The 54,105-nt window shown below is 33.9% G+C and overlaps 1 protein-coding gene and 1 long non-coding RNA gene across 2 annotated transcripts; one reads left to right on the top strand and one right to left on the bottom strand.

Annotated features, from left to right (window-relative positions):
- Positions 1–27,237: 27,237 nt before the first annotated feature.
- Positions 27,238–37,860, top strand: LOC141598870 (agamous-like MADS-box protein AP1). The gene is made up of 8 exons (XM_074418683.1): positions 27,238–27,650; positions 33,728–33,806; positions 34,214–34,278; positions 35,225–35,324; positions 35,451–35,492; positions 35,672–35,713; positions 35,895–36,034; positions 37,509–37,860. The coding sequence occupies exons 1-8, from the start codon at positions 27,466–27,468 to the stop codon at positions 37,612–37,614; spliced, it is 759 nt and encodes a 252-aa protein (XP_074274784.1). The 5' UTR covers positions 27,238–27,465; the 3' UTR covers positions 37,615–37,860.
- An 8,513-nt stretch (positions 37,861–46,373) lies between these two features.
- LOC141598869 (uncharacterized) lies at positions 46,374–52,052 on the bottom strand. The gene is made up of 2 exons (XR_012523651.1): positions 51,369–52,052; positions 46,374–46,922 (listed from the first exon to the last, which is right to left on the bottom strand). It is a non-coding gene; the product is annotated as an uncharacterized LOC141598869 (long non-coding RNA).
- Positions 52,053–54,105: the final 2,053 nt, after the last annotated feature.

Here is a 54,105-nt window from a genome sequence, read left to right as displayed (position 1 = left end):
GTGTAGGAGAAATAATATATAAAAATGAATCTAATAGTGATAATGGACCATCCATTTCTTTTGAGGTAACGAAGTGAATCCTATCTCCCTGGTTCCATTCATCAAGGTTGTGTTTATTTACAATTTTCTAAGTTATGGAGTATATATACTATAGTATTTGCTTACATTGTTTTTCAAAGTGAAAATAAACAATTTTTTTTAACTGCCCTAATAAATAAAAATTCACAAGAATATATCATGAGTTAATAAAGTGTCAATTCAAGCATATTTACCATATTTACTGAAATCAAAGTAAAATATTTTTATGTATCTTTTTATAATCAGTTTCGTATACTTAAAGTTTATTCTAAGGATATATATATTAGAAATACCGTAATAACTAAATCGGAAAAGTAATAATAGTAATAATAGTAGGAACATAATAATCAATAGAAAAAATGATGGAAATACTCAAAAGATAAATGTAATGAAAAGAATATGTAGAATGTAGAGTATAGAGTATAGAGACCCACACAAGAGAAAAGTGAGATTATTGCTTTATCTATAGAGGAGAAAGAAGAACCAAGTATGGAAATGGGGGGTCATAAATTTTGATCCTTTGTTTATGATAGTGAAAGCTAGCAGAGTTATGTTGGAGTTTGTGGGGAGCAAGAGTGCTCTGTTACTTTGGATTCTATTGGTACAGTTAACTACTACAGGACCAATCAAATTATTAACTCGAGTTTAGGTCCGTTTAATAGCAAGTTTAAAAGGTTTTCAAAACTCGAACCCAAAGGCTTTTAAAGTCTAATTTGCTAGCTAAATGTCCACCACGTTCGAGTACCGCCTATTACAGAAAGTCAGAAAGTGAGTTATTCTATTACCTGGAACCTCAAAAGTGTTTTTGAATCGGCCCTGTCAAATGTATTTGATGGCCCTGTTTTGAGTTGGAGTGAATTGGGTTGTTTCGGATTTTGATAATGCTTTGAATTCCCTAAATGTTTTATCGAGTCATTTACGTATAATGTCATTTCGACACTATTAAAGTTGAGGCAAGTCGAGTCAGCTTGTGTTTTATGTCACACTAGGCTTATTTGTTTGGTGCAGGTAGGATAATAATATGAACACGGAATTTGGGACGGACGGAGGGCACTCCCTGAACACTAATTTTTCGGATGGTACGTAAGATCACTCACTAGATCTCTCTAGATTCTAGCCTTATTGGCACATGCATGTTTGCATTACGTTTGTATATGCCAATAGAGTTTGGATTGACAAACACAATAACACATGTCTATGAGACTATGACAATTGACAATATGACTTTGGTCTCAAAATTTTCATGAAAATTTCTTTTAAAACATTAGTGAGACATTGTTAACTTGATTTTGGTGGATCTTGACAAAAAAAAAAAAAAAGTTAAGGTAGATTAAACGTGAATCACTGATAGAATTAGGAAGGAATTAAACTGGAATCTTTGAAAAAAGAAAATGAGAGTTTGAGCTTGAATATCTTATTAGTGAAACTTCAATGCGATTGTTCATTTATTTTTTTATTTTTTTTTTGAGGGGGTTCATTTTTTTTAGAGAAGGGTATTGGAGAAATTTGTAATAAATTAGTGGTACAAACTCATTTTAAATTTTCTTTTTCTTTTTGGTAAAAAGATAAGCTTATACTCCCTCCCATCCAAGCCAAAGCTAACACTTGCTTTTTGGCACTATTTATGGTGGATGATAATCTTTGATATTATTCTTATTCTATAAGACAAAATATAGTCATGTGAGATCTTGTTTGATTTATCGTCATGAATGCTATAAGAATATCAAATTTTTATAATTTTTAATAATGTGTAACTAAAGATATGCACGTTACAAAACGTGCCTCGACAAGTGTGATAAAGCAACTGTAACCTTTGGTCTGGATGAGAGGGAGTATTAATAAGAGAACCCAAAATACAGTAAGTTCATTACCGTGATTTTATATTTTTCAGTGATAATTCTAAAAAAAAAATAGTTATAAAAAAGAGTAGAGTTCAGACTATCTATAAAATATGAGTTTATTTGGATAAAAAACGAGTTTAGTAAAATATTTCACTATACTAAAGTTGTTAAAAATAGTTGTTTTAGATAGCACTTTAGCTATTTGGAAATAATCTTGTTCTAAGTGATAAGTTGGAGTAAGAGAGCATTTTGCGTCTAGTATAAAGTTGTTACTACAAATCCTACTACAAGGGCTGATATATAACGAGACGAGTCAAATACGATCTTGGCCCTGTTCGGCTTGTTCTCATGGGAAAAAAATTGAAGTTTAGCCGATCTCGAGCTTACCCGAGTTTGGAAAAATCGAGTTGATCGATTACTTTTCTCCTACTATCATTTTATCCATGTTTTAAAGATAAGGCAAATTTAAAGCTTTCTTAACAACCCTGATTTTTGTACCCTTTTAAGTTTTTTTTGCCTTTAATAATTAATCCAATTCAATTATTTTTTTGTCTAAAATGGGTTGTCTTTACTCTTTAGAAAGCATGACCCGACCCGTAAACCGACCCTATCCTACCCGGTTTTTTGGAGTAAAAAACCCGTAAACCTTGACTCGAAATAACTCGTTATTTTACGGTGACTCGAAATAACTCGTTATTTTACGGTTGAACCTGATCCGGCCATTTGACCCGATGGGTCAATGATAAATCAAGAATATTAATAAAATATAAATATATTATATTATATTTGAAATAATAAATATAAAAATAATTATTTTAATATTTTTAATTAAAAGATTAATTTAAAAATCAATTTTATACGGAGTATAACTTTTCTATCATTAAATAAAAATAAAACTATTTAAAAAAATTATTTTTATAAATGTCTTAATATAAGTACAATAAATAATGAATATAATTATATTATTAATATCCCCTCCAATCTAATTCATTGGTAACATTTACTTTTTGGTAGTTTTCGAGACGACACTTTGACCGTATGTTTCTCAATTTATACACAACTTTTTTCTACGAAAAATATATTTTTAAGATACACATTTTCATTGCAAATCCAAATATGTTAGTTTTGTCGTTCAAAGTTTCAATTTTTTTCGGAATTTACAGTCAAAGTTTTCCAAGTTTGACATTCAAAAAAGTAAATGTTACCAATGTATTCGATTGGAGGGAGTATGACTTAATTTTAAGAAGTAGTTCCTCTTATTCTCTAAGATCTTACACATCTCATAAAACGACAAATTCACAAAGATCTTCCACTTTTCTTATTTGTCTGTCGTTTGTGATTATAATAAATATTTGTCCAAAACAATTGTGAAAGAACTTAGAGAATAGGAGTGAGTATGTTTTTTCGGCTGAAAAATGATAAAATAAAAGACGTCATAAACTTTTTTACGATCCGTATTTTAATCTTAGCCCGACCAGAGACCCGACCCGTATTTGACCCTACCCATGACCCGACCCGTTTTACAGGTCTAGTTGTCGTCTTATTAATCACTAGTTTGGGCTAAGGTTTGGACCTCAAATTCAATCATTTATTTTGAGAGAAACAGACCTGATTCAAAGTCCATATTTGAAGGACCCAGCCCAAACATGTGGAGCTAGTGACATAAATGGGACAGGATTTAACATGTTCCCAAAAATTAACCACTATATAAGCCATGGATTTGTTGCCTATAGTTGTCATGTCTTCAAAAGTTCAATTCATTCATATTCCTATTCATTTTTGGAGATAAAAAGTTGAGATGAGATTTATGATATATTGATATGACAGAATTTTGTCACTAAGGGGAAGAATCCTACTCTAAAAGATGTCATTAATTAATTAATCATGTTTTCCACTTTTCACTTTAATTTCTAAAAGAAAAAAATGTTGGTTCCAAAACTTTAGGTTTTAGATAATTAGATTAGGTTGGTGTTGTGGCTTTCATTCATAATTTTAGAGGTAGGGGATTAAATGTCCATTTAGGTCGGGAATTAGATAATTCAGCCGAGTTTTTCAACAAAGTTTGAGATGAATTAACAGGGATGTGTTAAAACTTTTGTAGAATTTGTTTTTTCGTTTGTTTTAGTGATTGAATGTATCGTGTTTGATAGATATAATGAAGAAAACAACTATTTTTTTCAAGATACAAACTTGTAATTTACTAATAATCTATGGGTGACTTGTGAAGTTGTGAGTTATGTGACATTCCCAACCTTACAATTAAATTGAAGATGTTTAAGGATATGATTTAGTCTTGGAACAAAATCATCCCCTACAAAACTTAACTATTTAAAAAAAAGGTGAAATAAAAGACTTTAACAAAAAGTTATATATTTCTTATTCTCTCCATTTTTTAAAATAAATGAAGAGATTCATTTTATTTAATTGGTTTAACTTAATGTACTATATTTCCTACTTCATTATCCAATTCTTGAAATTATAAATGTCGGTTTGTTTAAGAAAAGAATATAAACCATTAAAAGAAAATAAAGAGATCATGATATGATGAGGTTATAAATTGTACACAAATTCTCAATTGTGATGCATCATAACTCATAAGCTTGTGATACAGAAATTTGACCGTTTTAAAAAAATTAGCCATCAGAGGATTACTCATGTATTGGAATTGATCCAATCCTTCGCCCTCTGTCTTGCCTCTTTTAAGTCTTCATCCTCTGAGTTGCCATCAGACTCATATTGTGCCTGAGTAAATCCCTCCTCAACTACAAAATCAGCTTCCCTTTTATCCTGACCCTCCTCAACTACAAAATCATCTTCGAACTGACCCTCCTCAACATCAACTTCTGAATCACTTATATTTCCATCAAGATTAGGGTCATAACCAAGATCTTCACCCTCACTTATATCTTCATCCTCTAACTCAACATTTGCATTAACGCATGCCAAGTCTGCATCCTCCTCATATGAAGCAAAGTGACTTGATATAGTTATGTCATTGAAATCAAAGAACTGTTCAGGTTGTGGTTGTTCTGATGGAGATCTGGGTGAGGGGATGATAGGTTTAGGGTTTGTTTTTAGCTTTTGGGAAGATGGTTCTTTTAGGGTTTCACTGCTTTTTTTGTTGTTGTTTGATAGAGGGGTGAGATTTAATGTGGCCAGCCTTGTTTTGATGACTTTTTTCTGAATATTCAATGCTATCTTTGGGAGGTAGTCCCTCAGTTGTAGTCTTACCAGAAGATGCTTCATTAAAAGATGCCTCATTTACCCTCTTACTCTTACGAGATTCCATCCCCTTTACCCTCTTATACTTTTACTAGATTCCACCTTTCTCCTAGAAGTTAATTTTTTTACCATAGTTAACTACAGGCTCACCATTTCCTTCCCCTTTAACCCACCTCAAGCATGTGCATTAAGTGGGCCAGTTCATTACCAAGAACCAAATAGCACTCAACAATCCTGTATTTAGCAGCATATTTAAACATACCACCAACACCAATGTCATCAACTACCCTTTTGTAATCCCACTTCAGGAATAAACCAATAAATTGCATCAGATTCTCTATTAAATCTACCATATTTTTCTGCCTCTTCAAGTATTGTAAACCAACAAAATTCATCTTCATCTACAACACTCGTCCTAAATATCTTACCCTTATACACCAGTCCTACTTCATTTCTAGCAAATGATCCTCCATACCATAATTTGACAGTTATAAAATCATTTGAATTTCCCTAAACAAAAAATTAAAATCAATTCAAAAACCCTCAACCATTTGCGAGAATATAAAAGTAAAATTATACCTGAGTGTAAAGTAATTGAAAATCAATAAAGGTAAAAACAGAGTATTTAAATGGAAAACCCTAAAAAATTAGCGCAATAATTACATGAAAACCCTAAAATTTTTGTCAAATAAGATATACATACCTTATCCATGGTGCAGCTTGAATATGCAGATATCGAATCTTCGATGTATCTTCAATATAGACGATAATGGGGATTTATTGAATGAAAATAAAAAAGATGAAAAAGAAAGAGAAAATGAGAAGCAGGTGAAAAAGGGAGGTGAAAGGTTAAAAGTGAATAAAAGTGGGTGAAAGGTGCGTTTAAGAAGTCTTCAGGCGTTTAAAATGAAGGGTGACCTTTGTAACAGGTTGCCCTTCCACGGTAGTAATATAAGTTAAATGATAGTAAAAATAAGATTAATATAGGATAATTAATAGGATGGATTAAAGAAGAGGCTTAGGATGGATTATTGACATTAAATAACCCTATAATATAATAATAATAATATATCTAACTAATTATAAAATTTAGGTTCCTAAACTACCCTTTTATTTTAATTAGTTTGAAATTCAAAATTTAAGAGGATAAAAGTGAAAATACACAAGAAATTTACTATTATGTTTTGGGAAGAAGAGGCTTAGGATGGATTATTGGCATTAAAAACCCTATAATAATAATAATAATAATAATAATAATAATAATAATAATAATAATAATAATAATAATAATAATAATAATAATAATAATAATAATAATAATAATAATAATAATTCTCGGTATCTCAGGATGCGGGGGCTCGGGTGGCCGCTTACATTTTTACTAGACTTAGCTTCGCTGTTGTTAAGGGTGTGGGAGCCCAGATTGTCTCTCGGCTCCCCACCAATTTCATGTAAACTTTTATTTTTCTTTTAATAAGAGATGCGCGCATCTTTTTTTAATAATAATAATAATAATAATAATAATAATAATAATAATAATAATAATATATCTAACTAATTATTAAATTTAGGTTCCTAAACTACCCTTTTGTTTTAATTAGTTTGAAATTCAAAATTTAAGAGAATAAAAGTGAAAATACCCAAGAAATTTACTAATATATTTTGGGTGGCGCTGAGTTTAAATAACACTCGATGACGCCATCTCATTATTCTTCCTATTTTAGTCTTTTCTGAACTCCTAGTTACACGGACTACTTCTGCTAAAGAAATGAATGTGGCCCATCTTCTATTGATCTTGCCATCAATTCCATGGTATCCGTAAGTTAGTCCATAGCTTTGGACTTCAAATTATTTGTCACCTACCAAATGATACTCCGTAACAATTACAATGAATTTAGCTTATAAAATTATAAGCAAATGGTTAAAGATAAATAATTGTTAAATTAGAATATATGGCTCATATAGTATAAGGGACGACACTAAAAACATATTATTAAATAGTAAATTAATGTATAAATATGCGCTTATCAATGACATTTTATGTTCCGAGACCCTGTAATTTCAAAACCATGTATTATATACTTCAATTTCAGCCGTTCTGGAGGTCGTGTCGGGTCATGTTTCTTTCTCGCCCAATTTTTTTTTTGCACGTGTCTGAGGTTCGTTTCAGGAGTTGCCTTATTCGATTTCAGCACCAAATAACAAGTATTAATCCATATATAACGAGTATTTGACTTTCGCCCGAGATTAGTTTATTGCACACCGACACACTGAAATGTCCTCTGTTACTCCTCAAAATTAGTGTGGACGCTTAATCTGACCCGAGGAACTGTCCGTGTGATTTACGAGATTTTTTTTTCCGAGACCGTGTAATCCCGAAAACCGTGTATTATACACTTCAATTTCATCCGTTCGAAAGGTCATGTCGGGTCTTGTTTCTTTCTCTCCCAATTTTTCTTGCACGTGTCCGAGGTCGCTTCAGGAGTTGCATGAGTGCATGAGTAAGTGGCATATTCTACTATTTTCTGATTAAAACTCATTTTTTTGGGTATAGAATGAAATGTTCGAGTGTCTTATCCATGCATGTTTGAGTGTCGAGTGTTGCCAAGAAACCATCTCAACTAACAACTTTAGCTAATCGGTTGCAGTGCCAAGATTAATTTTATACTCTAACACGGCCCCTCAGGCTCTCACACGAATGTCTGTTGGCAGGGGCGATTCCAAGAGTTGATCACAGGGGGTGCAAGTTTAACAATGATTTCAGCGACGGTAGGTCGAAAACTAAAATTTAAACACAAAAAATTGCGAGGATAAAGTAAAACACTAAATTAAAATAAAATTGGATCCAAATAATGAGTAGTCCAATAGTAATATGATATTTTTCTTTATGTTAAATGCAATAGATAGTTGAGTACATAATATTTTATCGGAACTAAATAAATACGAGGATTTTATTTAATTGAAAATAAATTTTAATGCTAAATTTATAAGTTATGCAATTATATAAAAATTGATGAAACAAACAAAAAATAATAGAACGAATTTATAACTAGCACAATTCTGAAAATAAAAGACTAAAACTAGGCATTAAATAGCATTAAAAACACAATTTATAACTAAATGAGATAAAAGTGAAAAAACGACAGCCTTAGGGATCAAACTCAAGACCATCAAATTGGAAATTACACATCCAACCACTGGACCATTAAACATTTGATGTTTCTTATTGAAACAAACTTCTACAAATTTCTGAACAAAGGGGGTGCAGGTGCATCCCCTGCACCCCCATCAAAACCGCCGCTGACAGTTGGCCTTAAAGTATGGATGCAACTTTAGGCATCCTCATACCTGGTGGTTAATATTTTACTTTATAAATGGGGGCAGTGAGATTTGAGCTTGTGGTTCCGATATCATGTCAAAAACCATCTCAAACAAAATCTTAAACTAATGACTTTTACAAGTATATAATACAATTACACGAAGTAATATATAAGACTCCGAGCAACATAGCTTACACATCTACCACCATTTGAATTTGTTTTTTTTATTGGGACATTAAATAATATAACATTCAGAATTTTTATTACACAAATAGGTAGTAATTCCATGTCGGCAAGTGACAAATGAGAAAGTTAAGTTGTTGTCCCATTGGAGTTGTGGACGACAAAAATGAATGGCAATTTTGATTGACGTGATATATTCCCGATTTAAAACAACACCTGCTTGTTTAAGACGGCAATATTCATTTTAAGTGTAACACGGTTAAATATTGCCCTTATGGCCGGTATATAGGACAAATCCTTTACATTTTTCAACGCATTATGCCTTTGTCTTATTTATCTTACATATATATTTGTACATACATATTTATCTATGTTAAGCTTAATATAAATAGTGTCGATTTTAAACAAAATTTGTCTTAAAACAATACTTCGTATGATGGTGTTATTATAACCACAAATTCTCATTTTTTACGGAGATATCCGTCTATAGTTATAAACGGGCTAAATATCCACCCACTTTAAGCATTAGACAAGCAGCAAGTTGTATGGTGGGTGGATATTTGGTCCGTCTATAACTATAGACTAATATTTCTTGTATATAATGAGAATTTGTATTTATCAATTTAAGTATATTTAACTCGTCTTTCACTTTAGAGGGATATATCCGTCTTAGCGACCCTAATTGTATTATAAAATTGTGGTGAGTATTTTTGTTTTGAGGGGAAAATGGTGGTGAATATTAGCAACACGAAAATGGGATGGAATCTCACTTATTTTCACGGTTCATTTCTTGTCCTTCTTTCCTTATCAGAACCCACAGTGGTACGATGTAATCTCTACCATATAAGTCTTCTCTATCACGGTCTGTAGAGGTAATAAATGATAAATGAAATAATTGGGTTGGGTTGGGTTTGGATCAGATTAATTTTAGTCGGGTTAATTTGAGTTTATCGCTATTTTCGTTTTGGGTTGAGTTATTTTGGATTTTGGGTCAAATTTAATTGTCAAGTGGTCGGGTTATTTCAGGTTAGACTCATTTTAGGCGGAGTCATTTTCGAGTCACTGATTAAAAATTAACACTAAATTGACAAACAAAGAATGTTTTACAATATTAGTTACTTTTATTTATTATGCAAACCATAAACCAATAAAATTTTTATTTTTATATACATTATTTAATACTCCCTCCTAGGGATGGCAATGGGTAGGGTCTGGGTAGGGTCTGCCTAGACCCGAACCCGACCCGAGATTTTCCCTTTGGACCCGTACCCGACCCAGACCCGCAAGGGTCTAAAATTTGAGGACCCATACCCGGACCCTATGGGTAAGGGTAGGGTCTAGGTCTACCCGCAGGTCCGAGTTTCAGCCACTTTAGTAACAAGATTAACAGCTATGTGGTCTATAATATTAAAAAAAAAAATTCATACTACTTTAACATTATGAGTTTATTAATCTTCCGTTAATGGTGGTTGTCGGTCGCCGGCTATTAGAGAGGTGGTTGCCAGTCGCGTATCAGTGCTGTAGTGATGGTTTTCTTGTGTCAGTGATGGAGTGGTGGTATTGTCAGAAGAGTTTGGTTGAGTTTTATCACTTTATGAGATGATGGAAGAGAAAGAGACTTTAGTTGGGTTTCTACAGTCTGCTAGTATGAATTCAGAAAAGTTGTAATTTTGATTTTTTTTTCTTTAATAAAGGGTCTAAGGGTCGGGTATGAGTCTCATAACTTACACCAGGTGTATGAGGGCTCTCATACACCACCAATGAAAACGCGCCACTTGTTCAACTCAAAGAATCTGATTTTATCTAATTAATCCCTTGATTCCTTCATTAACTAGTTTTACACCCGTGCAAAAAATGCACGGGTTGTAATAGCAGGCGCTAATGCGCTATCATTAGATACATGAATATATAATTGAGCGTGATTAAGTGTTTAATATCGTGACAATATAAATAGTGTATATTTGGAGATTCGAATATTTGATAAATATTAGATTTAAGTATTAGATAATATACAACCGTATTTTATTAAAATTACATTGAAGGTATTTGACATGTTAAACCCGTTGAATGTATGTAAATTGCAACATTTTATGTAAATTGTGAAATTTTAACTTATGTTTTAACATGAGGAATTAAAATAGGAATAAGAGATATGAATAGGAGGGGAGATGGTAATTAAATAGAAGGAAAACATGGGGGTGACCCACATGTAAAAACTCAACAGCCAATCAAAAATCAAGAAAAAACTTGGCTTTTATACTATGTAGATTACCCTCCCTAATTAATGTCCTCGGTTTTGCCATATATTTTATTAATTAAAAAAAACTTCTCTCCTAATTTATATTTAACTGTTATTTATTATTAATATTTTTGTGTATTTCAATATTTATGTATGCATTTGTATACCGTATATTTATACTGAGGCGGATACATTAATTAATACGTTATATTTGTACGTTTTGCATATACGATATTAATACGTTATATTTATACAATATATTTTGTATAATTATTTTCGCTGATTATTTTTTATATGTATTTTTCGTTTTAATTTATTATTTCAAGGTTTTATTTTTTTTATTATTATTATTGATAAATTGTTTTTGCATTTTATAAGGCACTGTTTTTACATTAAATTTTCTTTGTTTAATTTCAAAATATTAAGTATGAAATTAGTGAGTTAAATAAAAAAAAAAATTAAAAATTTATTTTTTAATTTTCTTTAAAAAAAACTATTGGACATAATTATTTAATAAAAAATTCTTAAAAAAATGTTAATAATATAAATTTGTTTGACATAATTATTTATGGTACAACTATTTTTATTTAAATACTTTTTTTTACATAAAGTACACAAAAAAACTTGTTAATAAAAAACATACCGCAACAAGGTTCGAACCTTAGACGTCTGGTTAGAAAATGATGTATCTTACCAGCTGTGCTACACGAATTATTTGCTGATAATCTATAAGTTGTTATTTTTATTTTGTAATGATTAAGAAGATGAAAGGTCGTTAGGGTTTTCCCCACCTAACTTGCATTTGGCGGTAAACCATGCATTGATTGTTTTTTTTGGAGGGAAATATTGTATTATAAATATAGTCATTCCCTCCAAATTTTAATTCATCCAAACTACATCTTCCCTACTAAATTAATTTAACTATCCTAAAGTGAAATAACAAAAATGTCGGAAGAGAGGAAAGCCCATGCAAGAGACATTGTGTGCACGAGATTGTTCATGAGAGAAATAATCAAACAAGTTGGTCCTACAAATGTCCAAAATGCTTTAACGAGAGCTAGTCCAGGTTACCATGGAAATACTTTCCTTGTCGATTTATTTGAGGAGGAATTTAATATGCTTAATTGGGGTAAATTTGAACTCGACAAAATGTATTGGAAGAAAATTGACGATGGGATAGAGATGTTAGCTACCCCTAAAGTTGATTCCTCCATTGTTAGGGTGGAGGAGGTAGAGGAGGACGAAGTAGTGGAGGTGATTGATGTTATAGCAACCCCTCCTAAGCCGAAGAACTCCGGTAAAGCTATGGGGAACTCGCCATGCACAAAAACCCCCGACATCCTCCCTTCAAAGATGTCCAAGAAGAGGTTCGGGAGGACTCGTCCAAGAAGGCTCAATTCTAAGAAACTTAGATTTGATTCTTGTGTTGGTTGTAGTCATTAGGTTTAGTTTTAAAATTCTGTTTGTTGTTTTTTTCCCCCTTTGTACGTCGCTTTTAATATTAATGAAAGTAATTTTCTTTTCATATTACCTTTCTTTTAATTTAATTGTCCTTATAAATTAAAATTAAAAAATATAAACCAAAAAGGGCGACTGTTATCATACTCGATAAAATGGAATTAAAAAAAAAAAAAATAGTGTAACTCTTACTATTCTCCATAAAATTGAATTATTAACGTTTGTCTTCCCTATGCATCTTAATTTATTTTACAGAATTCGAAAAGGCAAGTAGATTAAAATTATTAATGACCAATTATATTATTAAAAATAATAGTAAATAATATATATCTTAATTTATTTACATGTTTTTAAATAATTGAAACTAAATATTTTATGTAATTCGTAGACTAAAGTAACATATTAATGCCGAAACATATTTTTAAATCTTAGTTTTATTAAGTTAAAATATTAAAATATAAATTTTATTATTGAACACATAATATAAATATACAGTTACATTAATAAAGTAACATATTAATATAATAAATGAATATAAAAAACAAGTTTTAAAATATTAAAATATTAAAACAATCGTTAAATTGATATTAAAATATAAGTTTTTATTTGTTATGAAATAAAGAACAACAGTTAAATTGATATTAAAATATAAGTTTTTATTTTTGTTGTGTTTAAAAAACAACAGTTAAGAAATGAATGGTTTTACTGTTACTTAATTTATTTTGTTTATTAAGTGAAAATATTAAAATAGAAATATAATACAAATGTTCTACATAGCTTGTCGCGTTGATAATCATCCAAATTTTAGTCCATCATGGTTTGGTTAAAATAAAATTTTAGGGTTTATTTGGGGTTTAGGGTTTATATGGGGTTTAGGGTTTATTTGGGGTTTAGGGTTTATTTGGGGTTTAGGGTTTATTTGGGGTTTAGGGTTTATTTGGGGTTTAGGGTTTCTAGGTTTTTTAGGAGTTTTGGGTTTATAGGGTTTATTTGTGGTTTTAGGGTTTTTAGCCATATGTACGATCGTATGTGTAATACGTAAGGTTAAGACGTAAATTTAAGACCTAAGGTTAAGACTTAACGTTTGATCAATATGAGTTTATATATGATTAGAACGCAAGACTTGATTAAGATACCTATGTCTTATGGTTTAAGATGTTATCGATCGTGCATTGCTATTGAGTAATCATAGCAATATACGATCAATACGAGTTTAGATACCAATGTATTATGGTCCTATGTATTATGGTTGAAGATGTTATCGATCGAACGTTGCTATTGACTAATCATAGCAATATACAATCAATACGAGTTTAGATACCTATGTCTTGTGGTTTAAGATGTTATACATCGTAGATTGCTATTGACTAATTATATCAATGTACGATCAATACGGGTTTAGATGCCTATGTTTAAAATGTTATAGATCGTACGTTGCTATTGACTAATCATAGCAATGTACGATCAATACGGGTGTAGATACCTATGTCTCGGGACGTAAGACTTAAGTTAAGTTGTTATCAATCGTATGTTGCTATTGACTAATCATAGCAATGTACGATCAATACGGGTGTAGATACCTATGTCTCGGGACGTAAGACCTAAGTTAAGTTGTTATCAATCGTATGTTGCTATTGACTAATCATAGCAATGTACGATCAATACGGGTGTAGATACCTATGTCTCGGGACGTAAGACCTAAGTTAAGTTGTTATCAATCGTATGTTGCTATAATTAGTTAATTATTCCGATCAACAATGTAGGACTAATTTTAACAAGTTTCTAAGACTTAAGATGAGATCGTACGTTGCTATCGACTAATCGTTGCAACGTATGATCAATAGGATTGTACGAATATTTTGGCGGGAAAAGGACAATCTAGTGTTAAAACAACTTAAAAAGTGATGGTACTTAATAGTTAATCGTGACCGTTCAGTTGTAATTAAAATATTTGATGATATTCCACATTAAATCGTGGTCGTTGATCCTATAAGTGACCAATCACAAATAAAGCCACGGATTGGTAAATATTACAACCTTTATAAGCATTTTTTTTTGTTATCATATCAACTAAAACATAATCAAAGTCTCTCTCTAACTTCTCTCAATAGTACTTATTTTCATCTCTTTCTCTATTTGTTCAACTTCTCTCTCTCTTCTCTCAATAATACCTTTAATATTCTTAATTCTAATTTAATCCTTATATTTGTATACGTGAAGATGGAAAACGCGGCCGTTGATGTTGTTAATAGATCAATCAGAGGTAAACAAGCTTTGGTGGATGAGCTTCGTGTGACGGAGTTGGAGCATGTTTCGAGGATGAAATCCCTTATGGAACGCCGCAACCGTTGGCATGAAAGAGGTATCAAAGATTTCGACAAATCACTCGAGTCCCTCATACAATCCTTCTTACGTGACTATCAGAGGACATACGATTTCAGGAAGGACTTGGAGAGGGAGATCGGGGCCTTAGAGGCTATTTTGCCTTCTTTATCTTAGAAATTAGTTTTATTTTTTTCCTTAATATTGTAACCTTTAATTTAGTTTTAGTTTTAGTTTTTATTAATTTAGTTTTCCTTAATATTGTAATCTTTATTTTCCTTAATATTGTAATTATAATCTTAGAAAATTTTGTCTTTTAGTATTCCGATGTGTTTCTTTAATTTTCATTGCATTTATTAATGAACCACCACATTTTATTAATTTAATTTTATTTAGTTTAATTTAATTTAATTTATTCATGTTATGGTTCACCAAAGGTCACCATCCTTGTTATAAATACGAGGGGAGTTAAAAGAAGAATCACCTTTCTCCCTAACCTTTTCTTACTCATTCACTTTATCTCTCTTTATTTTCTCTCTAAAAACTCGGATTTTTGAAATGGCGATCGAAATTGCAGGCCTTAACGATCTTATGATTGAATCTATGAGTTTTTTGGAAGAACAAGTTTGCTGTCTCCGTGAACAGGAGTTGAGGGCGATGAAGATGGTGGTCGGGGCGATTAAAATTCGCAAAGATTGTTATGCAAATGGCATAAAGGAAATGGAGAAGGAAACGGATGGTTTCATCAAATCCGTGTTGGGTACTTATGAAAAATGTTGCAAACTTAGGGAAGAATTTGAAGATGATATTAAGATTTTACGATCCTTACTTAATAAGGATTAGGCTTAATATTGTACCTTTTTTAAGTTTATCTTAATAATAATAATCTATTTTCGTTCTTACATTTTGTCGTTTAATTCTCTACTATTTGTTTTTTTAGTATAAATTTGATTGTTAATTTTGCAACTGAAGAGACATACATGTGGGTAATAAAAAAGGATCTTCATAGTTTTATAAAATATAATACAAACCAAAGGATCCGTCTCGTACATGAGACGCTCTGGTGATTAGGGTTTCCAACTGAGGCGTATTATTCATAGTTTAATTGAATTTATTCATGAACCACTTAATTTAATCTAATTTAATTTATTTAATTTAATTCATGAACCAAAGGTCACCATCCTTGTTATAAATACGGGTGAGTTAAAAGAAGTATCCATTTCTACCTAACCTTTCCTTACTCATTCACTTTATCTCTCTTTATCTTCTCTCTAAAACCTCAGAAATTTCAAATGGAAGGACTTCACAATATTGCTATTGAATCAGAATCGGTTTAGAAGAACAGGTTGCCATGCTCCATGAACAGGAGTTCAGAGTGATGAAGATGGTGGTCGGGGCGATTAAAATTCGCAGCGATTGTTATGCAAAAGGCATGAAGGAAATGGAGAAGGAAGCGGATGATTTCGTCAAATCCGTGTTGGGTACACATGAAAAATGTTGCAAACTTAGGAAAGAATTAGAGGATGATATTAACATTTTAAAGTCCTTGATTAATAAGGACTAGGCTTAATATTGTACTTTTTTTTTAAAGTTTATGTTAATAATAATCTATTTTCGTTTACATTTTGTCGTTTAATTCTCTTTTTTTTTTTGTATAAATTTCATTGTTAATTTTGCAACTAAAGACACTTGCATCCTGGTAAATAAAAAGGATCTTCATAGATTCATAAAATATAATACAAACCATACTAACAATAATCCTTACAAAATACGAAATATTAACTAAAATTAATTAAAATCCAAGAGATTCAAGTTGAACAATCTCCCTTTCAATTTTGCTAATTTCTATTAGCGCTGGTTCGCGATTTGCCCTTAATATGCTTATCATATTATCCATATTTGCTTGTACGTCATGCATCCCTCTTGTTATGGCCATGTCTCGTACATGAGACGCTCGTGATTAGGGTTTCCAATCGAACGTCAATCTCTCGCAATAGAGTGAGTGAGAACGTTTCTGCGATCCATTGTGTATTGAAATAAGAAAGCAACAAACTGTCTATCCATCTGAAACAATTAAATTAAATTAAGAAGCAACAACCGCACAATCAGTTAAATAGATAGTTAAAAAAATCGATTTGGGTTTGGGATTTATTCAATAAAATCAATTACAAAAAAACAAAAAACCCAAACAATAATTGAAGATAAAAGAACAAATACCTTGATTGATAATGGAGGAGTATGGATAAAAAAGATTAGGGTTTGTGTCTTTGAAAGATAATTTTGAGATGAATGTGTTTTGCCTTTTATAATGGGAAAAGGTAGTAGTTAGGGTTTTAAAATCTTTTTTTTTTTTTTTTTTTTTTTTTATTAAAAGTTGTGACTTGATTTGATTTGGAAGTCAAATCGTTTCTCGAAATTGAAGACTTTATGCATGCCGTCGGATTTTCTTACACACGCAACAACAATAGTCATTTCAAGTTACAATAGTCATTTCAAGTTGTGTTATGTCAAATCAAATTTGAATTGTTCATTTTTTATTACTTTTTTTGGTTGGTATTATGTCAAATCTCCCAATTGTTCAGTTCATTATTCTTTTTGTGTTGTGTTTTGTCAAATCAATTTTAACTGTTCAACTAAACAAGTAAAAGAGATGGAATTGAATAAAGTACATAAATGGAAAATACTAGAAGTCCACATTTTATATAATAATTTAAATATTTTACAAATAAAAAAACTAACAAACCGAGATGAATACCCAAATAGGAGGAAAAAATGTGGATTTGGGTACAACATCCAAACATACATACATACATACTAAATTAATTTGAAAAAAATTTAGCAATAACTTTTTCAAGGGAGTCATTCTCTTCCATGAGAATGCTCCTATTCTCCTTTATTTTTTGGAGGTCTTGTATAACAGATTCATAATCTGCATGCAACCTCATCTGCTCCATCTCCGACAAGACGTCATTGCTAATACCCATCTCCCGAATCTTATCAAGGTAGTCGTGGATCTTCGTCTCTAAATCGTCTAAGCGGCGGATATAGTATTTGTTCCTCTCCATGTGTATCAATGTTAGGCAAATGTTCTTATCCATTATATGAAAGAAGAAGTTTGGTGTTTAAAGATTTAGGGTTGTTGAGCTTAGGGTTTTAAGAGAAGGAGAAGAGGAAAACAGAAATGAAGAATGGTAAATTGTTGGTTGAGAAACTAGGGTTTGCATTTAGTGAAAGTGTATTTATAGATGAGATAATGAAACAACATGTGGCCTTTCAACTGCCACGGATTTTATTTTACTTAATAAATTAAAATTAATAAATTTTGTTGAAGGAGTTGGGAGAATTTTTTAAATAAATATGTTTAGGAAATGACATTTTGTCCTTCAATATTCCAATACAATGAAATTGTGTCCTTTAAAATTCTTTAATCGATTTTTTTATTTTATGTAAATAGAAATTATCGATTTTTTTATTTTACGTAAATAGGAATTATCGATTTTTTTATCTTACGTAAATTATCCCGTTACATGTATGTAAGATATATTTAATCTAAATTGTTCAAGTACGATAAATTGAATTTAAATTAACTAAAACAAACGCTAGTAACCATAACAATTCTTGAATAATATTTCATTCAATTACACATTTTACACAAGAAAGCACCATAGGTGACTTGGAATTACGCCAGTTCTAATGATATAATCCCTCTCCATCTCCCAATAGTTCCTCCATTCACCTTCTATGTCGCGATCATCAATCTCATAATAATCAAGAATAGCTTGAATGTCAAGTACGACAATTGCTTTTGCTTCAAAGTAAGTTGGATACGGCCGATGAGACAATTTAGATGTCATTTTCCTTGTAAGAGGCCTTCTTGGCCTAGGAACGACTGGGTAAGTGTCACAACCAGGTAAAAAACCCAACCTAGCGCCTGCAAGATCAATAAATTTATGACGATTGATCATCACCCTTTCCATGAACTCCTCCCCAATTAAGAAATTCGGTTTCTCTTGAGCAACTTGTCATAGCTTTCTAGGGTTGTTACAAATGAGGGATCGCAATATGGTGACGGCAAGACACCCATAATCTTAATATTTGAAAGATTTTGTAGTTGAAAAAAAAAAAAAGTCCTATATGACTAAATCATAGGGATTTATAGGGAGTGTGGATAATGGTAGGATTAGGTTGGCGGGAGAATTAGGCAGGAATTTTTCATCAAACTAATTAAAAGAAAATTAGGAAGAAAACCTTCCAACTTCCACCGTAAATATTAGGTTTTATTTTTAAAATTATAAATAATTAAAAATAAAATATGAGTAAGAAATTAAAAATAATTAAAAGAAAATTAGGGAGAAAACCTTCCAACTTCCACTGTAAATAGTAGGTTTTATTTTTAAAATTAAAAATAATTAAAAATAAAATATGAGAAAAAATAAAAATAATTAAAAGTAAATTGAGATTAACCTTTCAACTTCCATACAATCAAAGTAGTTCAACACAGCAAACTCTAAGTTCATCAACTCCATCACCTTCATCTTCTCAAAACAACCTTCATCATTTAAAAATGTCGAATAGTTTTGATTTAAATGCTTTGTATATCGAGGAGGAGGGAGAAAACGAAGTCATTGACGAGAATGACACAGCCACTGAATTGTTACGGCATGCAAGGCACATGTTCGAAGGCAATGAAGACAATCAACCAGCTATTGAGCCTACGATTGGTGCGGAATTTGAATCGGTGAACAGTTTTGCTTTCTACATATACTTACGCTTATAAGACGGGGTTTGAACTTCATGTTCGTAGTAGCCAACTTTTGGCTCCCTTCAAGGAGCGGGGGTGCGTCGAAACGGAGTTGGGGATAAAGAACCACGATTCCACATGATGAACAAGATTAGGTTTATGTGTTCAGAGGGCAATACGACGAAGAAAAGCTCGTGTGTAACACCATGTAAAATGTATGTATTTGGGAAATTAAATCACGACAAGGGAAATTTGTAATCTGTACTTGTGATTTGGTACATAATCACGATTTGAATCCCGAGGTTAGCCGGCATGTAGTCAATTATAGGCACATAAGCGAATATTTCAAGGCGGGGTTGGTGTTGAGCAGCGAGTGGCATACCAATTACCCGGAACTTCAACACATTAGTTAGGGAGGTTGGAGGGATTCATAATCTACATTTCAATGGGCAGGACGCGAGAAACTTCATCAACAGCGAACGTCGCAAAAGTAGGTTTCATGGTGACGCTAAAGAGGTCTTAAATTATTTTGAGGGCTTAAAAGAGCATAATCCATATTTTTACTACGCTGTTGAAAGGGACGCGGATAATAAGTGTTGAACATTTTTACGTCGATGCACGATGTCGTGCCATGTACAAGGCTTTTGGTGACCCATCGTCGTTCGATAGTACATTCCTAAGCAACAGTGCGGATGCCTTTACGTCCTTTCGTTGGAGTTAATCATCATGGAAGTACAATATTATATGCAGCGGCTTTAATTTCATACGAAGACACAGAGTCATTCGAGTGGGTGTTTGAGAAGTGGATAGAATGTATGGGTAGAGCTCCAACCGTCTTACTAACTGATCAATGTAAAGCAATGGAAGGGGCAATCAAGAAAGTGTTCCCGGAGACTAAACATAGATTATGCCTTTGGCATATTCTTCAAAACGCGGATAAGAATCTAAAAGACCACCCACAATTTCCTCGTTGACAGAGATTTGCGTACGCTTGTACACGAGAGTATCACCGAGGAGGAACTGCAAGATATGTGGGACGATTTCATGGAAAAATACAACTTGCGACGTAACAAATGGTTGAGGGGTGCATGGGATATGAGACAGTGGTGGATGCCTGTTTTTTGGAAAGACACTTTCTGTGCGGGTATGTCTTCTACTCGGAGGAGTGAACAAACAAACGATTTATTAAAACGTACATGAGCATAGAAACCGGCTGATGCGATTCATGGAGCGATGACGAGGATGCCATAGAGAAAAAGGTGGAGGACGATAAAGTCAATAACGCCAAAGACATTAAGAGCCCACTTAAATGGGATCCCATGATATTATTCGAGGATATCTTTAGTAAGGTCTACACAAACAGTAAATTCGGAGAGGTGAAAACAGAGGTATATGGTTGTATAAGCACCAATGTCGAAACTCTTCCAAATAGTTTGGGTTTCATCAAGAGGTTTAGGGCCACATCAAAAGTGACATAAGCATTTTGGAAGAAAGATCGAAGAAGTTTTGAAGTGAGTATTGACACAATCACTGGTGAGTATAAATGTGGTTGTAAGATGTTTGAATTTAGAGGGATCTTATGTCGCCATATCATGAAGTGTCTTGATGTGTTGAACGTAAAAGCTATCCCAGACAAATACATAATCGAACGCTGGCGCAAGGATTTGGTTAGAGGATACGAAAATATTCGGGTTGGGTACTACAACCGGATGAGTCGAACGTGTTAAAAGGTCTCTTGAGATAACGGTAAAAAATGATTACATTAAGAGGTTGGCTATGCAAAGTGAAGGGTCTTCTGCCATTTATAATAGCGAACCGATGAACTAATCAAAGAGTTAGAGGCTCATCTTTGGGATACGATCTATAGATTCATTTGCGGCAGGTGGAGTTTCCTCAAAAATGTGGGGTCGTAGGAGACTACAACCTAGGGAGACTATCATAAACACACCTCAACAAGAAGGTGACATTAGAGACCCCCCGACAAGCGAGGGAATGGCAGAAGACGTATTGTCAAACAGACAAAGAGAAGGAGAAAGACAAATGATGAGGATCCGACAACCACTACGCTCCCCCCAAATACGAACCCAACCCGACATGTTCCAAACGATGATGCTTCATCCTTTATGAGTGGCTTTAGTGGTACACAAAATACTCCACGTTTTACACCGTCACAAAATACTCCGACGTTCTCCCAATCGCAATTTAGGTCACAATATTCAAATTCTCAATATTCTCAATATACTAATTATAGTCATAGGTTGTAAATAAGAAGTATGAATTTTTTTTTTTTTGTATATCATTTGACTTCTTTAAACAAATAATGTATGATCAATCAAAATCAATGACTATTTTCCTTAATTCATTTTCACAGTATTGAGTATTAGAATAGCATACGGTTAACTTGTGCAAAATTATGCCAAAAACAAAAAGAAAAACCCACAAGAGGATTCGAACACGAGACACTTAGTAAGGAAAGCATGAACTAAGTAAGGAAACCACTTTGCACCCACTAACTTATATTTGTCATATGTCCAGTCCTATATATATATATATATATATATATATATAAAGGTCTTTTAACTTCCTCATGGATATTAGCAAATAAAATATTTATCAATTTAATTAAAATTTTAAAATAATGTGTATAAAAAAAGACATAACTTACTCATACCCACATAAGCAAAAAAAAAAGTACAATGAAAATTAATCATAAAATAAATTTAATTTTAAATTTTTTTTAAAAAAAATTAATTTCAAGAAATTAAATATTAAAAACAGTGTGTATAAAACAAAACATTACGCAAAAAAATAAATTACAACGAAATTTAGGTATAATTTAAAATAATATAAGACAAAAGAAAAGGTATTATATGAAAAAATATTAATTGAAAAAAAAAATTAAAAAAAAAAAATTAACGTAAATACATAAACATACATATAAGGAGTAATCATACCGTATAAAGAAATTGATACAATACATATCAATTAACCGTAGCGTATACAGGACTGTGTACGTATATTAGAGGTATACATAAATATACGAAATATTAAAGGTATATACTGTATACATAAATACTAAAAATAATAAAAGGTATTAGGAATAAATAAGACTTAAATATAAATTAGGAGAGAAGTTTTTTTTAATTAATAAAATATGTGGCAAAACCGAGAACATTAATTAGGGGGGGCAATTAATGAAGGAATCAAGGGATTAATTAGATTAAAAAAGATTCTTTGAATTGGACAAGTGGCGCGTCATTATTGGTGGTGTATGAGGGCCTCATACACCTGGTGTAACTCTACCATCTTCCATGAGAAAGTTAAGTTGTTGTCCCATTGGAGTTGTGGACGACAAAAATGAATGGCAATTTTGATTGACGTGATATATTCCCGATTTAAAACAACACCTGCTTGTTTAAGACGGCAATATTCATTTTAAGTGTAACACGGTTAAATATTGCCCTTATGGCCGGTATATAGGACAAATCCTTTACATTTTTCAACGCATTATGCCTTTGTCTTATTTATCTTACATATATATTTGTACATACATATTTATCTATGTTAAGCTTAATATAAATAGTGTCGATTTTAAACAAAATTTGTCTTAAAACAATACTTCGTATGATGGTGTTATTATAACCACAAATTCTCATTTTTTACGGAGATATCCGTCTATAGTTATAAACGGGCTAAATATCCACCCACTTTAAGCATTAGACAAGCAACAAGTTGTATGGTGGGTGGATATTTGGTCCGTCTATAACTATAGACTAATATTTCTTGTATATAATGAGAATTTGTATTTATCAATTTAAGTATATTTAACTCGTCTTTCACTTTAGAGGGATATATCCGTCTTAGCGACCCTAATTGTATTATAAAATTGTGGTGAGTATTTTTGTTTTGAGGGGAAAATGGTGGTGAATATTAGCAACACGAAAATGGGATGGAATCTCACTTATTTTCACGGTTCATTTCTTGTCCTTCTTTCCTTATCGAACCCACGGTGAGTACGATGTAATCTCTACCATATAAGTCTTCTCTATCACGGTCTGTAGAGGTAATAAATGATAAATGAAATAATTGGGTTGGGTTGGGTTTGGATCAGATTAATTTTAGTCGGGTTAATTTGAGTTTATCGCTATTTTCGTTTTGGGTTGAGTTATTTTGGATTTTGGGTCAAATTTAATTGTCAAGTGGTCGGGTTATTTCAGGTTAGACTCATTTTAGGCGGAGTCATTTTCGAGTCACTGATTAAAAATTAACACTAAATTGACAAACAAAGAATGTTTTACAATATTAGTTACTTTTATTTATTATGCAAACCATAAACCAATAAAATTTTTATTTTTATATACATTATTTAATACTCCCTCCTAGGGATGGCAATGGGTAGAGTGCGGGTAGGGTGCCTGGGCCCGAACCCGACCAGATTTTCCCTTTGGACCCGTGCAGGCCAGGACCCGCAAGGGTCTAAAATTTGAGGACCCATACCGGACCCTATGGGTAAGGGTAGGGTCTAGTCTACCCAGCAGTCAGTTTCGACCACTTTAGTAACAAGATTAACGGTATGTGGTCTATAATATTAAAAAAAAAAAATTCATACTACTTTAACATTATGAGTTTATTAATCTTAGTTAATGGTGGTTGTCGGTCGCGGCTATTAGAGAGGTGGTTGCCCGATCGCGTATCGTCTTTGTAGTGATGGTTTTCTTGTGTCGATGATGGAGTGGTGGTATTGTCAGGAGAGTTTGGTTGAGTTTTATCACTTTATGAGATGATGGAAGAGAAAGAGACTTTAGTTGGGTTTCTACAGTCTGCTAGTATGAATTCAGAAAAGTTGTAATTTTGATTTTTTTTCCTTTAATAAAGGGTCTAAGGGTCGGGTATGAGTCTCATAACTTAGACCCGAACCCGAAATATTTTCTTAAGACCCATACCCGACCCATACCCATTGGGTCTGAAAAAATGAGACCCATACCCGACCCATTAGGGTCCGACCCTCAGGGTCTGGGTCGGGTCCCCGACCCACTGCCATCCCTACTCCCTCCTATTCTAGATAAACCACCCTATTTATGGGGGGCACTAGAATTAAGTAGATGGATTAAAATAAGGTAAAGTATTGTAGTGGAGTTTGGTAATTGGAGAGAGGGAAGATATTGCACAAATATTATCCTATAACTGGTTGTATAAGAACTATGTACAACCGCGTCAAAGTTATCGAGCTCTCACACAAAGTTGTTGAGTTATTTTACAAGTTATTGAGCTATTTTACGAAATTATTGAGCTTAATAATTATTCTGTTAAGCTCAACAACTTTGTATCATAACTCAATAATTTTGTTAATAGAGCTCGACAACTTTATAACAAAGTTCCACAACACTGAATAAGTTGTATATACAACCGGTTGTATAATACATTAATTGAAGATATTGTGGGGTATTATTGTGGGTGAGGTCATTAAAATAAGTATTGTTGTGGGGTAAGTTTATTAAAATAAGTATTGTTGTGGGGTGAGGTGGAGGATTGTTGTGTGATAAGGTGATTAAAATAAGTATAAAACTTTACTAAAATAAGGAAAGAGAGAAGATATTGTGAATAGATGAAAAAGGAAAGAGGGAAGTTTATGTAGAATAGGAGGGAGTATTATCTTTTATTTATTATGGAGTCATTCAAATTCGGCCAAGTACGGTTTGGGTGGTTTTGAGCCGGGTTGATCCCATGTATCGGATTGGGCCAATATGGGATCAATCGAGGTTCAAGTCAAGTCAATTGGTTTCAAGTCATACAATCTCGGGTGACTTTAGATTTTCGGCCATGTTTACTCAAGTTTATTCTACTTATGCAGATGAAGTTTACTACGAGTACTACTCTACATGGTAGTATGGTTTAAACTAAGTTGACTTATGTCGAATATTTCTTGAACTTGTGTCAAAACAAATTTAAATATTGAAATGTAATTACTACTTGGAAAAAAAAATGTTTTTTTTTGTCGGGTCACAAACTAACAGTCATGTACGGAATACAAGAGTGGGAGACAATTAAAGAGAGATACTCGTACAACCATAGAGAACTTGACAGCACAATGCCCTAAATTAAACCATTTGGTTTCTATAACCAAACAAGTCTCTTCCGATTCAAAGCGCTCAACTTAATTAAACTGAACTTAATAGAGTTGGACGGAATTAAAGTAGTAAGGATTAATTTGTGAAGAGATCAGTTAAGCCAAATTGAACTGAACTAAATAGAATTAAACTAAGCTGAAATTAAGTCCAAAAGAACAGGGCCCTAGAGCACGAAAGTTGACCCGATGCGGAGAATCCGATTCAAATCATCCAAAATTCAATTTGATAGATCTCAGAATTTGGTTGAATTGAAACTGACATGACCTGACCTAATAGGAGGTTGAACTAATAATCGATGGCATCATTATTATTTGTTCCACCCCGAACCACCTGATAAGTTCATTGGTACACCATTTCATATTTCTAACATGAGTATGGTGCCATGGTGGTACGGAATGGGTACCATCGATACACCATCTCATATTTCTAAATTAAATTAATGACCTCTGATTCCAGATTTAATACTGAACTGATATTTATTTAGCTATCGTTAGACTAAGGCTCCGTTTGGTAAGACATTTCAGATACGTGATTTGATCAAAGTAACTTATTTGACCAAAATTTCATGTACCTTATTTTTTTTAGCCGTTTGGCAAATAGCTTATTTAATCAAATAAGGTACCTGAAATGAAATCCTACCTAGAGTAACATTTGAGATTTCAAGTTCCTGATTTGATTTGATTTTCCGTTTTTACCCCTTAAATTTATACTATTAAATAATTATCATATCTTTTTACGTTATTTCATCAAAATCAGTTAGTTTTTCAGTTAGTTTGGCAAACATTTTTTTTTTAATATATAATCTGCCACCTTTCAGTTCCTAATTTTCAACTACTTTATCAGTTACCTTTTCAGGTTTTAGTTAGCTTTTCAGTTGTGAGCTACCTTTTCAGGTTTCACCTACATTTTCAGTTAGTTTTACCAAACAGAGTCTAAGGCTCTATTTGACAAAGTATTTCAGGTTCCTTATTTGGTCAAAATAACTTATTTGACCAAAATTTCAGGTAGCTTATATTTTTGCAAGTGTTTGGGATGAAATAACTTATTTGCCCAAATAAGCCACCTAAAATGAAATGCTACCTATAGTAATATTTGAGATTTCAGATACCTGATCCTAATTTATATTCCTTTTTTACCCCTTCAATCTATAATTGTAAATATTTATTATATCCTTTTTCGTAATTTTATCAAAATAAGCTACATTTTCAGTTAATATGTCAAAACACTTTTTTCATATAATCAGTTACCTTATTAGCTCTTAATTTTCAGCTACTAGATCAGCTAACTTTTCATGTTTCAGTTAGCTTTTCAGTTTTCAGATAACTTTTCAGGTTTCATCTATCTTTTCAGTTAATTTCACCAAACATAGCCTAAACCTAGAGTAAAAATCATTGTACGGGTATCAATTATTAGGGAGTCCCAGTCATTCTTGTTTAAGACCATCTTAACTTAGCCAAATATTTTTCGAGTAAGGAGTGGAATTTTCTAACACGATCCTATTTTAAATTGACTCGTATTTCGACCTAATCCAAATTAATTGTGTTTCTCCTTCTCAATAAAAGAAAAGATGAATTTTTCAAAAAAGTTGAAAAATTAAAATGTGAATTACACTACTTGGAAATCACTGTGTTTGTTGGGTCACAAAAAGTCATGTACGGAGTGCAAGAGTAGTAGACAACTAAAGAGAAACAACCATTGAGAACTTGACAGCACAATGCCCTAAATTAAATCAAATTAAACCATTTTGGTTTCTATTTAACCAAACAAATCCCAACTATAAACCCCAACAACCTCTTCAAAACATAATCAAATTCATCATAATCATTTCTCTCTATATATATTTATGTCTTCTTTTTCATAATCGTATACAAAATTAATCGTATTTTGTATACTCGATATCATATCATATATTATATTATTCAGAAGTCGAATAATGGGGAGGGGAAGAGTTCAACTTAAGAGAATAGAGAACAAGATTAATAGGCAAGTGACATTTTCAAAGAGGAGAAGTGGAATTATTAAGAAAGCTCATGAAATTTCTGTGCTTTGTGATGCTGATGTTGGTCTTATTATTTTCTCTCATCGTGGCAAACTCTTTGAGTTCTCTTCTGATTCTTGGTATGTAGTTATGTACTACTTATACTCTATCGGTAGGTCTTGCTTAAAACCGTCTTAACTTATGTCCTTTCACAATCTTTTTATTTCCATGTCTGTTTTAATCGGATGTCTTAGCTATTACAAGTTAAGACGGTCTTAAACACCTGTTTCAGTCCTGATACCGGTTTAATATGAATTTTACTCCTAGGTTTAGTATAAGGATCTAGCTAAATACCGGTCACTAAACCGAGTTAATAATTATTTTATTGATATATATATATATATATATATATATATATATATATTTTTGAAATAGATATATTATTATTTCGCTCATTAAATATTTCATGTGGGTATGGACGTATGGTTATACTGAAAATCAATATCATCAGGGTATTGTAGCTTTATTTATAACGGTAGATCTATGGTAAGATCGTTGTACGACATATAATGGTTGTGCTTATGACTTCATTTAATGGTAATAATAAAGGAGGTACATAATTTTTTACCCTTGTTTCAATTTGTGTTATAAATTACTCCGTATAATATTACTTTACTTTTGATTGGCTAAATACAATGTGAGTGATAATTGCCTAAAAATGTGTTAATGGTAACTTCTAAATCTCTAATTATTTTTCTTGTGACAAAAAGGAATTTGTGACATCTCACAAACGCCTTTCATTTTATTGTTATTTAAGCTGGTTATGAGACGTCACAAGCTTTTAAATCTCTAATTATTTTTTTGCAAGACGATCAAGATGTGGTTCATTTTATTGTGTACTCTGTATGATTTATTTTAGTAATGGTTTCATTTTTTTGTTTAAGTTCTAGCCTTTTAGGATTTAATAATTACATTTATTATTTATTCCTATTTTAGTATATGGTAATAAATTCTTGTTGGAATTTCTTACATTTCTTTCATCATATTATATGTTTTTGCTTGATTTGGGTAAATTATCTTTTCACGTGGGAAGGTCGAAATTTATTTCCAGGTGATTTTGGAAACTAATTATTTAATCTAATATAACTATATAAGGATGAAAAAAAACACCTGAAGAAAAAAGCCTGTAAGAGAGTATGAGGAAGAAAGGAGGTTCTTTAAATGGTACTCTATGATGTAAACTCTTGTATGCATCGGGAAATATATTGCCCTATTGATACTAGGAGTATAGATTTAGCCATGTTTACTCAAATAATTGTTTGGTATCAAGTCAATAATTAAAGACCGTAAATAAATTAGGTCGTGTCGTGTTAGCGTGTATCTGTGTTAACTTTTAATGTGTTATTATTCACCTAATCAAAAACCGACATTTCATAAGTTCTCCGCTGGCCATCTCTCTCAACCTAACCCAACCTATTTAATTGCTTAACACAGTTATTTTTAAGGAGTCTATTTTCAACTCACTTAACCCGTTTCACCGATTAAACTCGTTAATTCAACTATGCTTTATAACTCATTAACCTAACAATTAAGAATACTAATTCTTGTTTTAAGGAGGTTGGTTGGATTATCGTGGCATGAAAACAAAATTATGACAATTTTAGATAATCGGTTATTCTTTTTGGTTTGTGTTTAAGGCCTCAACGCTAATCTGATTCGTGTAAGCTTTGTATTGTATCCCTATAAGTTTAGATTGGTTCTCTTTCACCATCCTCATTCAAGAAAGTCATTTTAATCGAGCTACCAACATATTAACTCTTAATCCTTTTCCATTATTATCTTATTATTTTCTATTTTTTAATTATAATCAAGATTTACTTTTTCATCATTACTTACTTTCTTTACCCTACAAAGTTATAATATTTTTTTTTTATTACTCAACCAATATAAAGATGACACTTATTAGGTCACTAGCAAAGTTAAGTTCTTGGAAGAAGGTCATCACATGACCTTGAGACATCTTAAATGTTTAATACTCCCTCCTATTCATTCATTTTGTCCCTCTTTCCTTATCGAAGCTAGTCGGATTTTTGTCCCTCTTTTCTTTTTTGGTAACTTTTGTGTGGTCCAAATTTAATTACATGTGGGGTAGAGTGAAATAGAGTGTTTTGTGTGGTCTAAAATCATTTTCTTAATTCTTGTGTAAAATAAAAGGGGGACAAAATGAATGAATAGGAGGGAGTATTTGATTAACTTGACCTATCCACCTCAAGACTTGGTCCTCTCATGATCTTGAATGAGAGTGGTCTTAGACACTTAGGGAAATTGGTTTGTTGATTTAATTAAACACGTTTTTGTTTAAGACAGATATAATCATTATAAATAAAAAAGGGTCAAATTTATGGAGGAGATAAAAGCGGCTTAATGCCTAGAGAATAACAAATTCTTATCTCATCTATCTGTATAGGATAGTATCTGATACTCCTTCCGTACCAATTCAAAGGTAATACTTGTCTAAAGTGTCCATAGCAATCCAAAGGTATAATATACTATAAATGGACTGTAAATTGACAATAATACCCTTATTTCCTCATTATATTTACATAAATACCAACTTGTGCCCCACAAACCAACCCAATAACACTAGCTTGTTTTCCTTTTTGCCCCCACTTTTACCCTCTTTTCTTAGTTTTCCCCATTTTTACCATGTTATCTTTGAATTGGTACGGAAGGAGTAGATTTTAGTAAATAATCATGTCAACCAATAACCTAAACTAATGATTTAACATATTCGTTTGTTATACACATTTTTTTAGCAAGGTAGGCGTTCTTTAGTCGGGCGTGTCGGGTCCTCGGTCGGGGTAGAATATGAGTCAGCTCGATTACGAGTCAGGTCGAATACGGGTCAAGTTAGGTTAGAATACGGGTAAACAAAGAGGTTCTAATGCCTTTTTAATTTTACATTTTTTTAAAGTAAAAATATTTGGAATTAATATTTTAATCACAATTATTTAACTATTCTTTCAAATATAATATATAAAAATATTAATATTTTTATAAAAAATTTGATTTACCTTGGACCCAATGAGTCGATCCAATCAGATCGGATTTCAATACTAAAATAAAGGGTCATTTTGAGTTATGGCCGCCAAGTCGAATTTTTTAAGCCTCAACCCTAGAAAAGGGGTCGGGTTTTCGAGTCAGATTAAAATTTGACAAGTCTGATTACTAGTCTTACATTAATAAGATTCCTTGTAAAAAGGATAATTTTGTTAACTACTCCTTTCAACTTGTGTGTCTTATTCCCGTGCTACTAACTACTGTGATCCGTTTACGATCGGTTTTACGCAATACTCCGTACTTCCCAATCCATATTAAGGGTGTGTTTGGATACCATTTTAGGAGGGAAAGAGAAGGGAGGGGAAGTGAGGGGAAGGAAAAGTAGGGGAGGGGAGGGAAAATAAGTTATGGTTGTTTGAATAACAAAAATGATGAGAGTGTGATGGAAAGGGGAGGAAGAGAGATAGAAAAAATTTTCTTCCAAATCTTGCCAGTAATGGAGAAATTTTAGTTTGGTTAAAGGAGAAAAATTAAATCCTCCCATTCCCCTCCCTTCTATCTCTCATTCCATATATTTTAACCAACAATTGGTCTCCCTTGTGACGGGTTACCATTTGTGACGGATATTTTGTGAGATAAAATGGTAACAAAATGGGTTAGTGGAGAAAGGGGACCACATGAATAGTGTTGCAGAGAGAGAAAAAGTAGGTACTTTGTGAGGTAAAATGGTATCCGTCACTCAAGAGTGACGGATATGTGCCGTCACAAACAAGAATTTGTGTTTAACCAATCAAATGAAATTAAACCCCTCACTTTCCCTCTAATTCTTTTAATCCAAACACACCCTAGATGTAACTATGTAACATTCACTTTTTGGTGTTCAAACTTCGAAACATTTAACTAAAACAAAAATTCTCATTTATGACGGGCGGTATCCGTCACAAACTTATGACGGGTCAAATAAAACCTACTTAGATAGATTAAGACAAGCGTTTGTGATTCCTAGGCACTCTTACTTTTGTCTTTTCTACTCAAGTGAGTGATATTTGACCCGTCACAAGCTTGTAATGGATATACCCGTCACATGGGAGACGTATTGTAATCAAAAATATAGTTAAAACTTAAAATTATGGAACTTTGAAAGACAAAACTTATAGATTTTGTAAGAAAAACTCTTTTATAAAATTTTATTTTTTGCAAAAAGCCACATATATATGATGAAAAATACGGTCAAATATTATCTCAAAGACCAAGGATTACCTTTGATGTGAATCGGATGGAGTATTAGTTTAGAACCGCTTTATAAAAGACTAAGGGTAAGATTATCACTCAGATCCTTCCAAGTCTTAAGACTCTGCCACATAAGCTTTTCACTAACTTTTATTATTTCTTTATTGTTCAGACTCATCTCAGACTTTATACATTATCCGTCAGACTCACCTCATACTCTACTTTTTCACTCCACTTTATTTTTTTAACAAAAAGAAAGGACACATGTTGTTCACCGATTGAATAATTTTTCTTTAAGTTGGGGTCAAGACTCACCCAAAGTCTTATGTTGAGTCTTGGATTTCTAAGACTCAACTTAAGACTTTGTAAAGACTAGGGTAGATTATTGATAGTCTTAAGTGAGTCCTGTTTCAAGACTTACTAAAATCTTGTCTCATGACTACCAATAATCTTACCATAATTCACAATTTATCCTCCAATTATTATGAGAAAGTTGCACAGACAACAAGGGAAAAAATTCCTGGATATTACACGAAGGATAATAACCTGAAGCCAGTATGAGCATGGGAACGTGTACTAAATTCAGAGATTGGACTATACATACACTATCTTTCATTCTTGCCCATGCTTGTCTCACATTATTCAATTTATAATACGGAATTGCAGGCTCTTAATTAATAAGTTAATATTTCTGTACCTAGTCACCAGTAATAATAATAATAATAACAAATAAATAAATTAAACTCTGTACCTTAATTTTATACAGTATCCGACAAAAAAAAAAAAAAAATTTTATACAGTAGAATTCTTAATTATTTTTAGTACAGCATATAATACAGCTCTTCATAAATGAGGAGTTAAGGAATCACAATTATTTTTTTTTGTCTCATTTTCCTTGTTTTAATTCATTTAAGAATATGTTTTTTTTAAAAAAGTACCTTGAAAAAAAGGGTGGATGCTGTCGTGTTAAGATGAAAATGAGTCGAATATGCTCGCTCCGTCTTGCATATATAGGGCATACGGAGAAACTTTTGTTAGTCTTTAGATATACTTACCCGTTTTAAGATTAACAAGAATAATATTAAAGTCTTAAATGAGAGTTTGTGGTTTTAGTTATTCATAACGGATAATAGACCATGATTAATAAATAAATAGCGTAAATTGAACAATGTAAGTCAATCATTTAATTTGGCTGAAATTGTGGAATCCCCCCCCCCCTAATTCGTCAAACCTCGGAATGCATTGAAGGAGAGGAAGGTCATGCCAGCTGTGTCGAGGTCCGAGAGACCGACCCCCTTTGTGTGCGGCGGCCGGTTCGTTTGCCTCGTCCCGGCCGGAAATCTCGTCTTTAAAAATACCCCCCCCCGGTTCATAAATAGACTTGGGTAGAGCTAGTAAGTCTGATCCGACCAAACTTGACCGACCCTACCCGATGAAGCGATGATGACCCGTAACCCAACGTAAAGTGATCAAACTATGGGGTTGTATTTGAATGTGCTCACTCTTGTTTGTTGATTGTTTTTGTATACTACGGAGTATTAGATTAGATTAGATTTAAAATTGAGTTTGATGAATAAGAAAACTACTTTTATGTGAATAGGGCATATGTCAAGTTATATTACAATTATTTTCTTTTGAGTGAATATTTTAGGGATTACCAATGTATCATACCAATAAGAATTTGTTTGTTGATACACAAATACATAAAACTCCTATGAAATTGCACAAGCAACTAATTACAAGTAGCAAAACACTCAAGCACACTACTTCTAACTTGTTCTATTGCGGTTATTTGTTTACCTTTAGATTCATCGTGAGACGTATTTAAAGGTAACATATGATTGGGACAGAAGGAGTTAAAGACTTGTAATAAACTCGCAATAGAGAATATTCTAATTAACTAATTAATGTTTTCATGATTTTGAAGCATGGAGAAGGTTTTAGAAAGGTATGAGAGATATTCTTATGCAGAGAGACAACTATCTTCAAATGATCCAGAGACACAGGTATATCATATTCCCTTCGTCCCACTTATTTGTTTACCTTTGGTTTTGCACAAAGACCAAGAAGATGGGAGAAACCATTTGTTGGTGTTTTTATTAAGTAATAAGTAGACAATAAGTTGTTTGGATGATCAAATTACCTTTCACAAGTATTCCTAATATAAAAAGGTAAACAAATGAATATGACATTCGTAAATGAAATAGGTAAACAAATGACCGGGATGGAAGGAGTATATTATTGTCGCTTTCATAAGTTTTATTTATGATTATAACTCGCTCCCTCCCATTCAACTAGGTTTTTACGTGTTTATTCTTTTAATTTGTGAGGAGTATTTTAATGAAACGTAAGTAATGAATTAACAAGCAAGTAATCATCATTTGCCATCTTGTTGATTGCTAATTGTAAATAGGTGAATTGGACATTTGACTTTGCCAAACTGAAGGCCAAGCTTGACCTACTTCAAAGAAATCATAGGTGAGTTCCTTGTAATTCTAACAACAATAAATTAAGGAACTTGACAATAATAATTAGGGAAAGATTAGAGTGTCTTACAACCAAAAAATTACATCTTTAGGATTGAATTACGAGAACGGATTAGTTCTGCATTCTAGATCTAAAAACCCAATTAAAATGATGATCTTCAAATTACAACTTGATTAACAATAACAAAGCATAAGATGGTGAATCCCTAATGGTATTCACCTATATATAATCCTAGGTTAAAGAGGAAATGATAGGCTTAAGTTGGATGAAAGCCCGTAATCAAAATGCATAATACCAACAAAAGGCGCACGGTGCGCCCTATAGCTTAGGAAAGGCGCACGGTGCGCCCTTGGCCGTGGACTGCATTTTTCAAATGACCATATCTCTCTCGTTACTTGACCAAATGAGGCGTGTGACATGTCGTTGGAAAGCTAAGAACATAAGCTTTCACCTCCACTTAGCCTTGCATCGATATGAGCTCTAGAACTCAAGATATACTGATTTGAAGTCGATTCTTATACAAACAAAGCTGCAAATCTTCAATTCCTTCATCCTTTCACTTCTTCATGTCTTAGCTAGTCTTCCTTCTTGCTTGTAGACATTTGTATCATGGTAGACTTCAAGACATGCCTTTACTTCAAAACATCACTCAAAGCTTCATTACTAACGACATTAAGAATATGGTAAATGTGACGTAAATCATGTGAAACCACGTCCCAATGCCGCTTTATTATGCATAAAATAAGCCAATTAGATGGCAAGATAATGAACTTATCAATATACTTATCCTATAAATTTCCGACAAAATGGTAAAACTGCATACACTCGACTCCATGACCTTTAATGCATTGGGTTAATGTCGATTTATAAGCCTAGCTAGCTTGTCGACTTATTGTGCAAGTGGTATGAATATATTTCATGTACAATTGATGATCAGGCACTACCTAGGACAAGATTTGGACTCACTAAATATGAAAGACATACAGAGTTTAGAGCAACAGCTCGACACTGCCCTCAAACATATTCGGACAAGGAAGGTAAATTAAGTACACATATATTTCGATAAATTAATGGTCAAATTTGACATCAGTTAATTACGCAACTTAAATAATCGACCGTGACATAATTTTGGAAGTAAAGTATATGTTTGCATTATGTGACAGAATCAACTGATGCATGAGTCCATCTCTCAGCTTCAAAAGAAGGTAAACCCTTGGTCTGTTGGTCATCAACCTAAAGAAAGTACTTTATTACCTTTAATAATTTCAGTACTATTCCATGAACAAATATATTTAAATTTTTATCGTTCAGTTTTAGGTACTAATACTCCTGATCAACACAAAAAAAATTATCGTTAGAGTAATTGATACTCTTCTTTTTACAGGAGAGGGCAATGCAGGACCAAAATAACACATTGGCTAAGAAGGTACATCCGTACATACATTTGAATGTTTGATTTCTTTGTACGGAGGATTTTAAACAAAGATAACTATAGATTAGTACGGAGGGAGAGACTGAAAGACACATTAGTTTAATTTGCGAGTCTAAATAAAGTTGCGTAAATTTGAATGTTTTAAAGTTAATTTGTTTTGAAAATATTAATGAAGATTAAGGAGAGAGAAAAGATTGCTGCGCAATCGTCACAAGGAATGCAATGGCAGCAACAGCAAAATCATCATCAACAAAGTCTTCCTCAAGCATCAAATTATGAAGCATTTCATGCTCCACTTCCTTCTTTGAACATGAGGTATTATTATTAGATTCTTTCCTCATCCCTCTCCATCCTGATTGCTTGTTTACCTTTGATTTGACACAAATATTAAGGAAATAGTAGGGTTCCATTATTAGATGATCAGTGGACCAAATTGAGTGTCGATGATCAAAATTTTCATTAAAGACATTCCTAAAATAAAGGGTAAAAACACCCCTAATAGAAAAGGTAATCAAATGACGGGATGACGGAAGTACTTTTTATATAATCTTAGTTATCCTTTTATTTGAAATATGATAGCCATTTTGACACAAGTTTTTTATTCTTCACAATTTATCAATGAGGTAGTTTTCTTAATTAACGAATTACGGAGTATATAATTTCTCAATGTAAATTCCACATGGGATATAGTTTTTTTTAGTATGTTTCTTTTAAAACAGTTCCAAGACTATATAACTGGATGTACATCCAAGGTTATTTTAGTCTTTCTCCAAATATTTTTACAAAAAAAATAAAATAACGTAATTTAAATTTGAATTCAATCCTTCTTCTCTCTCTGATTGCTTCCATATTTTTCTAACTTCTCTCCATCTTCATCCATTATCCAGTTAATGAATTATATTCTCCTTTAAATTATTATAATTAACTGAATATATGGAACAAATCATATGACGTGACTCGTGAGGGAAAAAAAATTTATCCAAAATTTTTAATGCATGAAAATAGTTGAAACTCGTATTCTTTTTACATTAGCTCGTATTATTATCTTAATAACTCGTATTCTCATGTGCTTGTATTTTTAAGTTCGTGATTCTTTTAAGCTCGTAATCTTTTTACATTAGCTCATATTTTTATCTTAATAGCTCGTATTCTTATGTACTCGAATTTTTGAACTTGTATTCTTCTAATAATAGTTCGTATGATTGGTGTAAAAATTTATCTCAAAGTATTAGATCCATTTTTCCTTCTTGATGTTGATGATGTAAATTGCTTCTCGTTCACCAAAATATTATTAGATGCGTTTTTCCTCCTTAATTATGATGTCAATTGATTTCTTTTCACCATATTAGAATCAGAATTACGGATTGTTTAAGAGAAATTTAGAGAAGAGAAAGAGGGGGTAGGGTTTGTCGACAGGAGAGAAATCAGAATTAGGGAAAAATGGAGATGCGTAGAATTTTTTTTTGGACTTAAATAGTTTAATATGTAATATATGGGCCTGTTGTACAATGCTACTGTACAACAGGTTGTATGATCCTATTTGTGCTTTTAAAACGAGTAAACGACAGTATTTATAAGATAATAATTAACAAGTTTATTAATTCCTAGAATAAAAAAACTTCTTGAATATATAGGAAAACTACTTTTTATTAATTCCTAGACATTCTCATTTTATTTGACTGTTTTGAGTTTAAGACGAATATTATCGTATTAAATAAGAATTCGTGATGTATTTTATTCATTTTGTAAGCTTTATAGCCTTGCTTATCAACTCAAAATGATAATGCAGCAATTCATACGAAGGAGAATTGGGTGGACAAGGTAGAAGGAATGACCTAGATTTGTCCCTTCAACCAATCTACTCATGCCACATGGGATGCTTTACTGATACATGACGACCCACTCCATATTATAATTACATGGATAAATTGTTGTAGACGCAAGTTAATAAAAACATCATGTTTTAACATGTTTTCTAGACACCTATCAAAAAATTAACATTGATGATGCATGTCTTTTATTTGAATTCAAAATTCATATGAATTTCTGAATGTAAGTTAATTCAGAATATAGCAATGTACTTGGGGATTGGCAATTATCTACTTTTGTTGTAAAGGAAATCGCGAGAGCGATTTTGACGATGCTGGTGTAATTTGAACCAATGTCATGACTCGTGAACAACTGAACACCACTCTAATGTTTTTACTAATTAAATTAGTTGATATCTACAAAATTTGTGATTATCCACTAAACTAGCTTGATATCTAAAGTTTTCATAAACCCTCAAATGAGACGATATCATGACCCATATTTGTGTATTTTCTAATGAATGTGGTCATAATCGATCTACTATCAACCGTATATTCTTATTGCTTAAGGTGCATATTTGGTGGAACTAGAATTTTAAATTAGAGTCCAAAAGCAAAAGCTTAGTAGAGGCCCATAATCATTGATGATACGTTGAGACACAAACACACTGCTCTATAAAACTCTGAATCAAAGGTTTTGTCACCGACAGACGCAGTGTTCAAGCTTATTTTGAAGGTTAGTGGAGGGAGCATATACGATGCAGACCTCATTTTGAAGAAGGAAACGTTTAGACGGTGCATAAGTACCATGGAAGCCGTTGCACATGCTTTGCTTTGAGAATCCTTGAGCAAAGTTGGAACTCAGGTTGAACCATAATAAACACGAGATGGGCCTGGCCTTACCCGCGGTGGAGGAGAGAAGTCTAACTCACAAGCCCAAGAATGCTCTTATCTTCCAAAATCAATTGGCAATGGGAGAAACACCCCTAGGCCTTATAAGATAGACAATCTCTCTCTTTTTCACCGATGTGGGACTCACAAGTGGATTTATACTCCAACAAACCATGTGAAGTATAGTAGTACTAACCATAGTTAGCCTTACTAATTCTACTTTGTTACTACAAACTAATCTTGTACTCCGTATATAACTAACAATGGTGTTCATCAACTCCATTGTTGCTTGTTCAATCATGATTTCATGTTTTGACATGGTATCAGAGCAGGACTAGCTCATGTCTCTTGATTATCAGCTCATTTTCTTGCTTCTGCTTTTCGTTTTTTCGATAACAATCTAATAGCAGTCCATATCCAAATCAGCCCATTGCACTCAAGAGAGTCGTTGGCCTCTCCTTCAATCATGGGATTTCCATGATTCATTCCTCATATGTAATATATTATAGCTGTTAGTTTGTATTTACCAGAAATAGATAGATTGCTCTTTTGTATAAATAGCTAGTCATACAACCTTGTAAAGAATGATCATTCTTATGCAATATAATCATTCATCATATATTCCAAACTTATCATGGTATCAGGCTAGGAAATTTTATTCTCTGCCTCTTCTTTCTCACCGAAAATAAACTTGATTTTTTTTTACCATGACGAACTCCGACGGTTCTGAGGTCATTAATACTCCTCAACAACAACAACAATTTTCGATCATCCAAGTCGAAAATACCGGTTCTAATACCACACAAATTGCTTTTAATGGATCGAATTACGATGAATGGTCCCGTTCTTTCCATCTTGCACTCATCGCAAAAGGGAAGGAGGGATACATTGACGGAACTACTGTAAAACCCGCCGAAACCGCCTCTAATTTTTCCACCTGGAGGGCCACGAATGCATTGGTCACAGGTTGGATCTTCAATTCCATCGAAGCAAACACACGACGCACAATTTCGACTCGACCCTAAGCAAAGCAAATATGGCTCGATATTAAAAATCGATTCTGTCAAGGTAATGATCCTCGTGTTTTTCAATTAGAAGTTGATTTAATTGCGTGTCGTCAAGGTCCGACTGAATCCTTGATGTCATATTATGGCCGAATGATCAAAATATGGGATGATATTATCATGTTTGATCCCCTGCCTACATGTGATTGTAACCCATGCAACTGCAATTGGGTCACAAAAATGGATGCTAGAAGGGAGAAGAAAAGGGCTCGGGATTTTCTCATGGGTCTGGATGCGAGGTTCGACAACGCGCGATCACAAATTATTGGTATCACCCCTCTTCCTAATTTAGATCTTATATACAATAGACTTTTACAGGAAGAAGGGCTAGGGTCCTTATCTCGTTCTACAACTCATATATCTTCTCGTTCTACAACTAATTTAGATCTTATATACCCGAGATTGATTTTTTACACACCGGCACCCTCATATGTCTTCTGTTACTCGAAAAAAATTGTGTGGACACTTTATCTAACTCGAGGAACCGTCCATGTGATTTACGGGCATTTTTGTTCCGGAACCATGTAATCCCGAAAACGTGTATTATACACTTTAATTTCAGCCGTTCGGAAAGTCGTGTCGGGTTATGTTTCCTTCTCTCCTGGTTTTTCCAGAATGTGTCCGAGGTTTTTCAGGGGTTGCCTTCTTCGATTTCTGCACCAAATAACAAGTATTAATCCATTTTTAACGAGTATCCGTTTTTCACCCGAAAATAGTTTATTGCACACCGACACCCTCAAATGTCTTTTGCTACTCGAAAAATTTTGTGTGGACACTTTATCTAACCCGAGGAACCGTCCATGTGATTTACGGGCATTTTTGTTCCGGGACCCTATAATCCCGAAAACCGTGTATTATAGTATTCAATTTCAGCCGTTCGGGAGGTCGTGTTGGGTCATGTTCCTGTCTCTCCCGGTTTTTCTAGCATGTGTCTGAGGTTACTTCAGGAGTTGCCTTATTCGATTTTAGCTACAAATAATAAGTATTAATCCATTTTTAACGAGTATCGGACTTTCACTCGAAAACAGTTTATGGCACACCGACACCCCCTAAGGCCTTCTGTTACTCGTAAAAGTTTGTGTGGACACTTTATCTAGCGTAAGGAACTGTCCGTGTGATTAACGGGCATTTTTGTTCCGGGACCCTGTAATTCCAAAAGCCGTGTATTATACATTTCAATTTCAGCGGTACGGGAAGTCGTGTCGGTTCATGTTTCCTTATCTCCCGGTTTTTCAAACACGTGTCCGGGGTTATTTCAGGAGTTTCCTTTTTCGATTTCAGCACCAAATAACAAATATTAATCCATTTTTAATGAGTATGCGAGTTTCACCCGAAAATAGTTTATGGCACACCGGCACCCTCTAAGGTGTCTTGTTACTCGTAAAAGTTTGCGTGGACACTTTATCTAGCCTAAGGAATCATTTGTGTGATGTACGAGCATTTTTATTCCGGGACCCTGTAATCCCAAAAACCGTGTATTATACACTTCAATTTTAGCGGTTCGGGAAGTCGTGTCGGGTCGTGTTTCCTTCTCTCCCGGTTTTTCCAGCACATGTCCGAGTACTTCAGGAGTTGCCTTATTCGATTTCAGTTCCAAATAACAAGTATTGGTCCATTTTTACCGAGTATCCGACTTTCACCCGAGATTGGTTTGTTACATACCGGCACCCTCAAATGTGTTCTGTTACTCGAAAAAAATTTGTGTTGACACATTAAAAAATTCGAGTAACCGTCCGTGTGATTTATAGACATTTTTTTCGGGGACCATGTGTAACACCCCAAGAGATGATTGAGACTTGAGAGTAAGTTGTCCCATATCGAGAAAATATTGAGCTTGTAATATGTTTATTAAGGATTCCACCCACCACTTAGTAACAAGGCATTGTGCTTTTGGACTTAAGTGAGGACAAATAACGGGCCCAAAGGTGCACACCCATCTTATTGGGTTGTGCTACAACGGTGGCTGGTCGGGTTGTTATAAATGGTATCAAAGCAACCCCGCGACCGTGTGATGAGCCTGTGGTCAGGAGTACTCGGGTCACCCACATAGCGGGGGTGGATTCTGGGCCTGGATGCGGTCAAGTTTGAGGCACAACGAGGACGTTGTGTTATTTAAGTGGGGGAGTTTGTAACACCCCAAGAGATGATTGAGAATAAGTTGTCCCATATCGGGAAAATATGGAGCTTGTGATATGTTTATTATGAATTCCACCCACCACTTAGTAACAAGGCCTTGTGCTTTTGAGTTTAAGTGGGGACGAATAACGGGTCCAAAGGTGCACATGCACATCCATCTTATTGGGTTGTGTTACAACGGTGGTGGGTCGGGTTGTTATACCATGTAATCTCCGAAACCGTGTATTATACACAAAATAACAAGTATTAATCCATTTTTAATGAGTATTTGACTTTGACCCGAAAATAGTTTATGGCACACCGGCACCCTCAAATGTCTCCTGTTACTCGAAAAAAATTGTGTGGACACTTTATCTGACCCAAGGAACCACCTGTGTGATTTACGGGCACTTTTGTTCCGGGACTCTGTAATCCCGAAAACCGTGTATTATACACTTCAATTTCAGCCGTTCGGGAAGTCATGTCGGCTCGTGTTTCCTTCTCTCCCGGTTTTGCAGCACGTGTCCGAGGTTACTTCAGGAGTTGTCTTTTTTCGAATTCAACACCAATTAATAAGTAGTAATCTATTTTCAACGAGTATTCGACTTTCACTCGAAAATAGTTTATGGCACACGGGCACCGTCACATGTCTTCTGTTACTCGAAAAAAATTGTGTGGACACTTTATCTAACCTCAGGAACCGTCTGTGTGATTTACGGGCATTTTCGTTCCCGGACCCTGTAATCCCGAAAACCGTGTATTATACACTTCAATTTCAGCCGTTCAGGAAGTCGTGTCGGGCCATATTTCCTTCTCTCCCGATTTTTCAAACACGTGTCCGAGGTTCCTTCAGGAGTCTCCTTTTTCAATTTCAGCACTAAATAACAAGTATTAATCCATTTATAATGAGTATCCGACTTTTACCCGAAAATAGTTTATGGCACACCGGCACACTCTATTACGGGTGGGCACCGGTCCAAAACTGGACCGGACCGGACCGGAACCGATTTGGACTAGAACCGGAATTGACAAAATTCATGGACCGGGACCGGACAGGATTACAAAAATTCCGGACCGGAAAAATTCCGGTCCAAGACCGGACCGGAATTACCCACTTTTTAAAATTCCGGTCCAAAAATTCTGGTCCATTGGACCGGATCCGACCGGAATAAAAATACAATTTTAAGAAAAAAAATGTAAATAACAATAATTCCGGGAATTGCGGTCCAAACCGGACCGGACCGAAAAATACCGGAATCTTGGAAAATGGTGGACCGGAGACCGGACCGGAATTTTTAATTCCGGTTCCGGTCCACTAGATTCCGGTCCGGACCGGATTATGCCCACCCCTACCCTCTATGGTCTTCTGTTACACGTAAAAGTTTGTGTGGACACTTTATCTAGCCCGAGGAACCGTCCGTGTGATTTACGGGCATTTTTGTTCCGGGACCCTGTTATCCCGAAAACTGTGTATATACACTTCAATTTCAGCGGTTCGGGAAGTCGTTTCGGGTCATGTTTCCTTCTCTCCCGGTTTTTCCAGCATGTGTTCGAGGTTACTTCAGGAGTTGCCTTATTCGATTTCAGCTCCAAATAACAAGTATTAATCCATTTTTAACGAGTATCCGACTTTCACCCAAAATTTGTTTGTTACACACCGGCACCCTCAAATGTGTTTTGTAACTCAAAAAAATTTGTGTGGACACTTTAAAAAACTCGTGGAAAAGTCCGTGTGATTTACGGGCAGTTTATTTCGGGACCATGTAATCCCCAAAACCGTGTATTATACACCAAATAATTAATAATAATCCATTTTTAATGAGTATCTGACTTTTACCCGAAAGTAGTTTATGGCACACCAGCACCCTCAAATGTCTTCTGTTACTTGAAAAAAAATATGTGGCACTTTATCTAACCCGAGGAACTGTGCGTGTGATTTATGGTCATTTTTGTCCCGGGACCTTGTAATCCAGAAAGCCGTGTATTATATTCTTTAATTTTAGTCGTTCGAGAAGTCGTGTCGGGTCATGTTTCCTTCATTCCCGTTTTTCCAGAACTTGTCCGAGGTTACTTCAGGAGTTGCCTTTTTCGATTTCAACACCAAATAGCACAAGTATTAATTCATTTTTAACGAGTATCCGACTTTCACCAGAAAATATTTTATTGCACACCGGTACCCTCAAATGTCTTCTGTTACTCGAAAAAATTTGTGTGGACACTTTATCTAACGTGAGGAACCGTCTGTGTGATTTACGGACATTTTTGTTTCGGGACCCTGTAATCCCGAAAACCGTGTATTATATAACACTTCAATTTCAGCCGTTCGGGAAGTCGTGTCGGGCCACGTTTCCTTCTCTTCCGGTTTTTCAAACACGTGTCTGAGGTCGTTTCAGGAGTTGCCTTATTCGATTTCAGCATCAAATAACAACTATTAATCCATTTATAACGAGTATCCGACTTTCGCTCGAGATTATTTTATTGTACATCGGCACCCTCTAATGTCCTCTGTTACTCGTAAAAATTTGTGTGGACACTTTTGGTGGAATATGTGTCTTCCGACAATAATGCGATCACGACTGTTGATCATGATGATCACATGTTTAAGTCTCATTATAAAGAATACAATTGGGAAGTAGTTTTTACTGTCAACTGATCAACATATATCGGTAATGATTGGCTGACTAGAGTTTGACATTACTGTCGTGCGACGGTGGTGATCAGTTGATCCCCTAGGTCATACCTATAGGGCAACACTCTTAATTGATCATTTAATTAATCGTATAACGTTACGAGTTAATTAAATTACTTGAAAATTGACGGACGATTTTGGAAGTAAAATTTACGTATCGCATTAGAATTTGATTAAATGAGATACGGTCTGAGTAATCGAATTGTATCTTTACTCAGATGAAATTATTGTTTAAGGAAACAATTGAAATTGAATGAATTATTATAAATACAAATTGTTGTGATTTATAATTGGTAAAATATTTTGGTACAAGTAATTATGAATTACTAAGTCGATTTTTGTATATGACGTATTTTTATTAATACGTTGATTTTTAATATGTTAAAAATACATAGCAATTTTATGTGACATGTGACATGTAACATATTGACAAATTGACAAAAATAATATGGAATCCATGTTATCTAATGTGCCAAAAATTAGAGGAAGATTAAGCTAATATTATGTTGATTGTATTAGTGGAGGGCATGATGATTACCTACTAATCTAGCCATGCAACCCTATTGTGCATTGTGAAGACAAATAAGTGCATGCATTGGCTCCCCTCCCCCTCCTCTTGTCCGGTTTTTCTTCAAGGAAAAACAAGTGGTTTTTGCCTTATATTATTCATTATCATATACATAACATTTGAGTTGTTGTTGTATCATTCATTCATCAAAAATTAAGAATTTTTAGAAAGATAAAAATACTCTCTTCTCTCCTCTCTCAACCGGTTTTGGGAGATTAAAAACCAAATTATTTTGGGTCATTTTTCTACAAAATTAATATTGTCTAGTATTCATAGTATTAATTTTAATTAAGAGTGAGCTTTGGGTATAAATCCTTGGGAGAGATCCTACACTTGGGTCTTTGTTCATCCAAAAGGAAAGCTCAAGAACAAGAGAGAAGGAGATCTCTCTTGTGCCCTAAAACCGAAAATCCAATGTAAGAATGGATGTTTCTTCCTTATTTTGTTTGTTAGTTTGCATGCATAAGATCATCAGTTAATTTTATGACAAATTAAATTAAAACATATATGAGTATGTTAATGATAACGCGGGTAGAGGTCGTCGTACCCGATCAAACAATTTAACTCAACTAGTAAGGGTAGTCGAGGTCGAACCACAAGGAGATCAAGGATTAAATACTAATTTTGTCTTAAATTATGAGTTAGCTACGTGAATCAAGAAGTTGAGAGATATAGTAAACTAAATGATTAAACTAAATTAACTAACTAAGACTACTAAACTAAATAAACAAGTAAAGAAATAAAGATTTAAGCAATAAGGAAAGCCTAGGGTCCGATTTATCCACTAACATGCTCATCTACCATCATAAATCCCGTTAATTAATCGTTAGGGTAATAGTGAAGGGGAAAACGCCTCTAATTCGCCTATTAACTCCCTCCCGGGCTCATAATAGGACACTAGTAGTATCGACTCAACTCCCTCCCGGGCTCATGACTCGATTTCCCCAACTCAAATATTGGTCAAGGTCATTAAGACTATGATAGATTCCCTATCATCCACTCCCTCTCCCAAGGGTCGATTTCAAACCGAAAATTAAAGGCACCCTTCTCAAGTTCTCCCTCCCGGGTTCAACTCAAGTTGGCAACTAGTTTAAGTGAGGTGAGCCGACTCCCAACCTAGCCAACTCCCGTTGACGGTCAAAGGTCAAAAGTCAACAACAATCCCAAATAAAACATTACAAGTCAAGTCCTTTAATTAACCCAAACTAATTACCCAACAACTAATCAAAATGGGATTTAATTATATAAACATGGCATGTTAGGGATTAATCAAACCCTAGTGAAAATACTACTCACTAATCATTACTAATCTAACACTAAATACATTTATAATTACTCTAAACATAACATTAAACAAAATAAAGTGATAAAGATTGAAACTTTGACTAATCTACGAATTAAACATAAATAAATTAACACTAAACATACCAAGAGTAATAAAGACTAAAACTTTAACTAATTAAAGTAATTACACTAACTAAAAACATGACAATAATTAAATAACAATAAGAAAAGGAAGGAGAGAAAATATTACCAACTTGAATTAAAAAGGAATTGAAAAGATAGATCTTCATACAATGTTGTGAATTAAGACGATAATCTAAATCTAGACTAAGGAACAATCAAGAAATTGTGAATGTTTGATATTTTGGAAGAACAAAATTGTAACCGTCCTAAACTATTCTACTGCTCCTGTTTTCCTATTCTCTGCTCGTCTGCCCAGAACCCCAGACACAAAAATCAAGCTGCTTCTCCGAAATGTGATGCTCGCCCTTTCTATATGTAACACGTGACTACCCTTTTTGAATCCACTGCCTTCCGTCTTTTGTTCAATGACCAAAGGGATCAAAAATTGGGATTATGGGCTTCTTTCATTACATGCCCATGTGAAAACTTATGGCATCATCAATAAACCAAGAGGCCCACATTTAAAGAAAGTTGGCTGCCAAATATACACAATCCAGCACATGACTAACGAGTGACGAGAAAGTTATTCGTGACCCGTCTTGATTCGCTATTGATCCGTCTTGTCTCGTTTTATTCAATCCGATTCTTCTTTTCTTGGTACCTACAAAATAAAATATCGAATCACAGTACCAATATTCCAAAAACTAACATGAAATAACTTTATTCAAAACTATTCGGTTAATGTATAATTTAACACGAAAATGGGTCGATAAAGCTAACTCGGGTTATTAAGTTGATCAAATAAGATATAAAATGCGGATCAATAATACGTAAAATAAAGCGTTATCAAATCTCCCCACACTTATCTCTTACTCGTCCTCGAGTAAGCAAAATCATGATTAATGCAAGGCAAAAGATGGACCCTTTATTTAGAAGTGTATGCACAATCTAAGCATCACTTGGTTATTCTATTAATAATATCCGAATGAGTATTAGCGCACTCAACGCCCTTTCAACTCACGTAATTTCACTTATGAGGGAAAAGCAAAATTCGCAAGGCAAGTAAGGTCTTGCACAAAACTTAGACACATCCAATAATTAGGCACAAAGAAACAAATAAGGATGCATCAACAAAATGAATAGCCACTTTCCTCATCTAAATGGCGGAGTCAACTAAGAGGGAACAAATATAAGGGCATATACTCCGTCACAAATACTAGTTCAACAAACCACTAAGTCTAAGAGAATGAAACCAAATCACCTCCACATGGTGTTAAACTAGACTACTTTCGTCCTCAATTTCCAAATGCTTTCGTCAAGAGCGATCGGATGGCGTGGAATGATGATCCCCATGAAACTAGTGGCATATGACATGACAAGCCTCGAATTCTCTACAAAAGTAAAGGTCATGGATCGTCCCAAACTCAACAAGGTGGCATAACAAAAAGGTTTTTGGGAATGAAGTGCTCAAGTCATTGTACAAAAAGGTGGATTTGACTATCATTCAAAATTTGACCTCATTTCAACTTCCGCATTTCACATTTCAAAACTTTAAGATGGGGTTTGTCCCTTCCTTGCTAATGTCCTTTGCTTTCGCCAATCGCTTATTAGGCAACCGGTTAACCTCTAGACAATAGCTTTTCGGGGTGATAGTCACTCTGTCTTTGGGCGGTTGAATTCACAACCGTGTGGGGGCCCAATTCAATGGATCCCTCTCCAAAGCACATCGAAATGGTACGCCTCCATCAAAACAACTAACTTCACAAAATTTGAACATTTCAACACACTTTGAGGTTTCATTGGCATTTAAAAAATTTCCACATCACAAAATCTTTGAAATGAGCACTTTAAACTTATTCATGAAAAATATTTTTTGGTTGTCATACCGCCAAGTCAATCAAGGTCACCAAGACAAGTTAACCAAGTCCACATCGCATCACGGGGTTGGATAGGTGACTCACATGCAAACCCTTGACTAGGCTTTGGGTCATGGGTCAAAAGACACTAGTATGACACAACCTAGGGTGTTTTAAATCCATTATAGTAGGCAAAGTTTTAAGTTGAAAAGGTATTTGTAGCGGCCCTAAACGCTCTTGTCAAAATTCCCAATTAGGCACTTTTCCAAAACATTTCCCTTAATGCAACTATATGCCATGAATGCAACTAGTATATACATGTTATAGTGCAAGTGCAACTATCAAACTATATGCCAAGTAAAGTAATGCAATCTAACCCTAGCAACACATAGGCACACATCACCAAGTTCCAAAATTGGAACATCCTCCTCAACATACAAAGCCCAACCTCCTCAATTATAAATAAGAGAAAAGAGAGGGAGAAAGGAGAAGAGATAAGAACGATTATACCAAGCCTCTTCTAACTCCTTAGCATATGCCTCCGATGTTCCAAATGTACTTATACACTTTATTTCACAAACAACAATATATAAAAGACATGTATAAAAAGTTTCCTCCCCACACTTATTTATTTACATATGGGAGGAAATTAAAGACAAACAAAAACATGTTTTTTTTTTGAAAAATTGAGATTTTTTTTGGATTTTTCTTTTTTTTTTGAAAGTTTTATCGAATTTATATTCAAATATATACAAGGTGGATATTTCCCTCCCCACACTTAAAATGTACATTGTCCTCAATGGACCAAGTGTAGGAAGAGAATAAGAAAATAAAAACATATTTTTGGGTTTTTCAAATTTTTTTCAAAGAAAAGAACATATTTTTGATTTTTAGAAAAATATTTCAAAAAAGAAAAAGATGCATAAAAAGCTTGGGTTGCCTCCCAAGAAGCGCGGTTTTAAGGAAACCGCCAAACCTACAAGTGATCCCAACAACTAACCAGGATCCCACAATTTATGGCCAAGGCCACTCATTGCCTTTATCTTATCAAAGAAGCTCAAATCTTTCCAAATTTCTTGGTTTTGATCATTCTCCTCATCATTTTCAAACTCAACTACATAAAATATTTCCTCCTTCATTGGAGGAGAATGATCAAAATCAACAAGCAAGGGACAATCAAGAACATATGAGACTTGATTAATCTCATTGTCCCTTACTTCATCATGCCACTCATCCATATCAAATACAAATTTCTCAAAAATGGAATGGAAGACATCACAATTATCCAATTTAAAAGGGAGGGGGATTTCAAACCACTCACCATTGCAAGCTTTATCAAGTAAAGGAGCATCATACTCCTCATCAACATACATAATTTCAAGTAAGGGGACATAAGAAATGAGGTCAATGTCATCGGTGGGTATAAGGTACTCATCCTCATCGCAAAAAGGTGCCTCAAATTTCTCATAAATAGGCTCATCAAGAAGATGCACCTCACAACCCCTCTCACTATCAAAGCTCAGAATCTCCTCCTCAAGAAACTCGTCATCCCACTTAACTTCTAAGTTTTCAAACACAATTCTCTCTTCATCACTCTTACTCTCATAATCCTCAAAGAGAGCATCCTCCTCATTAGTGGGTGTGGTTAAGGGAGTAGGGGAGGTAGTGTGTATATCCTCGAAAGGGGTGTAAGGCTCGTCCTCAAAAAAGGGGGTCTTAACCTCAACTTGCTCAAAAGGTCTTTCCACCTCAATCTCAAGCCTCTCCTTTAAGACATCCTCACTTTCCTCAATCTCCACAACACCCTCACTAACACACACAAACTCCTCACCAACATCCTCAACACTCTTACCAACATCCACAATAGTATTCTCCTCAATACTCAACAAAGAAAAATTAGGCTTTCGGCTTTCACGGTTCAACCAATCAAAAGATTATATGCTTCATCATCGACTTCAAGATAAATCACCATCACATAAGGAATCAAGAAAAGATTTAACTTGACTATTCATGCCCTTCTCAATTGTAAGACGCAATTCTTCCTCACTAAAATCATGCTCGTCTAGTGAGTCAAGAAATTGCACAAGTCTATCAATACAAGCCCAAAACTCTTCATTTTCATATTGAGGAAAACCAAGATAGAACAACATTTTCAAAAATAACAATAAACGTAGTCTAACAAATCTAAAACTAAACTAATATCAATCCGTTGATCTCCCCGGCAACGGCGCCATTTTGATAACGCGGGTAGAGGTCGTCGTACCCGATCAAACAATTTAACTCAACTAGTAAGGGTAGTCGAGGTCGAACCACAAGGAGATCAAGGATTAAATACTAATTTTGTCTTAAATTATGAGTTAGCTACGTGAATCAAGAAGTTGAGAGATATAGTAAACTAAATGATTAAACTAAATTAACTAACTAAGACTACTAAACTAAATAAACAAGTAAAGAAATAAAGATTTAAGCAATAAGGAAAGCCTAGGGTCCGATTTATCCACTAACATGCTCATCTACCATCATAAATCCCGTTAATTAATCGTTAGGGTAATAGTGAAGGGGAAAACGCCTCTAATTCGCCTATTAACTCCCTCCCGGGCTCATAATAGGACACTAGTAGTATCGACTCAACTCCCTCCCGGGCTCATGACTCGATTTCCCCAACTCAAATATTGGTCAAGGTCATTAAGACTATGATAGATTCCCGGTCATCCCACTCCCTCTCCCAAGGGTCGATTTCAAACCGAAAATTAAAGGCACCCTTCTCAAGTTCTCCCTCCCGGGTTCAACTCAAGTTGGCAACTAGTTTAAGTGAGGTGAGCCGACTCCCAACCTAGCCAACTCCCGTTGACGGTCAAAGGTCAAAAGTCAACAACAATCCCAAATAAAACATTACAAGTCAAGTCCTTTAATTAACCCAAACTAATTACCCAACAACTAATCAAAATGGGATTTAATTATATAAACATGGCATGTTAGGGATTAATCAAACCCTAGTGAAAATACTACTCACTAATCATTACTAATCTAACACTAAATACATTTATAATTACTCTAAACATAACATTAAACAAAATAAAGTGATAAAGATTGAAACTTTGACTAATCTACGAATTAAACATAAATAAATTAACACTAAACATACCAAGAGTAATAAAGACTAAAACTTTAACTAATTAAAGTAATTACACTAACTAAAAACATGACAATAATTAAATAACAATAAGAAAAGGAAGGAGAGAAAATATTACCAACTTGAATTAAAAAGGAATTGAAAAGATAGATCTTCATACAATGTTGTGAATTAAGACGATAATCTAAATCTAGACTAAGGAACAATCAAGAAATTGTGAATGTTTGATATTTTGGAAGAACAAAATTGTAACCGTCCTAAACTATTCTACTGCTCCTGTTTTCCTATTCTCTGCTCGTCTGCCCAGAACCCCAGACACAAAAATCAAGCTGCTTCTCCGAAATGTGATGCTCGCCCTTTCTATATGTAACACGTGACTACCCTTTTTGAATCCACTGCCTTCCGTCTTTTGTTCAATGACCAAAGGGATCAAAAATTGGGATTATGGGCTTCTTTCATTACATGCCCATGTGAAAACTTATGGCATCATCAATAAACCAAGAGGCCCACATTTAAAGAAAGTTGGCTGCCAAATATACACAATCCAGCACATGACTAACGAGTGACGAGAAAGTTATTCGTGACCCGTCTTGATTCGCTATTGATCCGTCTTGTCTCGTTTTATTCAATCCGATTCTTCTTTTCTTGGTACCTACAAAATAAAATATCGAATCACAGTACCAATATTCCAAAAACTAACATGAAATAACTTTATTCAAAACTATTCGGTTAATGTATAATTTAACACGAAAATGGGTCGATAAAGCTAACTCGGGTTATTAAGTTGATCAAATAAGATATAAAATGCGGATCAATAATACGTAAAATAAAGCGTTATCAGTTAAGTATATAGATCTACTTTATTTTCCTTCAACTTTATCTAACCCGAGGAACCGTTCGTGTGATTTACGGGTATTTTTGTTCCGGGCCCTGTAATCCCAAAAACCGTGTATTACACTTCATTTCAGCCGTTCGGGAAGTCGTGTCTGGTCATGTTTCCTTCTCCCCCGAATTTTCTTGCACGTGTCCGAGGTCGCTTCAGGAGTTGCATGAGTGCACGAGTAAGTTGCAGATTCAACTATTTTGTGATTAAAACTCATTTTTTTGGTTTAGAATGAAATGTTGGAGTGTCTTATCCATGCGTGTTTGAGTGTCAAGTGTTGCCAAGAAACCATTTCAACTAACAGCTTTAGCTAATGGGTTGCAGTCTTAAGATTAATTTTATACTCTAAGACGACCTCTTAGGCCATCACGCGAATGTATGTTGGGCTTAAAGTGTAGATACAACTGTAGGCATCATCATACTTTGGGCTGGACATTGGCCGGGCTGGTGCGGGCCAAGGGCGGGCTGGGCTGGGGTAGAGCGGCACTGGCACGACACTAACATAGGATCGGGCTGTGCCGGGCCGGGCTGGCCTGGTTTTGGTCAGGACCGGGCACGGCACTATAGGAGCGGGCAGGGGCGGGCTGGTTACAATTTTTTTTTTTTTTTTTTTTTTAAAAAAAAAAACGGGCTAGAAATCGGGCTGGGCTGAAAAAACCCAACACTAGCACAGCCCGTAAGACTACGAGCAACATAGCTTAAACATACTTGGTGCTTATTTATATTTTAATTTAAAAATGTGGGGCGGTGAAATTTGAGTCCGTGGCTCTGATAACTTGTCAAAAACCATCTAAAAAAAATCTTAATCTAATGTCTTTCACAAGTGTACAACACAATTACACAGAGTGATATATAAGACTACGAGCAACATAGCTTAAACATCTACCACCATTTGAATTTTTTTTTTTTTTTTTTTTTTTTTTTTGGACATTAAATAATATAACATTCAGAACTTTTATTACACAAAATAGGTAGTAATTCCATGTCGGCAAGTGACAAATGAGAAAGTTAAGTTGTTGTCCCATTGGAGTTGTGGACGACAAAAATGAATGGCAATTTTGATTGAAAAAATGACGTGATATATTCCCAATTTAAAACAACACCGGTTTGCTTAAGACGGTGATATCCATTTTAAGTTTAAAACGGTTAAATATTACCTTTATAGCCGGGTATATAAGAAAAACCCTTTACCTTTTTCAACGCATTCTGCGTTTGTCTTATTTATCCTACATATAGGGTCGGTTTTAAAGAAAATTTGTCTTAAAACAATACTTCGGTGGTGAGTATTAGCAACACGAAAATGGGATGGAATTTCACTTATTTTCACGGTTCATTTCTTGTCCTTCTTTCCTTATCAGAACCCACAGTGGTACGATGTAATCTCTACCATATAAGTCTTCTCTATCGTTGTCTTCAATTAGTCTCACTATAAACGGATATATCCGTCTAAAGTGAAAGACGTGTCAAATATACTTAAAGTAGTGATATTTTTTGCTTCACTATGCAACTTGTTACTTATCTTATGCTTAAAGTAGGTGGATATTTGGTTCGTCTATAATTATAGATGGATATCGTCTATAATGAGAATTTGTGCATTGTCTTTAGAGATAATAAATGATAAATGAATTAATTGGGTCGGGTTTGTTCAGATTAATTTGAGTCGGGTTAATTTGAGTTTATCGCTATTTCATTTTGGGTTGAGTTATTTTGGATTTCGGGTCAAATCTAATTGTCAAGTAGTCGAGTCATTTCAGGTTAGACTCATTTTGGGTGGAGTCATTTTCGGATCACTGATAAAAAATTAACACTAAATTGACAAACAAAGGGTGTTTTACAATATTAGTTACTTTTATTTATTATGAAACCATAAACCAATAAAACCTTTATTTTTATAAATTTAATATTATTACTTTTATTTATTATGGAGTCATTCTGATTGGGTCAAGTACGGGTTGAGTGGCTTTGAGGCGGG

This window comes from Silene latifolia, chromosome 9 (genome assembly GCF_048544455.1).
Source record: "Silene latifolia isolate original U9 population chromosome 9, ASM4854445v1, whole genome shotgun sequence".
Taxonomy (NCBI): Eukaryota; Viridiplantae; Streptophyta; class Magnoliopsida; order Caryophyllales; family Caryophyllaceae; genus Silene; species Silene latifolia.
This window is presented reverse-complemented; position numbering and strand designations above follow the sequence as displayed.

Coding starts and splice junctions, on each gene's coding strand:
- LOC141598870 (XM_074418683.1), top strand. CDS start 27,466: ATGGGGAGGGGAAGAGTTCAACTTAAGAGAATAGAGAACAAGATTAAT. Junction 33,807..34,213: donor CAAATGATCCAGAGACACAG/GTATATCATATT, acceptor AATTGTAAATAG/GTGAATTGGACATTTGACTT. Junction 34,279..35,224: donor CTACTTCAAAGAAATCATAG/GTGAGTTCCTTG, acceptor ATTGATGATCAG/GCACTACCTAGGACAAGATT.